Source organism: Hylobates moloch, unplaced genomic scaffold (assembly GCF_009828535.3).
Source record: "Hylobates moloch isolate HMO894 unplaced genomic scaffold, HMol_V3 SCAFFOLD_1, whole genome shotgun sequence".
Taxonomy (NCBI): domain Eukaryota; kingdom Metazoa; phylum Chordata; class Mammalia; order Primates; family Hylobatidae; genus Hylobates; species Hylobates moloch.
In genome coordinates this window covers 231115146-231185454 of record NW_026652276.1, presented here as the reverse complement: position 1 = coordinate 231185454, position 70309 = coordinate 231115146, and the positions used below count along the sequence as shown (strand labels likewise).

The window sequence follows — 70309 nt, the reverse complement described above, 5'->3', positions numbered from 1 at the left end:
TAGCTCACAGATGTCGTGTGGCTAAATCTTGATATTTTGCTTTCAGAAAGTCACAACCTGTCAGAGCTAATTTGAGAGGATCTAGAGAGTGGGATTGTTTCCACGAAACCACAGAGAAGAAACAGAGCCACCCGCGCCTGCACCAGGACCTACTGGGGGTGCACCAGGGAAGCTCACTCGGTTAGATCTTTATGTGAATGAAGCCAACGTCATAGCTTTTGTCCCTGATTAGGGAAGGTGGGTTTGCAAAAAAGAAAATTCTACCATTTTCCGAGGCAGGGCCATTGGTCACAAGGGGCCCTGGTGAGGTCCTGATGGCTTGGGCAACCCCACCCAGATAGGGGAGAACGTTCATCTCCAAGTGCTAGCCCTGCTTCTGCCACTGGCTGGTGGGCTTACACTTGGCAGTCCTTAATTCATTCAACAAATGTTTATGGAGCACTCATTCTGCACCAGGGAGACACAGCAACGAACAAACAACACCAAAGCCTCTATGGAGCTCACATTTCAGTGAGGAGAGTATCCAACAGCGAAGCTTGTGAGCTGTCATAGCAGACCTCCTCACTGGGACAGCCGATGACAGGGGCTGGCCCTGGGCTGGCATCTGGGAACTTAACTTTTGGGATCCTGCCCGCTCTGCCGGCCTGCTGACTGTTTTTACAGACAATGTGATTTGTGAACACCTGCTTTCCTATTGGGAGTCTGGAATCTTGTTAGTTGTGGTGGGCAGAGAGTGTGCCTATGTGACCAGCTCCAACCTCTGCCCCAGCTCTGAGCTTCTACTTCCCTGGGAGATGCAGGGCGAAGGGTATGCTCTGTGCAGCCTTCACGGGAGGGAGAGCTCAGCGAGTATGTGCCCTGACCCCTCCGGACCCCGCTGTGTCCTTGCTGTGTCTTGGCTGTGGGTGTAACTGTCTGCTTAGTCTGGTGAGTCCTAGTGAAGCTCTGACAGCAGAGGTGCCATGAGGTGTCACGGGTGTTCACAGAGGTGTCCTGCAGGCGTTGGCAGCAAGTGGTGACACAGTGTGTTCCAGTGGGGCACATGCTCAGGGGAAAACAGAGCAGGGGCATGTGGTGGGGGCAGGGCCTGACCTTTCAGAAAGGGGGCTCCTCTTCTCCTCAATGTGGTGAAGGAGTGGGCCACAAGGATGCCTGGTGGTGGGGGCATTTCAGGCTGAAGGAGCAAGGAGTGCCAAGTCCCTGATGCAGAGTGAGGGGACTGCTGTCGCCAGGGGCAAGTGGTAGGAGATGGGTTCAGAGAGTGACCAAACGCCCTCGCCTCCAAGGCTGTCACTGGGATTTTACTCTGAGCCACTTGGGAAGCCTCTGTCAGGTTTGTGCAGAGGCCAGAACTGACCTGCCTCTAGCAAGTGCTATCTGGAGGTGCTGGGGGAGACAGAATGCAAAAGAGTGAAGGCTGCAATGATGGCAGGAGCAGGGAGCAGGCCAGGAGGTGGTTGCAATAATCTTGGTGGGCAAGGCTGGTTGCCAGGTCAGGGTTGCAGGGGTAGAAGTGATGAGAAGTGGCCACATTCTGGATATAGCTGGAAGGGAGGCTGGGGGAGATTTGCCGAGGGCTGGGATATGAGACTCGAGAGAGAGGAGTCAGGTGACCCCAAGTTCGGGCAGAGGTTCTGCTCTGCTGGGGCAGCCAGGAGCTGAGTCAGGATGCTTCAGTGTGTGAGCATGGCTGGCTGCTGGCTGAGCCCACTTCTGGACTTTGATGCTGGATCCCAAGGCACATGAGGGGCAAGGGTAGAGGGAGCCCCAAGGAGACCTTTGTGAGGAGTCAGAGACCAGGGCTGGGTCCTCCAGGCGCTCTTTGTATCTTCAGTGACCATGCCTGGCAGTGCTGGCCAGCTGACAGCTTCCTCGTCAAATCCCACATTCCTCCCTCCCTGCAGCTGTGTCCGGCAGCTGGGGCTGGGCAGTAGACACAGTAGAATTCTTCCTTCCCCCTGGCTCTGTTTAGTAGCTACCTCATGAAATGTGCATTGGATTCTTAAAGAAGAAAAAAATCAAGAGGCCAGAAAATCAGGAAGCAGAAGTTAAAATATGTTGCTGATCTTTGAAATAAAGAATTTGTGTTGGTAGACATGTGACCTTGTGTGGTGCAGGGATGTGTTTGTGTTAAACCCTTGTGGTAACTATGACATTCCAGGTGCATATTGGAGGTAGCATGTAGGATTTCAGAAATCCCCAGAACAGTCATTGCCTCTGTGCAGCCCTTTGCTGAGCACAATTTTGGAAGGAAATATAGCAGCATGGTTTCTGGCACGGGATATGGAGCCAGAAGACCTGGGTTTGAATCCAGGTTCTACTTCTTTTAGTTGGATGTTATGTGGGAAAAGCAGTTAACTTTTCCTTTTAGAGAAGGTGATTTTCTCTGGTGGTATGATTTGATTTCTTGCTTTTTAATTTTTGTGGATCTGTTGTATGTTTTTTGATTTGAGATTACCACAGGACTTGCAAATACTCTTAAAATCTATTATTTTAAGTTGATAACAACTTAATACTACTCGCATAAACAAACAAACTAAAAAGCAAAAAGAAAACTAATAAAGACTTACTCTTTATCTTTGTTCCCCTACTTTTTTTTTTTTTTTTTTTTTTTGAGAGACAGCATCTCACTCTGTATCTAGGCTGAAGTGAGCTGCATGGCGTGATCTCAGCTCACTGCCACCTCCGCCTCTGGGGCTCAAGCGATCCTCCCACTTCAGCCCCCAAAGTAGCCGGGACCAGAGACGTGAGCCACCATGCCAGTTAATTTTTGTATATTTTGTAGAGACAGGGTTTCACTATGTCATGCAGGCTGGTCTTGAATTCCTGAGCTCAAGCAATCTCTCCACCTCTGGCCTCCCAAAGTGCTTGGATTACAGGGGCGCCCTATGGGATTACAGGCATGAGCCATGATGTGAGGCTGTCCCCCACTTTTTAACTCTTGATGTTTCCATTTATATCTTACTGTACTGTCAACGTTTTGAAAAGTTGTTATTATTTTTGATTGGTTCATATTTTGGTTTTTCTACTTAAAAGTAGTTTACACACCACAGTTACAGTGTTATATTCTGTGTTTTTCTGTGTACTTACTAATACCCGTGAGTTTTGTATCTTTAGATAATTTCTTATTGCTCGTTAACATCCGTTTCTTTCTGATTGAAGTACTCCCTTTAGCATTTTTTTGTAGGACAGGTCCGGTGTTGATGAAATTCCTCAGCTTTTGTTTGTCTAGGAAAGTATTTCTCCTTCATGTTTGAAGGATATTTTCACCAGATATATGATTCTAGAGTAAAAGTTTTTTCCTTCAGCACCTTAAATATGTCATGCCACTATCTCCTGGCCTGTAAGATTTCCACTAAAAAGTCTGCTGCCAAATGTATTAGAGATCCATTGTATGTTACTTCTTTTTTTTTTTTTTCTCTTTCTGCTTTTAGGATAATTTTTTAAAATCCTTGACCTTTGGAAGTGTGATTATTAAATCCCTTGAGGTGGTCTTCTTTGGGTTCAATCTGCTTGGTGTTCTATAACTTTCTTGTACTCAGATCTTGATATTTTTCTCTAGTTTTGGGAAGTTCTCTGTTACTATCCCTTTGAATAAACTGTCTACCCCATCTCTTTCTCAACCTCCTCTTTAAGGCCAACAACTCTTAGATCTGCCCTTTTGAGGCTATTTTCTAGCTCTTGTAGGTGTGCTTCATTTAAAAAAATTTTTTTTTGTCTCTTCTGGCAATGTAATTTCAAATAGCCTGTCTATTCTCACTAATTATTTCTTCTGCTTGAGCAGTTCTGCTATTAAGAGACTCTGACGCATTCTTCAGTATGTCAATCGAAATTTTCAACTCCAGAATTTGTTTGACTCTTTTCAATTATTTCGATCTCTGTTAAATTTATCTGACAGGATTCTGAATTCCTTCTCTGTGTTATCTTGAATTTCTTTGAGTATCTTCAAAACAGCTATTTTGAATTCTCTGTCTGAAAGGTCACATATCTCTGTTTCTCCAGGTTGGTCCCTGGTGCCTTAGTTAGTTCATTTGATGAGGTCTTGTTTTCCTGGATGGTTTTGATGCTTGTGGATGTTCGTCAGTGTTCGAGCATTAAAAAGTTAGGTATTTATTGTCGTGTTTGCAGTCTAGGTTTGTTTGTGCCTGTCCTCCTTGGGAACAGTTTCCAGGTATTCAAAAGGACTTGGGTGCTATCATCTAAGCTGTATCTGCTTTAGTGGGCACCCCTAGCCCAGTAACACTGTGGTTCTTGCACACTTGTAGAGGTACCACGTTGGTGGTCTTTGATAAGGTCCAGAAGAATTCTCTGGATTACCAAGCAGAGACTCTTTTTTTCTTCTCTTACTTTCTCCCAAACAAATGGAGTCTCTCTCTCTGTGTTGAGCTGTCTGGAGCCAGGGGTAGAGTAACACAAGCACCCCTGTGGCCACCACCACTGGGACTACGCTGGGTCAGATATGGAGTATCAGCACAACACTGGGTCTTGCCCAAGGCCTGCTGTAACCACTACCTGGCTACTGCCTATTTGCTCAAGGCCCTAGGGCTCTACAATCAGCAAAGGTGGTGACACCAGCCAGGCTTACATCTTTCCCTTCAGGTTGGTGAGGTCCCCTAGGTCCTGAGTTGGTCCAGAGATGCTATCTGGAGCCATGGATGGGAGTCTAAAATCCTAGAAATCTACCTGTTGTTCTATTCTACTGCAGCTGAGCTGGAACTCGAACCACGGGATGCAGTCCTTCTCATTCTTACATCCCATTCTCGCAGGCAGAGGAGCCTCACCAGGCCCATGGGGAGTACTGCCAGGCTACCACTGATGCTCAGTTAAGGACCAAAGGAACTTCAGTCAGCTCGTGGTGAATGTTGCCAGGCATAGGAACTCATCCTTAAAGACAGTGGGCTCCCTTGGCCCATAGTGTGTCCAGAAATGTTGTCTGGGAGCTAGGGCCTGGAATGGGGGCCTCACAGCCTTTATCAGTGTCCTAACATACTGTGGCTGAGCTGGTATCCAAAATGCGAGACAAAGTCCTCTTTACTCTTCCCTCTCCTCAAGCAGAAGGAAGGGGTCTCTTTTGGAGCTGTGTGCTGTGCTGCCTGGGGTTGGGGAAGGAGTGGCGCAAGCACTTTCTTAGATACCACAGTTGGTGTCTCATGTGCCCCACCAGTTCACTAACTCCAAGCCCAGCTCAGCACTAGGTCTTGCCTAGGAATTGCAGTCCTTGTTGGGTAGACTGCTCCTCAAGTTCACTTAGGGTCCCAAAGCATTCCAGCCAGTGGGGGCAAGGCTTGCTGGAACTCATGCTCTGACTGCTGGACTGGGTGAGTACCCTCTGGCCAGGGCTGGTCCACATGTTCCCTCTGTGGTGTCAGCTGAGTACAGCTCACTTTTGCTTTCCGCTGTGACATAGCAGCACTGAGTTCAATGCAAAGCCTCACAGTCATGGCATTCTCTGTCTCTCAAGTATACATACAGATTCTCTGTGCCATGTAGCCACTGCCAGGGGATGGGGGAAGGGTGGCATCAGCAACTCAAGACTGTCCTTCTCACCCTCCTCAGTGCCTCTCTCAGGAATTTGAAGTCAAAACCCGGCACTGTGAGTGCTCACCTGATTTTTGGTTCCTATGAAAGTGCTCCTTTTGAGTAGATAGTTGTCAAACTTGGTGTTCTTGAGTAGGGGTGGGGATATTTGGTGGAGTCCTTTATTCTGCCATCTTGCCCTGCCCCTAAGGTAAAGAAGTTAATTTTTTGGCCAGGTGCCGTGGCTCATGCCTGTAATCCCAGCACTTTGGGAGGCCGAGGCAGGCAGATCACGAGTGCATGAGATTGAGACCATCCTGGCTAACACGGTGAAACCCCGTCTCTACTAAAAATACACACAAAAAAAATTAGCCGGGTGTGGTGGTGGGCGCCTGTAGTCCTACCTACTTGGGAGGCTGAGGCAGGAGAATGGCATGAACCCAGGAGGCAGAGCTTGCAGTGAGCAGAGATCGTGCCACTGCACTCCAGCCTGGGTGACAGAGTGAGACTCTGTCTTAAAAAAAAAAAAAAAAAAAAAAAAAGAAGTTAATTTTTTAAACCTCAGTTTTCTCATTTGTGAAATAGGCACAATAACAGATATGAAGGTGTGACAAAATTGTTGGCATCAGATGAGGTAAAAGGTATGTAAAGCACCTAACTAATGCTTTTGACACATAGAAATCACTCAATAAATGTTAGCTATGACGATGATGATGATGGTTAGCTATGATGATGATGATGGTTACAGTTGGGGAGGTATGAATGTGGGTAATACAGAGGACTCCAGGGGCCCTGAGATGTGGTGAGTGTGTGTGAGGGCTCCTTGACTTTTCTCCTTCCCCTGCTCCAGAAGATCAGAGAGTTGATTTAGTTCATGTCTATCTTGTTTAGTTCACGTCTGTCTTGTTTAGTTCACGTCTGTCTTGTTTAGTTCACATCTGTCTTGTTTAGTTCACATCTGTCTTAGTAACAAGCCAGTTTCCCTAAAGGCTTTTCATTCACCCCCCTCTCTTTTCAAAACTCTTATTTTTCTTTCTAAGTGTTCTTTTCCCTCTGCGTGTGAGTGTTGTTGGCCATCTCAGGAATGAAAACTTCCAGAACCAGCTGGCTTTGTAGCCAGCCCGGGGCTTGGACCTGCTCACTCACCAAGGTAGTACCTTCCAGCCACCTTTACTGATGAGGTGGCCCTGTCAATCTGTAATTTATCACAGATACCACTGGTAAGAAATTAACCCAAAAGCATAATGAACCTAGGAAGTCGAAGCCGAAGTGAGCTGTGATTGCGCCACTGCACTCCAGCCTGGGCAACAGAGCGAGACCCTGTCTCAAAACAACCACCACCACCACCACCTCCACAACAACAAACAAAGACTGCACAATCTCCTTCAAGATATAGCAATTGGCTCCTTGTCAGTATCTAACTGGCTTTGAAGTTCTTCCTGTTCTAATTCCTAAATCGCTCTGGATTTCTCTCCAGCCTCACAGTCTTTACTATCATTGTCTACATCAAGGATTTTCAACCTTGGCACCATTGATAGTTTTAGCCTGATCATGATTACGGGCCTGTCCTGTGTGTAGTAGGATGTCTAGCAGCATCTCTGGCCTCAACCCACTAGAGGCCAAAGGCAGCCACCGCCCTATCAGGACAACCAAAAATATCTTCAGACATTACCAGTCATTTCCTGAGAGGCAAAACTGCTGCCCTGCTGAGAACTTCTGGTCTACATTTAAGCCCTTGTGATCTGGCCTGAAAACTGCAATTGCCTCCAGACGCCCTGACTCTCCTCCTGAACACCTCCAATCTGCCCTTCGTGCTTTTGCTGGGAGATAGATCTGACCATGTCCCCTTCCTCCCTCTGGTGGGTTCTAGTCGCCTATTGGATAAAATATAAACGATTTAATTTGGCATTAAAAACCTTTTACAGATAGTTGTAGCTATGCGGCATCATTTCTGAGGGCTCTGTTCTGTTCCATTGATCTATGTCTCTGTTGTGGTACCAGTACCATGCTGTTTTGGATACTGTAGCCTTGTAGTATAGTTTAAAGTCAGGTAGCGTGATGCCTCCAGCTTTGTTCTTTTGGCTTAGGATTGACTTGGCGATGCGGGCTCTTTTTTGGTTCCATATGAACTTTAAAGTAGTTTTTTCCAATTCTGTGAAGAAAGTCATTGGTAGCTTGATGGGGATGGCATTGAATCTATAAATGACCTTGGGCAGTATGGCCATTTTCACGATATTGATTCTTCCAACCCATGAGCATGGAATGTTCTTCCATTTGTTTGTATCCTCTTTTATTTCATTGAGCAGTGGTTTGTAGTTCTCCTTGAAGAGGTCCTTCACATCCCTTGTAAGTTGGATTCCTAGGTATTTTATTCTCTTTGAAGCAATTGTGAATGGGAGTTCACTCATGATTTGGCTCTCTGTTTGTCTGTTATTGGTGTACAAGAATGCTTGTGATTTTTGTACATTAATTTTGTATCCTGAGACTTTGCTGAAGTTGCTAATCAGCTTAAGGAGATTTTGGGCTGAGACAATGGGGTTTTCTAGATATACAATCATGTCATCTGCAAACAGGGACAATTTGACTTCCTCTTTTCCTAATTGAATACCCTTTATTTCCTTCTCCTGCCTGATTGCTCTGGCCAGAACTTCCAGCACTATGTTGAAAAGGAGCGGTGAGAGAGGGCATCCCTGTCTTGTGCCAGTTTTCAGAGGGAATGCTTCCAGTTTTTGCCCATTCAGTATGATATTGGCTGTGGGTTTGTCATAGATAGCTCTTGATCTTTGACAAACCTGACAAAAACAAGAAATGGGGAAAGGATTCCCTATTTAATAAATGGTGCTGGGAAAACTGGCTAGCCATATGTAGAAAGCTGAAACTGGATCCCTTCCTTACACCTTATACAAAAATTAATTCAAGATGGATTAAAGACTTATATGTTAGACCTAAAACCATTAAAATCCTACAAGAAAACCTAGGCAATACCATTCAGGACATAGGCGTGGGCAAGGACTTCATGTCTAAAACACCAAAAGCAATGGCAACAAAAGCCAAAATCGACAAATGGGATCTCATTAAACTAAAGAGCTTCTGCACAGCAAAAGAAACTATCATCAGAGTGAACAGGCAACCTACAGAATGGGAGAAAATTTTTGCAACCTACTCATCTGACAAAGGGCTAATATCCAGAATCTACAATGAACTCAAACAAATTTACAAGAAAAAAACAAACAACCCCATCAAAAAGTGGGCAGAGGACATGAACAGACACTTCTCAAAAGAAGACATTTATGCAGCCGAAAAACACATGAAGAAATGCTCATCATCACTGGCCATCAGAGAAATGCAAATCAAAACCACAGTGAGATACCATCTCACACCAGTTAGAATGGCCATCATTAAAAAATCAGGAAACAACAGGTGCTGGAGAGGATGTGGAGAAATAGGAACACTTTTACACTGTTGGTGGGACTGTAAACTAGTTCAACCATTGTGGAAGTCAGTGTGGCGATTCCTCAGGGATCTAGAACTAGAAATACCATTTGACCCAGCCATCCCATTACTGGGTATATACCCAAAGGACTATAAATCATGCTGCTATAAAGACACATGCACACGTATGTTTATTGCGGCACTATTCACAATAGCAAAGAGTTGGAACCAACCCAAATGTCCAACAACGATAGACTGGATTAAGAAAATGTGGCACATATACACCATGGAATACTATGCAGCCATAAAAAATGATGAGTTCGTGTCCTTTGTAGGGACATGGATGAAACTGGAAACCATCATTCTCAGTAAACTATCGCAAGGACAAAAAACCAAACACCGCATGTTCTCACTCATAGGTGGGAATTGAACAATGAGAACTCATGGACACAGGAAGGGGAACATCACACTCCGGGGACTGTTGTGGGGTGGGGGAAGGGGGGAGGGACAGCATTAGGAGATACACCTAATGCTAAAGGACGAGTTAATGGGTGCAGGAAATCAACATGGCACATGGATACATATGTAACAAACCTGCACATTGTCACATTGTGCACATGTACCCTAAAACCCTAAAGTATAATAAAAAAGAAAAAAAAAAAAAACAACAAAAAAAAACCTTTTACAGCCTAGCCCCAATCTTCCTTTTGTTCTTGGTACACTAACGCTGCCTCACCTGAGGCAATCTCATGAAGGGCATTGCTTCCCTGTGGTAGGTAGTGTTAAGACCTACAAGGGGCATTTCTTTCAAACATGAGCTATTTCAAATCATGCCAGGTTCACTGGGGCCACCTGGCTTTGCCGGCTTTGTTCCCTTTCCGCAAGCCTTTCTGTCTTCTTATTTTGGGAGCAAGCTCTCGCTTCAAGGCTCAGCACCAACTACCCCCTACCCCTGCTGTCCCCACCCTCTTTACATCTTCCACATAGCTGCCTTGTCCTCTCTGGTTCCAGGGCACTTGCTCGTCTCCCTTATTGCATGTGTCATATGGCTTTGTAACTATTTGTTCACAAGTCTGTCTCTTACACAACTTCCTTGAGGTCAGGGATTCTATCTTAATTTATTCAGAACCACAGAGACCAACACAGCGCATGGGATACAGTGGGTGCTCATTTTTGGGTTTTGGAGTGAATTAATAAACAGATGACATGGACAAGGAAGATGGAAGAGGTGTTAGGTACCTAGACGTCAGAAAAGTTTTAATTTCCCTGTGGCATTTTAAGAAAAAAACATGCTAGGTAACCTGGTTTCAAAGGATGCTATTAACTCTCAACTCAAGGGAAGAGTCTTTATACAACATCGCAGGCTCCTTAGGCCGAGGCCAAGGACAACGGGGAGTGCTCTGAGTCAGCACCAGCTCCTGGCCATGCGGCTGTGCAGTCTCCCAGGGTCTCACACTCAGAAGGGCTCTCTACTTGGCTTAACGCTCCGCTGCTGTCTTTAGATTCTTAACTTTTGAACAAGGGACCCCACATTTTCACTTTATGCTGGGCTTTGCAATTTATGTAGCTGGTATTGGCTTGGGTTGAGAAGGTTGGGGAGGGAGGACAGGGCAGCGGGCAGTGAACTAGCCCTCGAAGGGAATGAAGTTAGATGAATAGGTTGATAGGATGAGAGCTGCCAGGCCAGGTATCATCAGGCATCAGGAAGAGAGGCCCCAGGCAGACTGGTGGCAGCAGCAAAAATGTAACAGGTAACTGAGGCCAAAGTCTTGGATGCCTGGTTCTGAGCTTAACCCTTGCTGGCTCCAATGCCTTCCTGTTACGATTTTCTCTTTTAGTCCCCTTCCTCTTCTATAACTCCCCATTGGCAGAAGGAAGGAGTGCTAGACAGGGGGTAATTTCTTTAAAACCAAATGCCCCTTTGCAGTGACACCGCACCTGGGTCTGGAGGGAGGTTGAGGACTGAAGAAACAAAATTGAAGGGGCTGGTTGACATTTGTACCTATGTAAGCACCAGAGGAAGCCTTCAGGCTATTTGAAAATGCACCTCCAGGCTGCAACCAGTACCATGAAAAATCAGGAGAGCCTGGCAGCTTCTTACCACTGGAATTGTACCCCAGGGGCTCTTTTTCCAGCTTAGGGACTTATTTTTTCATTAAAGGTGGTAGGATTTTATAAATAGCAAGGAAAAAAACCCATGGTATTAGCATACATTATCTACCAGAGTAGAGGGATGGATGAAGCCCAGGCGAGTAGTTAGGCCGGTAGCCAGCCCCAGAATTGGGGTCTTAGGGCTGGGAGGGGCTGGGCTTGGAGAACATCATGAGATGAAGCTTTGAGAGCTGCAAGCCAGGTTCCAGTCTTGCTCTCCATTTGATTTGTGCCCCGCTAGGATTTGGTAAAGTTTGGCTTTACAAGTTTCAGTCTGTGTGAACTGTGCTGAGGAGAAATGAAGCTGTGTCCTGTGTCCATGTTAATGGAAGGCAGGCCTTGCAGGCAGGTGACACTCAGGGGGACACATGGAGGCCATGGTCAGTTATTCTCTGCAGTTAGGAGGGTCCTTTTCATATTAACTTGAGAAATTCTGGGTTTGGCTAAGGAATGAATAACAATGATCACGCCTGCCATCCACTGATGGCCCTGGCACTCCTGTGCTGGGGACTTGTTCAATCCTAGAGATGACTCTGCACAGTAGGCATCGTTCCTAGTACACTAAAGTTGCACAGCTAGTAAATGACACAGCCAGGATTTGAACTTGGGTTTTTCTGGCCCCCAAACCTGCAGCAATCTCACGAAGGGCACTGCTTCCCTACGGTAGGTAGTGTCAAGACCTACAAGGGCCATTTCTTTCAAACAGTTGTGGGGGCAAATGAGAACTTTTCTCTGCCAATGACTTATGTCCCGAGCCCTCAACTTTCTCTGCACCCTTCACTGCCATAGGCAGCCCTTCTAAATCTGCTCCTGGAAAAGGGCTTTTGTGTCTATGCTAGGATGTGTGTTTGAGAAAAAAGACTCACTGTGTCAGGGAGCATGCCATGCTTACGTGTGTTTTTGTGTAAATTTTTTTTTTTTTGAGATGGAGTCTGTTACCCAGGCTGGAGTACACTGGCACCATCTCAGCTCACTGCAACCTCTGCCTCCTGAGTTCAAACTATTCTCCTGCCTCAGCCTCCTGAGTAACTGGGATTACAGGCATGCGCCACCACACCCAGCTGATTTTTGTATTTTTAGTAGAGATGGGGTTTCACCATGTTGGCCAGGCTGGTCTCAAACTCCTGGCCTCAAGTGATCCTCTCACCTCAGCCTCCCAGAGTGTTGGGATTACAGGCGTGAGCCACCGCACCTGGCCCATGTAAATATTTTTACATAACTTTAAAAATCTTCAAACAACTATTAGACCCTGAGTATATCTTTTACCATCTCAATAGCATTATAACTTATTCTAGAAGGGAGGGCTCAAGTATGATAAATTAGCTTTTTGTGGGGCTTAAAACTGTTTTGCACCCCAATAGTTGTGCTATCTCTGATTTGGAGCTATTGGAACCTGTCGTGTATAAACCCCAATTCTATGCACTGGAAGTCTCTTCTTAAAGCTTAGACCCTACTTTCTACTCAGTGGCCCCAGCAGGTGGTGGGTTTGATGAGCCCTCAAGCCCTAGAGAAGTTTATCTGATGAAGGGGCACCCCAGGCCCACTCTGAGCAGGCTCAAAGCCACAGAGAGAGGAAAACTGAGATAGTGTCTCTGATTGTACTTATGGAGCGCATACGGAGGGGTGACTGTGACCACCATGCCAACGTAGACTGCACTGCTCATGATACAGACCCCGTTTTAAATGCTTTATGAGCGTTATCTCATTTCACCTTCCCAAGAAGCCTCTGAGAAAGGCATTTTTTAAACGAGAAACCCATCCCTGAAACATCCTGAACAATTACATCCCTGTAATTGTTCTTTGTCTGTACCAAGTCCTGGGCCAGCCGCACTCAGAGTCTCTAAAGAAGAACCCTGTTTTCTACAGCGTAGGTGTCTTGACTAAGCCCTTGCTCCAGCTCATTAGTAAATGATTTTCCAGCACCCTCAGAATACAAAGCCAATGAGGGTTCGAGCTACCTAAGAACCGTGAGCCTTATGCCCAATTTGAGAAGGAAGAGGTTTTATTCTCTCATGGGTAGGGTCCTGGGGTAGTGGAGCAGCTTGTGCTGTGTCTGATCCCCATTTTGGATGTGAGTCTCCAGGAGAGCTTCTCGCCCCTGGGGGTTTAATGGCGCACTGGAAGGAACCCCTGGTGGCTTTGGACACTGACGAGGTTCCTCACTCAAGCTGGTCTGCTGGACTTCCACCAGGTCACCTGAGGGACGGTGCTGACTGCACAGTGCCGGCAAAGAATGGACATTGCCCAGCATGAGCATCTAAGTGCCTTAGCAGGTTGTCATTGCTATGGATGTGATTCAAGGCTTCTCTCGAGCGATAGAAGGAGCTGATGAGCTGGTGTTGGCTTAGGAGATTTGTGAGCACTCAGGATAGAAAGGCCTCTGCCATGGGGCTCCAAAACTTTCCACAGAAGCAGGGTCTTGGCTAGGCCGTGCCTCTGGGTTATTAGGTTGGCTCATCCCATTTAGGTTCCTGTGCCACCAATGTCTCTCTGAGTTTCACTGATCCCTGGGCTTTTCTGTTGCTCTGGGAATGGGCCATGATGCTGCTTCTCCTGGTTTTTCCTGTCTGTGACTGATGTGGGCACGGGATGCCCAGAGGCACGAGCTCCACAACACTCCTGGGTCTCACAAGCATCCACGTGCCTGCTTTGTCCTGAGCCCTTCACTGTGTCCCTGTTCTATAAAGGTTTTGGTTTCTAACGGAGGCAGCCACAGCCTGGAAGCCCTTCTCCGGATTTCACTGCCTGGGAGATGCTGACTGAAGAGAGTCGTGCAGATCCTAAGGAACCTCAGTGGAGGCCCCATGGAGCCCCTGAAAAGCCCCCAAAGACCCATGCCCTGGACCAGAGCCATCGTGGGCTGTTCTCCCCGCTGGCTGCACGTTGGAATCACCCAGGCAGTGTTCCTAACTATTGGTGCCCCGGGGTCCCACCTCCACATTCTGATTTAGACAGGGGGACCTGGGTTTTTAGGGGGTGGGGTTAAAAGCTCCCCAGTTGGTTCCGAGGTGCAGGCAAGACTCAGAGCCATTCATGGAGCAGCTCCATTGATAAAAAAGAACTCAGTGCAGGCACTGATGGTGCTTAGAGAAATCTACTTTGCTTTTTTTTCTTCATCTTTTCTTTTTTTTTTTTTTTTTACTTGACATAACTTGTATGTTTTTGTTGTGTGAAACATGATGTTTTGATATACATTGTAGAATGGTTAAATTTAGCTAACTAACAAATGCATTACTTCATATGTTATCGCTCTTGTGGTAAGAGCACATAATGTCCATTTTCTACATTTTTCAAGAAGAGAATATATCGTCATTAACTATAATCACCTTGCTATACAACAGATCTCTTGAAATTTATTCCTCCTAACTAGCTGTAATTATGTATCCTTTGACCAACATCTGCCCATCTCCCCACTCCTTTCTAACCAGCCTAGCTTCTACTTCTTTGAGTTCAGGTTTTTTTAGATTCCACATGAATCTTGATGAGTGAGATCATGCGGTATTTATCTTTCTGTGCCTGGCTTATTTCACTTACAGAATGTCCTCCAAGTTCATCCTGTTACCACAAATGGCAGATTTCATTCTTTTTTATGGCTAAGTGGTATTCCATGTGTATATATACAACCCATTTTTTAAATCCATTTGTCCTTTAATGGACATTTAGGTTGATACCATATTTTTGTTATTGTGCATAGTGCTATAATAAACATGGGAGTGCAGATATCTCTTCAACATACTGATTTCAATTCCTTTGAATATATACCTAGTAGTGAGGTTGCTGGATCATATTGTAGTTCTATTTTTAATTTTTTGAGGAATCTCTATACTGCTTTCCATAATGGCTGTACTAATTTGCATTCCCAGCAACAATGTATGTGTTCCCTTTTCTCCACAGCTTTGATGGCAAGTGTTATCTTTTGTCTTTTCGATAATAGCCATAATAGTGAGGTGATATCTCCTTGTGGTTTTTTATTTGCATTTTCCTGATGATTAGTGATGTTGAGCTTTTCTTCATACACCTGTTGGCCATTTGTGTGTCTTCTTTTGCAAAATGTCTACTCAAGTCTTTTGCCAATTTTTCACTGGGTTATTATTATTATTATTATTATTATTATTTTGCTATTGAGTTGTTTGGGTTCCTTATATATTTTGGATATTAACTGCTTGTCAGATGTATAGTTTGCAAATATTTTCTCCCACTATTTAGGTTGTCTTTTTCGCTCTGTTGGTTGTTTCCTTTATTGTGCAGAAGCTTTTTAGTTTGATGTAATTTCATTTGGCTCTTTTTGCTTTTGTTATCCATGCTTTTAAGGTTTTTTAAAAAATTATTGCCCAGACCAACGTCGTGGAGTTTTCCCCCTATGTCTTCTTCTAGTAGTTTAATAGTTTTGGGTCTTGGATTTAAGTCTTTAATCTATTTTGAGTTGAATATGGTGAGATATAAGGGGGTAATTTCATTTTTCTGCTTGTGGATATCCAGTTTTTCTAACACCATTCTATTGAAGCAATTGTCCTTTTTCCATTGTGCTATCTTGGCACTGCTGTTGAAAATCAAGTGGCTATGAAGGTGCAGATTTATTTCTGGGCTCGCTATCCTGTTCCATTGGTTTATGTGTCTGTTTTTATGTCAGTACCACACTGTTTTAGTTACTATTGCTTTGTATTATACGTTGAGGTCAGGAAGTGTGATGCCTCTAGCTTTGTTCTTTTTTGCTTATTTCAGCTTTTTGGTTTTTTTTGTGTGTGTGTTTCCATACAAATTCCGGATTACTTTTGTTATTTCTGTGAAGAATGTCATTGGTGTTGTGATATGCCTTGCTTTTAAAAGTTAAACAGCAAATTCTCATTAAGTTCAATTTTTTTCATTTTAAAAATACTTGGTTCTAAGGAGCTGAAATTTCCACTTGTTACTCTTGTTGATGGAGCAGCCTGGTCAGGATCAAGTATCACCAGCACTAGTGAGGCACTGTCATGGGCTGAACTGTGTCCCTCAAAATTCATATGTTGAAGTTGTACCCCTAGTAACTCAGAATGTGACTATATTTGGAAATAGGGTCTATAAAGAAGTAATTAAGATGAGGTCATTAGGTGAGTCTTAATCCAATATGTCTGGTGTCTTTATGAGAAGAGGTAATTGGAACACAAACACACACAGAGGGATGACCATGTGATGAGGAGAATGCAGGGAGAACACAGACATCCGTGAGCCTAGGAGAGGTCTCAGAGGGAACCAACCTCGCAGATGCCTTGGGCTCAGGCTTCCAGCGTCCAGAACTGTGATAAATAAATGTGTGCGTTTCAGCCTCCCAGTTGTGGTACTTTGCTATGGCAGCTCTAGCAAACAAATATGGGCACCAACCAAACAACCAACTATCATAGTCACATGGAATCAAGGCTCAGATGAAAGGACCTGACAGGGGTCTAGGAGGAAGGGGAAGGGGGAGCAGGTAGGTCTTAACTTGAATCTCTGCACCTCCCTACCACATTGCCCAGTCCAATGCCTGGGCTTTGGGTTGTAATTCACCATCTCTGGAGTTATGTTTGCTGCCTTTGCTGCCTCTGAGAGTTGAGCTGAGCAAACACTTACCTAGGCAGGATGAGCAGGTGAAGGATGAGGGTCCACACGACCACCCAGTCTGGACTCTTGGGACATTCCCAGTTGGCAGGTTCGGGAGTTTTCTTCAATATAGCTTTTCCTTCGGTCCACCTTGGTCACTTTGAAGCCTGTAAAAAACTAGGCTTGTGGACGGGCGCGGTGGCTCATGCCTGTAATCCTAGCACTTTGGGAGACAGAGGCAGGCGGATCGTGAGGTCAGGAGTTCGAGACCAGACTGCCAACATGATGAAACCCTGCCTCTACTAAAAATACAAAAATTAGCCAGGCGTGGTGGCGTGTGCCTGTAATCCCAGCTACTCAGGAGGCTGAGGCAGGAGAATTACTTGAACCCGGGAGGAGGAGGTTGCAGTGAGCCAAGATTGAGCCACTGCACTCCGGCCTGGGTGACAGAGCGAGACTCCATTTCAAAAACAAAACAAAACAAACAAACAAACAAACAACTAGGCTTGTTGGACCAAAAAATCTAATTATTGGTGTTTTTCCACTTGTGGGAAAAATGTGCCTAATGCATTTGTATGTCAGTCTACTTATTTGTTTATCTGTCTATCACTAGTGAAAAGATCATACAAAAATATTAACAATGGTTATCTCTGGGGTGTGAAATTATGGGTAATTTTTGTCTTTTTGTTATACTTTTCCATTTTTCCCAGCTTTCTCCAATGGGCATGTATTTATTTTTATAATCATAAAAAGCAATAAAAAAGTCTATAACCAAAATACAGTGTTCGAGAAGCCCAAGTTCTTGATGAATAGGGTACTCTGAAAAAAGGCATATAACATATGGCAAAGACAGGGAGAAATTCCATCAAAATATTCTTCTTAGTTGTTGCTGGATTGTTAACCTCTTTAGGCTCTAGATTAGCTCAGAATGAGAACATTTAGCAATCTCAAGGCCTCTGTTGGAGCCAGTTTCACAGTGAAGCAAAACCCCCACCCCAGGGCACAGCAAAGTCTTTGTGCTGAGAGGGAAACAATGGCACATATGTCCCAGAGAAAGAGGCCGCTCATAATTCTTTTCCTTGGCAGCCTATTAAAGCTTCTCAGACATTGGACTAAATTCTGTCCTTCCTCCAAGAAGAAGTGGACTTCTGTGTCCTTGAACAAAACCCAAAATAAGTTATGGATATAAGCCAGCAGCTCTTCTCATGGATTGCAGAGCCAAGAGTCACTACTTGTCTGTCCTCCACACTCAGGTCAGTTTTCAGAAAAAGGAGATTTCTCATTCCAACGGGAATGCAAAGAAACCAAGGCTTTGCTGGCCAAGGGCCATTGTGTCATTATTTAACAAGTTCCTTCATCCATTTATGCCCCAACTGAATCAGATGCAGATTCTGTGCCTGGCACTGTGCTAAGTGCTTCGTGTGTATATTTTATTTTTTCCTCACAATGACCCTGTGAGGGTCATCAGATTACATATGAAGAAGTGAGAACCGGCTGGGTGCGGTGGCTCACGCCTGTAATCCCAGCACTTTGGGAGGCCGAGGCAGGCAGATCACGAGATCAGGAGATCCAGACCATCCTGGCTAATATGGTGAAACCCTGTCTCTACTAAAAATACAAAAAAATTAGCCGAGCGTGGTGGGGGGCACCTGTAGTCCCAGCTACTCGGGAGGCTGAGGCAGGAGAATGGTGTGAACCCCGGGGGTTGAGCCTACAGTGAGCCAAGATTGCGCCACTGCACTCCATCCTGGGCAACAGAGTGAGACTCCATCTCAAAAAGAAAAAAAAAAAAAAAAGAAATGAGAACCAAGATCTCAACCCACCCTGGCAGTTCTTTCAGAGCTGCACAGCCCTACCACACTATACTGCCCTTGCTGTGGAGACACAGATATGAAAAGCCCTGGCTGTGCCCTGGGGGGCATGAACTAGAGTGAGCAGAGTCAGATGTCCTCAGGTAAGGGTCAAGTAAACAAGTAAGGGTCATACAAAGGCCAGGTGCAGAGAGCGAGGTATGTACAGGGCATGGAGGAGGGAGTGGTCCAGTCACCCAGAGTGGGGCAGTGGTTTGGGAAACGTTTCCCAGAGCAGGTGGCCTTTGTACTGGGTCTAATGAGGCTGACAAGGGTGACTATTCTGTGTGAGGGGAACAGATGCTAGTAGTGAGGTTATTACAGGCCAAAGGAGCAACGTCAGCAGCAGTTCGGAAGCACAAAGATTGACCCCCACTCTCAGCATTGGACATATATCATCTAGGCAGAAAGTCAACAAAGAGACATTAGATTTAAACTGCACTATAGACAAAGGGACCTAACAATTTGCAGAACATTCTAACAAAACTGCAGAATATATATTCTTCTCATCAGCACATGGAACATTCTCCAGGATAGACCATATGTTAGGCTTCAAAATAAGCCTCAACAAATTTCCCAAAATCATATCAATTATCTTCCTAGAGTACAATGGAATGAAATTAGAAATCAATACAAAGAGGGAACATTGGAAACTATACAAATACATGGAAATTAGACAACACGTTCCTGAACGACCATTGGGTCAATAAGAAATTAAGATGGAAATAAAAACAATTCCGTGAAAGAAATGATAATGGAAACACAAAATACCAAAACCTGTGAGAAAAGTAAAAGCAGTGCTAAGAGGGAAACTTATAGCAATAAATGGTTCCATCAAAAAGTAGAAACATTAAAATTAACAATCTAACAATGCAAGGTGAAGGGGCAAGTGAGCAAGAAGTGAGATAAGAAGTAGAGGTTGGGCAGCCAAAACAAAAGTGAGATTAGCTGGGCGTGGTGGCGGGTGCCTGTAATCCCAGCTACTCTGGAGGCTGAGGCAGGGGAATTGCTTGAACCAGGGTGGTGGAAGTTGCAGTGAGCCAAGATCATGCCACTGTACTCCAGCCTGGGTGACAGAGCAAGACTCTGTCTCAAAAAAAAAAAAAAAAGAAAAAAGAAAAAAAAGGATAATACACCATGATCAAGTGAGATTTATGCCAGGGATGGAAAGATGGTTCAACATATACAAATCAATAAATGTGATACATCACATCAACAGAATGAAGGACAAAACCATATGATCATCTCAATAAATGCAGAAACAGTATTTGATAAAATTTCTGATAAAAATTTTTGATAAAAATTGATAGAATTTATATAAAAACTCCCAACAAACTAGGTATAAAAGGAACATACTTAAAATAACACAGACCATATATGACGAGCCTATATGAATGAAACGTCATTTGCAGCAACATGGATGGAACTGGAGGCCATTATCTTAAGTGAAATAAGTCAGGCACAAAAAGACAAACATCACACGTTCTCACTTATATGTGGGAGTCAAAAAATTTGATCATATGGAGGTAGAGAGTGGAAAGATAAAGAACAGAGACTGGGAAGTGTGAGTCTGGGGAAAGGGGGAAGATGAAGATGAGGCAGGATAGGTAGTCAAGGAAGTTACTATGTCCTTGGGATTTGGCAACCTTGGTGACCTCACAGTCACCACAATAAGCCCCAGCATTCGCACTGCAGTCAAGCTCATTCAAGCAAAGCTGTCTCCAGTAGGGAATTTCCCCTGTAGAGAGCATGCACATTTTGATTTTACCTGTCCTCAGACTGACCCTTTGCTCATTATAATAATAAAAAACACCCCTGGTTGGAGATTTATGGTGCCAATGAGACATGCAATGTATGAACAAGCATGCACAGGTACTGCACATGTGCACCCAGAAGACCACCCAGAACATGCTTCCTAGCAACACAGTTTCCCACCCCCTCATGAATAATCAAGTAAGCCTTCGATAAAGGAAGTCTCCCTCAAGTGGGTCTTTGCTATCTCATCCTCATGGGCAGCCCACCCTGAATCCCTCTTGGGGCATCCTGTCTATTCTGCACCTAACTTTCAGGGTATTCTTCCTTCTTTGCAATAAATTGCTCTATGCTGCATCTCCTTTGCTGTGTGTCTCCTGTTTAAATTCCTTTAAACTAGGAAGACAAGAACTGAGGTTTCACAGCAGCCATCAACAAAGAGAAGTGGGTTAAAGCATATAAATATACAGTTAGAAGGAATAAATTCAATGTTTGATAGCAGAGGAGGGTGACCATACTTAACAAAATGTATTGTACTTGGGTGATGGACACCTGGAATACCCTGGCTTGATCACTATACATTATACATAAGTAACAAGTTTTCTCATGTACCCCATAGATTTGTACAAAAACAAAAGAGCACAAAAACTGGAAGCAGTCTGGAGTCTGTCAACAGGAGAATGGATGAATAAGGGAACTATCTGATTGTGGCCTATTTGATGGAATATTACTCTGCATTAAAAAGGAACAGACTGAGACTGACACATGCAGCATGGATGAGTCTTCATGACATTGTGTCAAGTAAGAGAAGTCAGATTCAAAAGATGAAGTCCTTTCCTGAGCACTTACTACATGCCAGACACTATACCAGGTATTTGCAAGATAACGCCATCTATAGGAAGTTCTGAAGAGGCAAAAAGAACAGTGGCTGGCTCTAGGGGGTGAGGGTGAGAGTGGGACAGACTGGGAAGGGGCATGAGAATGTTCTGGGGGTGATAGTAATGCTATCTTGCTGGGAGTTTGGGTCACACAAATGTATGCATTTGTAAAAACTCATTAGATGTGCATGTGGTAGGCTGAATAATGGCTCTCCAAGAGGGTCACATCCTGATTCCTGGAAGCTGTGAATATGTTGTTTCACATGGCAAAAAGGACTCTGCAGATGCGATTAAACTAAGAATCTTGAGATGGAAGATTATCCTGCATTATCCATGTGGAACTGATGTAATCACAGTCTTTATAAGAAGAAGGCAGGGGATCAGAGTGGGTAGGGGAGGTAACTATGAAAGCAAGAGGTCAGTGATGTGAGGGAGGGGTCATGAGCCAAGGAATGCTTTAGAAGGTGAAAAAGGCAAGGAAACAGATTGTCCTTCAGAGATACCAGACAAAGCCAGCCCTGAGTACACCTTGACTTTGGCCCAGCCAGACTGATTTGGAACTTCCAAGAGAATAAATGTATGTCATTTAAAGACACTAAGTATGTGGTGATTTGTTACCATAGCAAGAATACTAATACACTGCCTCTAATATTTGTGCATTTCATTGTATGTTAATTTTACATACAATGGGAAAAAATTTCATTGTATGTTAATTTTACACACAAAAGAAAAAAAGAACTGGAAACAAATTTGGAACTCTAGTTAATAATATGCATGCTGAAGCATTTAGGGGTAAGTAGGCAGATATCTACTACTTACTTTGAAATGCATAAAAATGGGATGGCTAAATGAAATGATACATGATAAAGCAAATACAGGAAAATATTAATTTTAGTGTCTAGATAGAGAGGTATTCACTTGTAAATTTTTAAAATTTTATTTTTGAAAATTTTCATAGTAAAATGTTGAAGGGAAAAAGGCAGAGGCTTGATCCTCGATGGTTTTTAGGAATTGTGAGTAGTTCTGCACAGTTAGGTTGTCTGTACTTGGGTAAGAGTAGTTGGCTCAGCCAGTCAGAATGCTGGAGGAGTAGGGAAGGAGATGTGGAGGGAATTTAGACTTTATCCTGAAGGCGACGAGGAGCCAGTGAAATGCTTTAAACAGGGAGGCACAGAAAAGGATTTGCGTTTTCAACTGTCACTGCACAAGTCATACCCCCGACTGGATTCTTTGAACAGCTGCTTACTTGACTTGAATGCGGGTCATTCGAAGAGAAGTTAGGGCTTCAGTCCTTTCGAATTCAGCTTTAGTCAAAGGGGTTCCTCCCTCTGTGTTTGCCTCATCATCGGTAGTGGGGGACAAACCTGGAGGTTCTCTCATCAACAGGTACAGATTTGAAAGCTCAGAGTTGGTAGGAAAAGGGCAGTTAATTCTAGTCTCATCTTTAAGGCTTACCTGTTCTTGGGGGTAAACTACATGAAGGACAAAAATATAAAATCTTTTTATAGAACAAGTAACTGAGGTGAACCAGGAGTCAGAAAGTCTGGATTCAAATCTCAGTTATGACATTTTCTAGCTGTGTGGCCTTGGACAAATTCTGAACTTCTCTGAGCCTTAGTTTCCCAGTTCAAAAATGGGGAAAACACTAGTCAGGGCCTCATAGGGTTGCTGTGAGGATTCTAATAAATGAGGTCAAAGTATCCACCATGAAGTATCTGGTATATTGCCTGCCATGTAGTCAGTACTCAAGAAATGTTCAGCATTTTCATTATTGTTCACTGACCTACTTCTCAACAGAAAGCACGGAAGCAGAAGCTTAGCGTACTCCTCGCTTATACCATTCCTCCCCTATCATGAAAATGATGATCAACTGCATGCCTTTAGTCTAGACAATTCTGAGCTTCGGGCCCATGTCCCCATTTTCCTCATGGGCATTTTTCTTTGCCTAGCCCACAGGTACCTCAAACTCAACAAATTCCAGGCAGAACATATTGCCCCTCCCTTATCATGGGGATGTCACCATAAACCCCCAAATGCTCCAGCCAGGCATCTGAGAGTCCTGCCAGACTCATATTTCTTCCCCTCCCAGTCACACCCAATGCCCCAGCAAGTTCTATTTCCTGAGAATTCCTTCACCTATCTCCTGCATTCCATTTCCTCCCGTATTGTTTTGGATTGTGCTTTTGCTATGTTTTACCTAAATTCCTGCAGTAGACTCCTACTGGCTTTCCTGCTCCCAAACTTGTCTCCTCCAAATATAGCCTGTCTGCCTCTGCTAGAATGACCTTTCCACAGTGGGAATCTGGCCATTTGCTACCCTGCCCAAGTCCTCCAGAGGCTGCCTACTGGGATATGTTGGCTTCTGTGTACCTCTAGGGTCTGACCTCTCATCAGTCTCAGCAATGCCAGCCTACCTAGGCTCCTATCTCGGCACACACCCCTTGCCTGGAACACTCTGCCCCTTCTGACCTTTGCCTGGCTGCTGCCGACTCTCTGATGCCTCCCTTGATCATCTTCCTCTCTCCGCCGTGCCCCCACCTGGAGCTGACCTCCATCATAGCCCTGGCCTCACAAGATATCCACAGACCGTAACCTTTGCCTTTTATCTCTGCATGGCCAGTGCTTAGCACGGTGGCTGGCAGTTGTAGGTACTCTATTGTGAATGCAGTTGATTCCAGGATCAAAGGAGAGTAAAGTTGAAGAAAAAGAAAAGTCACAAAAGTCAGTTAGGGTTCTGCTAGGAAACGGCATTCTCAGAAGGAGGAATATCGAGTTTAAAGAAGGGACTATTTACAAAGATGAGGCAGGGGCAAGGACATCACCGGGGAGGTGAAGCACCTTGGGGCTAAGTGCAGTTGGAAGCCATTTTCACCCCTAGGTAGGTGAGAAGAGGCAAGGAGAGGGCGTGGCTGATAGATCGGGGGAGACTTGCAGGACACAGTCACCCGACCAAATCGGTGGCTTTTGGCAGAATAGTGCCAAGCCAGGCTGTGATCTGGCACAGAGGAAGCCAGGGGAACAGATACTTTGATCTCATTCCTTTCTTTTGTTTTTGTCTTCAGGGCTGGCCACATACTCTGTTGGGAAGAAGGCTCAAAAATGAATCCTTTCAAGCAGACCTGCTTTGGTTTCCACCCCTCTATTCTGAGAACCCAAGCTCAACCCATGTGTTCTGCCTTCAGGCAGAAAATGTCAGAATCACAGGGAAGACTAAGCTGAAAAAAGAATTTGGAGTTCCAAAGGAATTCTGTGCCACCTGCCGTCTGGCAATTCCCTTTGCCAGGTAATGGCATGACAGTAAAGACGCACTCTGTTCTGAATAGGCAGAGAACTGGCTTGGCCCAGGACTTAGGTTAGGGTGGGTAATGTTCGAAAAGACCCATTTGCTAGGGCATCTCAGGGAAGGCACAGAAGCCTTTGCAGGCGAGGCTGCAGGGAGAAGAAAACGCACGGGAGACAGTCCTGATTCTAAGGGGTTACAATTGGTTGGGGAGGCAAGGCAGACACAAGGAAAGCACAGCATGTTCGGGCCAGGTGGGTGCCTCCTTAGGACAGCACTGCCTATTTGGGAAACAGTTGTAGAAACAGATGGGACAATCCTTGTCCATCGAGATGGGGTCAGAGTGACTGCACAAAAATATGGCTACCCCGAGTTACCACGGTTGCCAACACTTGCCCTCCTTCCATGCTCACCAGGCAGGGTGGAGGAGCTTGTTCTTTCTGCAGCCTGACCCAGGAGAGGAGGTGAAGCAGAGGGCTCCCAGAGGCTGCCCTTGTAGGTCCTAGCGCAGCAGGGTGACGCTGGGCCAGGAGGGCCCCGGGAGTGGGGTGGGGGAGGGCCACCGGCTGGAGGCGCCGGCTCCAGTTCCACTTCAGCTCCTGACCCTCAATTCCCGACTGCGGCCCGGCGACCTCGGCCTTCTCCCCAGCCACCTTGCTGGCTGGCCCTGTCTTCCCAAGGTCAAGTTAAAGAACCAAGGTGTGTAAGGTCATGTCTTCCCAGTCAGGGAGCTGCCATATTTTGGTATCCAATGGACAACCTGCCTGCTGCTCACTCTCTAACAGCCAATGATGAGGGAGCTATGTACTAAGCCCCGCCTCCCCACCCCATGAATGTGCACAGCGCCACCTTGTGTCCCAGTAGCGCAGCTTTGGGGAGTTTGGAAACACTCCTGGTTTGGGATTCTCTCAGCAAATATTTAATTGTGTGTGCTGTGGCCAGGTAAAATGCCAGGTACTATCTTCCTCTACATGGCAGGGACAGACATGTGTTCCTCAAACTCACTGGGGATAGCACCACCTTTCTAAAGTTCCTCTCATCTGTTGCCCGGCCTCCAAACCCGGTGGTCCTTTATTAATTCAGCTGTGGCATGGGAGTTCATACTCTCAGCTTCCTTTACTGCGTTTCCTGCTCTTTCTGGCTTCAAGTTGTTGAAGTCAAAATAAAAACGTAGAGACTGAGCTCTAAATTTAACAGTTTATTTGGGAAGAAAGGATTGCCACTTGGGACACACATGCACACCGTAAGAACAAAGAGAAGGCTGGAGGTTTTACCGAATGTTACCCATTGCTCTTTGAGAAAGTTCATTGGCACTAATAAGGTTCTGGGGAGCTGGCAAGTTCCAACTGGTGGGCAATGACATTGGGCAAAATTAGTCCTAGAGTTGCAGCAAGTTATCTCAGCAGGGTCGATAAAACTGGTCTCAGGTTACAACAGTTGGTTTCAGCAGTTAGACATGCGGAGAATTACATTCTTGGAGCAATGCTGTCTTTCCTGAGCGCTTTTCCCCCTGGCTTTCTGACTTTGTTTTAGTTGGGTGTGACAAAAATGACCCAATTCATTTGATCAACTTTCACAAACATTTCTGGAACTAGCGGCATCCCTGATGTTGGTTTTATTTTGTTCTTGAAAGTGTTACCAGATGGTGCTGTGCAGCTCCAGGCTCTTGGTGTCCTGAACAAAGAATTGGACGAGATACACACAGATAGCAAAGCAGCAAAAGTGTATGATGCATAGTATTACACTCTCGGAAAGGGGAGAGTGGACTGACCTCTGCAAAATGAGATCAACGTCAATTTGGTGTACTTTGAGTTCTTTTATATATTTTTTCTCTTCTGTGGCCAAGACTGCCTGATCTCTAGCCAGTGTCTGCCTTTTGATGGACAGGTGGCCTGCTTAGTTATTTAATACTTTGGCCCGTGTGCGCTTGTGACATTTTGCTAGTCACCTCCATCCCATAATTTTAAGTACATGCATAATATGCAGTCCATATGCATGAACCTTAAGTAGCTAATTACCAAATGGGAACATTTTAAGGATACGTTTTCTGTCTAACGTGTATGCTCATCTCTGAGGAGCCGCCCCTGACAGGTTTGGTCCGGATCTAGCCGGCCATGTGGGCTCCTTACTCACTTTTTTAAAATCTCACTTTTGTTTTGGCTGCTCAGCCTCTGCTTCTTATCTCACTTCTCGCTCACTCACCCCTTCACCTTGCTTCTGCTCTCATGCTCTCACTCATTCTTCCTGTATCCAGTCTCCGGTTCCCTCTCTACCATCTCCTGCCTCAAAAGTGCTGCTCAGCATATAATTTCTCTTCATAAGTTGTGGTTCTTGATTTTGGGAAATGAGTTTCCATCTTGCTGAACTTCTTAACTAGAGAATACTGTTGGGATGTGTCTACATCTATGTGACACTACTGGGACCCCTTGAATCCTATTTAGAGTCTAAAAGAGAGACATTGTTACTTAAAGGCGGTGGCCACTTAGCTGTCCCTCTTAGATTTGGTTCATATAATTTCTGATTTTCATGTCAGATTATAATCTGTAAACTTCTACTCAGGTCACCGCACCACTTTGATGGAATTTCCATTCCCTTTGTCCTCAAGATTTGTCTAAAGATATTTGACTTTGACAGAATTTTGGGTTCTTCAGTTTTCTTTTTAATTATAAAATATACATGCAAATGAACATTAAGCATATATAGTTGTGTAAATAATTATAAAACAAACTTAATGTATCACCAAATCAAGGAATAGCTCATTGCCCCAGAAACACCCGCAACCCCCTAATAACAACCCCTCCCTTTCTCCCTCTCTCCAGAAACGAGCCATATAATAACTCTTGTACAAATTACTTTTTTGCTTTTCTCTAGATTTTTTTCCTTTTTTGTAGGCATTCCTGAAGGATATAAGTTGGTTTTGTCTGTTTTGAACTTTCTATAAACAGAGTCTTACTGAAGATAATTTTTTGTCTTATATATTTTTCTCAATTTTATGTAGTTGTAGGTTGTTCATCAGTGTGTAATTTTCTACTCTGGGAATTTGCAACAATGGGTGTATCCATTCAAATGATGATGGATATTAGTCTTGTTTCTAGTTTGGGGATATTATGAACAATGTATTTATAATCATTTCTGCACACATGACCTTGGTAATTTGTGTATCTGGGTGTATACCTTGAAATGCAATGGTGGAGTCATAAGTCATATATTTCAACTTTGCTAGTTCATGCCTGTTTTTCAAAGTGGTTGTACCAGTTTACATTTCTGCCAGCAGCGTACAAGAGTTCCCATTGCTCCACATCCTAACCAACACTTGGTATTGCCAGACTTTAATTTTTGTGGAATATTGTGGATTTAGTTCATGTTATCTTATTGAGGTTTTAATTTGACTACCTGGTTTATTGATGAGGTTGAACACATTTCCATTATTTATTGGCCATTTGGGCTTCCTCTTATGTACAGTGTCAGATCTTTGGCAATTTTTTCTATTGGGTTGTCTGCCTTAATGATTTTTAACAATTCTTCATGTGAAATTGCTGGCATTTGACCATTTTTGACTTACAAAAAATGGCAGTTTCATGTGATTCAATTTAACACCTTCTAGATATTGGTCCTTTGTTAATTATGTGTTGACTAATATTTTATCAGATTATGTGGCTTATCTTTTCATTTCCTTCCTTCATTTTTTGAGAATCAAAGTTTTAACATGAGTGGATTTGGACTTATCAGTCATTTTCTTTATGGCTGGTGCTTTTTATGTCTTGTTTGAGAAATCCTTGTCTTTGGGGCTAAAGGTGACCAGATTGTGCTGGGGGACTGGGGCTGCATTCTCAGGGCATTCTACTTTGGGCCCTGGGTCACATTGCCTCTGCTGGGGAGGAGGCAGATTTCTCTGTGCCCCTAGCCTTGACTGGGTGGGGGAGGGAGGAGAGGCCACTCCCGGGCTCTTTGTAGGGTAGCACTCATGTTTCCAAGAAGATCCTCTCCTGTAGATTGTTTCCACACCGTTCTTTCAAGTGCAGAGGGTCTTCCTAATGAATCGGCAGCCCTGCATCTCACTGGGCCAGGGTTGCGGCAGGAGTAGGCCAGCATCACGGTGGATGCTCAGCTAGGGTGGGCTGTGACAGGGGTTGGCTCCAGCTCAGAACTGGAAAACCTGTTTTCTGACTTGTGTGTCCTAGAGCCGATGAGGTGGGACAAGGAGAAACTGGCTGAAGACAGTGAAACAGTAGGAAAAACCCTGCCTGCCCTGTAACTCTGGGGCCTGGGGGATGTAATGGTGTGATTCTGACCAGTTGGCTGGAGCAGAGCAGGTAGCCTGGGGCACGCCAGAGGGAAGACTGGAAAATGTCATGGCTTTCTGGCCCCCACTCCTCAACGTCACTGTGGGTTGGGGGAGGCAGGGGTCTGTCCAACCTGTTCACAGTTCCCTTTCCAGTGCTGACAGTGCCTGCCACATGAGAGGTATTAATACACATTTGTTCAATCAATGAATTAATATTTTTCAAAGAATTGCATGAAAGAGTTAATGTTTTCTTTTCTATTTTTTTCCCTGGGGAAAACTTTTTGTAGCCCATAGGTGGCAGAGTTAATCACATCTAGCTGGCTTGTAAGAGACAGTTCAGATAGGGAACCAGGCTTTTGCATTTAAAATTAATCTTGTTCTAATTCTGTTTTTGAACTTGTTAATCATTAAGGTCCTAAGAAACACTGGCAGAGTAAAACCGAAATAAAGACCTGGTAAACTACTTTCTCAGGCTAAAGATGGTATGAATTTTTCTTCTAAGTGCTTCTAAATCAGTCCTTTAATGGTTAGGTTGGATGTAAATTCTTACCATTCTTCACTCAGATAAATGAATGTCAACCCAGTTTTTCCTTCTGCTGGAAAATGGTCTTTTACTCTCAGAATCTGGCAACCTCCTTTGTGTCTCGTGTCTGGAGGATCAGAGTCCGGGAAAGCAGCTCCCCTCCACCCCACTTCTCAGGCCTTCTCCCAGCTTCCCTGTTTCTCTCTCTGCAGCCACCGGGCTTCTCTCCCTGCAGCCACCCTGCCCCCTCCCAAACTGCCTTGGAAAGTCCTGTGTCTCCGGTTTTCTCTTCTGTAGGAAATCAGATGTGCCACTGCAACCTTTCATTCAAAAGAAAAATTCAAAAGCAATTTGTGTATTTGAAAACACATGCAAAGCCACAGGCTTGAAGTTCCTGTTTTGATGGGGAAAATGAATATTCGCATCTGGAGATAACTTTGGGATGTTGAGATAGAGACAGGCAAATTCATCTCAAACTCATTATTATTTTAGATTCTTATCAATTATCATTATAGCAAAACTGATCATTTTTTCTGTGTACAATTTGTGAATTTTAACATATGTACAGATTCATGTAACCAACACCATGATCAGGATAAAGAACAGTATCGTCACCCCGCAAATCTTCCTTGGGCGGTCCCTTGTTCAGTCACATGCTCTTCCCAGCCCTAACCATGGGGAACCATTGAGTTGTTTTCCATCACTATAATTTTTCCGTTTTGAGAATATCATATCAGTGGAATCATGCATTACGTAACCTTTGGGGACTGGCATCTTTACCTCAGCATAATGATGTTAAGGTTCATTCATGTGATTCTGTGTATCAGTAGTTTATTCCTTTTATTGCTAGTAGTATTCCAGTGTATGGATATTCCTACAGTTTATCCATTCACCCATGCAAGGACATGTGTGTTGCTTCCAGTTGTTTGGTAATTATAAATGGAGCTCCTATAAACATTCACATACAGATTTTTGTGTAAACATGAGCTTTAATTTTTTAGGGTAAATATCATGGAGTGTGATCACCGAGTCATCTGATGTAGGGTTAAATTTGGAAGAAGCTGCCAAAGCATTTTCTAGAGTGACTGTACCATTTTGCATTCTGGCCAACATCTGGTATTGTCTGTTTTCTATTTGACCTGCTCTAATTTGTGTGTAGTGGCATTTGATCATGATTTTAATTTGTATTTACTTAATGCCTAGTGGTGTTGATCATTTTTTCATGTAGTTATTTGTCATCCGTGTATCTTCTTCGGTGAAGTGTCTAAGTCTTGCTCATTTCTAAAACTTGGGTTGCTTGCTTTCTGTTGAGTTTTGAGAGTGCTTTATGTATTCTGGTTAAGTTCTTAACCAGGTATATGGTTTGCAAATATTTTTCTCCTTGCATATAGTTTATCTTTTAATGAAGTATTTTGTAGACCAACAGTTATTAATTTTGATGAAGTCAAATTTATCACTTTTTTAATTTTGTGAACTGTATTTTAGTGTCATGTCTGAGAAATTTTTGCCTAACCTCAGGTCAGGAAGATATTTTTCCTGTGTTTTCTTCTACAAGTTTTATGGATTCATGTTCTACATTTAGGTCTATTATGCCTTCTATGTTAATTTTTCTGTAAGCTGTGAGATTGTGACATCATGTCATGTGACATCATGTCATGTGACATCATGTCAAGGTTAATTTTTTGCATATAGATGTCCAGTTGTTCCAATACCATTAGTGTTGTTGTCTTTCCTTATCAACTCCAGGACACACAATTTGGGAAACAGGTTTTCCAGCTCTGAGCTGGAGTCAAACCCTGTTCACATTAGTTGAAAAGACTATCCTTTCTCCATTGAATTGCTTTGGTACCTTTATCAAAAATCACTTGGCCACGTTTGTGCGACTATTTCAAGACTTTCTTTCTATCCTGTTCTACTGATGGATGTGTGTCTCTCTCCACCAGTACCACAATGTGTTGATTGCTGTAGCTTTATAGCAACTCCTAAAACATCCAATTTTATTCTTTGTCTTCAAAATTGTTTCAGCTGTTGTGGTTTATTTGCTTTTTCATATTCATTTCAAAATCAGCTCCCCTCTCTCTTTCTTATTTTTTTATTTTTTTATTTTTTTTGCACACAAAACAATAAACATTTTCTAAAAGTACATACCAACAAAAAGATGCATATCAAACATATTAGGAAGGTTGCACATGGGAAGACGGGGAATAGAAATGGGGGGTGGGAATTAAAGAAAATAAATGAGAGAGGGACTTTGTATGGATCAATGATAATAATCCTCTATTTGACAAAGAAGAAGGAGAAGGAAGAGGAAGAAAAAGAAAGTGGGATAAAGGATCAGAAAGGGAGGAAAATAGAAAAAATTAGAGTATGACTCCAGGGTAGACCTGTTTTGTTGTCGCTTGGTTCATTGGTTGGTTTGACAGTTGTATTTTTCATATGTTTCGCCATGTTGGCCAGGCTGGTCTCGAGCTCCTAGCCTCAAGTGATCGACCTGCCTCAGCCTCCCAGAGTACTGGGACTACAGGCATGAGCCACCACATCCAGCCCCCACATTGCTTCTGGCCTCTGTGGTAGAGTGGCGGCCGGGCAGAGGCGCTCCCCACATCCCAGACGGGGCGGCCGGGCAGAGGTGCTCCTCACTTCCCAGACAGGTTGGCCGGGCAGAGACGCTCCTCACTTCCTAGATGGGGTGGCGTCCGGGCAGAGGGGCTCCTCACTTCCCGGACGGGCGGCTGGGCAGAGGCGCTCCTCACATCCCAGAGGATGGGTGGCCGGCCAGAGGTGCTCCTCACTTCCCAGACGGGGCAGCCGGGCAGAGGCACTCCTCACTTCCCAGATGGGGCGGCCGGGCAGAGGCGCCCCTCACTTCCCAGAAGGGGCGGCCGGGCAGAGGCGCTCCTCACTTCCCAGATGGGGCGGCATTATATGTATATTTATATATACATAAAATTTCTGCTGGGATTTTGGCTTGAATTGTGCTAAATTTATAGAAAACTTTGGGGAGAATTGACATCTTTACTATGCTTAGTCTCCCAACCCATGAACGCAGTATGTATCTCATTTAGTAAGGTCTTATTTGATACTTTCCTTAACATTTTGTCGTTTTCATCATACAGATCCTGTAATATTTTGTTAGACTTACATCTAAGTATTTAATTTTTTGGAGCTGAGGTAAATATATTTTAATGTTGCTTACCAATTGTACATTGTGAATATATTCAAGTACAGTTGTTTTTTGTGTATTGACTTGTATCCTGTGACCTTGATAAAGTCACTTATTAGCCGTAGGGCTTTGCGTGTGTGTGTGTGTGTGTGTGTGGGTGTGTGGGTGTGTGTGTGCAAATTCCTTGGGATTTTTTGTATAGGCAATTATTGTCACCTAAAATAGGGACAGTTTTTCTTTTTCCTGTTTAATCTGTATGCCTTTTTCATTTCTTGCCTTACTGTACTGGCTAGGACTTCCAGTATGATACTGATTGGAAGTGGTGGGAGGACTCATTTTTTTCTTTTTCTCTGTCTTAGGGACAAAGCATTCTGTTTTTCACCATTAAGTATAATGTCGACTGCAGGGTTTTGGTAGATGCTGTTTATCAACTTGAGGAAGATTCTCTCTATGTCTAGTTTACTGAGACTTTTTTAAAAAAATCATATTTTGATGTAGAATTTTGTCAAATGATTTTTCTGCATCAATTGATATGATCATGTGGTCTTCTTTATACTTCTCATGGGGGATGGTCTGTAGTTTTCCTTATTTTTACTGTCTGATTTTGGTCTCAGGGTGATGTTGAGCCCATAAAATAGGTTTGGAAGTTTTCCTCTTCTATTTTCTGGAAGGGATTATGTAGAATTAGTGTTATTTCTTCTTTAACTATTTGGTAGAATTATCCAGTAAAACCATCCAGGCCAGGAGATTTCTTTTTCAGAAGATTTTTTGCTGTAAATTCAATTTCTTTAATAGATGTAGCACCATTCATGTCAGCTAATTCATACTGGATAAGTTGATATTTCATGGGTTTTGAGGAATGAGTTTATTTCATCTAAGTGGTTGACTTTCCATGTATAGAGTTGTTCATAATATTCCCTTATTATCCTTTTAGTGTATGTGGGGCTTGTAGTGATATCCCCCCATTTCATTCTGGATATTGGTAATTTGTGTAGTTTTTCTTATTTTCTTTTTCTTTTTTTTCTCTTTTTGGACAGAGTCTCACTCTGTTGCCCAGGCTGGAGTGCAGTGGTGAGATTGTGGGACTCACTGCAGCCTCAACCTCCTGGGCTCAGGTGATCCTACCACCTCAGCCTCCAGAGTAATTGGGACTATAGGTGTGCACCACCATGCCTGGCTAATTTTTGTATTTTTTTGTAGAGGTGGGGTTTTGCCATGTTACCCAGGCTGGTCTCAAACTCCTGGGCTCAAGTGATCCACCCACCTTGGCCTCCCAAAGTCCTCAGATTACAGGCATGAGCCACTATGCCTGGCCAGTTTCTCTTATTATTATAATTTTTTGACACTCTTATTAGAGGTGTATCAATCTTTTCAACAAACCTGCATTTAGTTTCATTGATTTCCATAATTTTTCTGTTTAATCAATTTATCTTCTTTATAATTTTCCTTCTTCTATTTTGCTTTGAGTCAATTTTGAGTTTATTTTGCTCTTTTTTTAGTTTCTTAAGATAAAATTTTAGATTATTGAGCTAAGAACTTTCTTATTCTTTCCTCATACAAATACTTAATGCTATGAATTTGCCTCTAAGCACTTCTTTAGCTATATTCTACAAATTTTGTTAGGAAAAATTTTCATTTTTGTTCTGTTCAACATATTTTCTAATTCCCTTGAGACTTCTTTTATCCATGAGTGATTTAGAAATATGTTGTTTAATTTTCAAGTGTTTGGGGATTTTCCCATTACTTTTCATTTGTTGATTTATAGTACATTATGGTTAAGGGAATATACCCTGGGTGATTTTAATTCTTTTAAATTTGTTGAGGTTTGTTTTATGACCGAAGATATGGTCTATCTTTGTGAATGTTCCATGAGCACTTGAAAAGAATGTGTAGTCTGATATTGTTGTGGATTGTATTATAAATGTAATGAGATCCAGTTGTTGATGGTGTGGTTCAGCTCTTCTATATCCTTGCTAATTTCTGTCCACTCATTCTATCTGTTACTGAGTGAGGAATGTTGTGTCTCCAGCTATAATTGTGGATTTGACAACTTCTGCTTTCAGTTCTATCCACAGTTGTTCATGTACTTGGAAGCTCTGTTGCTAAGTGCATGAACATTTAGGATGATTATTTTTCAGGTGAAAATTTATTAATTAGAGTTATGTCTGGCAGTGAGTGCCAGAATATGTCAACGAACCTAAGCTTTTTTCACACATCGACATCCAGGCAGGCAGCTCAGGATTAGTATGTTGTGCATAGGTCACACTCTGTCCTGTTGCTCTTCGGTGAATGGATACTATTCCTAAATCATGTCGTGGCCCAAGATAGCTTGCTCTAGATCCAGTTGTGCTCTTGTTGCCTAGGCTGGAGTGCAATGGTGTGATCTCAGTTCACTGCAACCTCCGCCTCCCGGGTTCAAGCCATTCTCCTGCCTCAGCCTCCCGAGTAACTGGGATTACAGGCATGAGCCACCATGCCTGGCTAATTTTGTATGGTTTTTTTTTCTTTTTTTTTTTTTTTGAGATGGAGTCTCGCTCTGTCACCCAGGCGGGAGAGCAATGGCGTGATCTTGGCTCACTGCAAGCTCCGCCTCCCAGGTTCACGCCATTCTCTTGCCTCAGCCTCTGGAGTAGCTGGGACTACAGGCGCCCGCCACCACGCCCAGCTAATTTTTTTGTAATTTTTAGTAGAGACGGGGTTTCACCATGTTAGCCAGGATGGTCTCGATCTCCTGACCTTGTGATCCACCTTCCTCGGCCTCCCAAAGTGCTGTGATTACAGGTGTGAGCCACCATGCTGGTCCGGTCCGTGTTTTAAGTGAAACTCTTCATTCAAAACAGTTTTTTTCCATCGGCTTGGCTGGTAGCTACTGTCCACAGCAGCTAACAGAGGTCTGGACAAAAGAGCAGCAGAACATCCACCTGCATAGGTCCCTTTGGGGGAAGCCTTGCCATAGGAGTCAGATTTCAGGCATGGCTTCAATGACACAACCACAATGTGAAAATTTAAGAGATTTTAGTACTTGCAGACCCTGGGGGCTACACAGCATGCCCGGAGGTCAGGCAGCACAGGCAGAGACAGAGAGAAAAGGATTCCTTTATTGGGTCCAGGGCATTATTTAAATAGGTTTCCCACAGGGAGTTTTAGTTGGTGGATTTAGAGCAAGCAGGCCTGAGTTCCAGGAGCATGCAGAGGTGCTCACTGCAGCATGTCTGCACAGTCGATACAGGGTGTGGGAGTCAGCAGGGCCAGTGGAACAGGGTGTATCCAGTTGACCTATAGTGAGCTGGTCACCAGGAGGCAGTTGTATAAGGCAGCTATCTGGATTGGCCACACAGGAGAGCTGGGATGAAGTATAGAACTGGAAACTGTATCGAGGGTAACTGAGCCCTGCACCTGGTATGGGAAAGTCCAGTTAATATTCAAAATTAATGCTGAGACAAGTAAAATTATAAGCATTCATTATACTGCTGCTATCACACCTACACTCCAAGCATCAAAAGAGATCATGGGGGCAAAGGGCATCTCTCTCTTAAAGGATGTTCCCAGGACACACATGCACTATTTCCTTTTAAATCTTACTGCTTAGAATTAAGTCACCAAAGGAGGCTGAGAAATCTAGTCTCCATTCCGAGAAGCTACATGCCCAGTTTTTTTCCGAGGGACCTATTACAAAAAAATAAAGGAAGAAAGAATGAAAACTGGGGAGCAACACCAGTCTCTGCCAAAGGCCACTTCATAAGCACCTTCTGTGGTGTCTGCGTAGTCAGTCCCACTGATGATGTATATAGCTCTGGTTTTTCTTATACCCATTCTAGAAGTTTGACCAAAGGAGATTATATTCCCATTTGGGGACTCTGTTATACTTCCTTTGAAGTAGGGAGGAGAGAGGATTTGGGGATTGGTGAGTACTTTCTGTTCTCCCCAATTTTTTTTGTTAGCAATCCACATTTATTTGAGTAATTCATACTGTCGGGTGTCCAGTTTTTAGACACTTCTATATTTATATGTAACATTTGATCCTCACATTAGCCTTGGGTTTTAGATATAATTATCCACATTTTACAAATACAAAGACTGTTGCTCAGGAGGTTTTGTAGGTAGGTCAAGGAGCTAGGAAGTGGCAGTGCTGAGATTTGTGCTCATGTCTCTGACTGCAAGCTCAGAGCTCTTACAGAGCACCATGCCAGCTTTATTCCCCCTGTTGTCCTTGGGACAGCTTTGCCAACTGGGGCCATAGTCTGGTTTGATTCCCTGCTTTGTCTAACTATTTATTTGGATTTCGGGGGACATGGAAATTTTCTTCGACATTCTTGATTTTTTTTGTCGTGTTTGGTGAATTTTTTTTATTACTATACTTTAAGTTCTAGGGTACATGTGCACAACTTGCAGGTTTGTTGCATAGGTATACATGTGCCATGTTGGTTTGCTGCGCCCATTAACTCATCATTTACATTAGGTATTTCTCCTAATGCTATCCCTCCCCCAGCCCCCCACCTCATGACAGGCCCTGGTGTGTGATGTTCCCTGCCCTGTGTCCAAATGTTCTCATTGTTAAATTCCCACCTATGAGTGAGAACTTGCAGTGTTTGGTTTTCTGTCCTTGTGATAGTTTTCTCAGAATGATGGTTTCCAGCTTCATCCATGTCTCTGCAAAGGATATGAACTCATCCTTTTTTATGGCTGCATAGTATTCCATGGTGTATATGTGCCACATTTTCTTAATCCAGTCTATCATTGATGGACATTTGGGTTGGTTCCAAGTGTTTGCTATTGTGAATAGTGCTGCAATAAACATACGTGTGCATATGTCTTTATAGTAGCATGATTTATAATCCTTTGGGTATATACTCAGTAATGGGATCGCTGGGTCAAATGGTATTTCTAGTTCCAGATCCTAGAGGAATCGCCACACTGTCTTCCACAATGGTTGAACTAGTTTACACTCCCACCAACAGTGTAAAAGCGTTCCTATTTCGCCACACCCTCTCCAGCATCTGTTGTTTCCTGACTTTTTAATGATGACCATTCTATCTGGTGTGAGATGGTATCTCACTGTGGTTTTGATTTGCATTTCTCTGATGACCAGTGATGATGAGCATTTTTTCATGTGTCTGTTGGCTGCATAAATGTCTTCTTTTGAGAAGGGTCTGTTCATATCCTTTGCCCACTTTTTGATGGGGTTGTTTGTTTTTTTTTCATGTAAATTTGTTTAAGTTCTTTAAAGATTCTGGATATTAGCCCTTTGTCAGATGGGTAGATTGCAAAATTTTTCTCGCATTCTGTAGGTTGCCTGTTCACTCTGATGGTAGTTTCTTTTGCTGTGCAGAAGCTCTTTAGTTTAATTAGATCCCATTTGTCAATTTTGGCTTTTGTTGCCATTGCTTTTGGTGTTTTAGTCATGAAGTCCTTGCCCATGCCTATGTCCTGAATGGTATTGCCTAGGTTTTCTTCTAGGGTTTTCATGGTTTTAGGTCTATCATTTAAGTCTTTAATCCATCTTGAATTAATTTTTGTATAAGGTGTAAGGAAGGGATCCAGTTTCAGCTTTCTGCATATGACTAGCCAGTTTTCCCAGCACCATTTATTAAATAGGGAATCCTTTCCCCATTTCTTGTTTTTGTCAGGTTTGTCAAGGATCAGATGGTTGTAGATGTGTGGTGTTATTTCTGAGGCCTCTGTTCTGTTCCATTGCTCTATATCTCTGTTTTGGTACCAGTACTATGCTGTTTTGGTTGCTGTAGCCTTGTAGTATAGTTTGAAGTGAGGTAGCGTGATGCCTCCAGCTTTGTTCTTTTTGCTTAGGATTGTCTTGGTTATGTGGGCTCTTTTTTGGTTCCATATGAACTTTAAAGTAGTTTTTTCCAATTCTGTGAAGAAAGTCATTGGTAGCTTGATGGGAACGGCATTGAATCTGTAAATTACCTTGGGCAGTATGGCCATTTTCACGATATTGATTCTTCATATCCATGAGCATGGAATGTTCTTCCATTTGTTTGTGACCTCCTTTATTTCGTTGAGCAGTGGTTTGTAGTTCTCCTTGAAGAGGTCCTTCACATCCCTTGTAAGTTGCATTCCTAGGTATTTTTTTCCCTTTGTAGCAATTGTGAATGGGAGTTCACTCATGATTTGGCTCTCTGTTTTTCTGTTATTTGTGTATAGGAATGCTTGTGATTTTTGCACATTGATTTTGTATCCTGAGACTTTGCTGAAGTTGCTTATCAGCTTAAGGAGATTTTGGGCTCAGACGATGGGGTTTTCTAAATATACAATCATGTCATCTGCAAACAGGGATAATTTGACTTCCTCTTTTCCTAATTGAATACCCTTTATTTCTTTCTTTTGCCTGATTGCCCTGGCCAGAATTTCCAACACTATGTTGAATAGGAGTGGCGAGAGAGGGCATCCCTATCTTGTGCTGGTTTTCAAAGGGAATGCTTCCAGTTTTTGCCTATTCAGTATGATATTGGCAGTGGGTTTTTCATAAATAGCTCTTATTATTTTGAGATACGTTCCATCAATACCTAGTTTATTGAGAGTCTTTAGCATGAAGGGCTGTTGAATTTTGTTGAAGGCCTTTTCTGCATCTGTTGAGATAATCATGTGGTTTTTGTCATTGGTTCTGTTTATGTGATGGATTATGTTTATTGATTTTCATATGTTGAACCAGCCTTGCATCCCAGGGATGAAGTCGACTTGATTGTGGTGGATAAGCTTTGTGATGTGCTGCTGGATTCAGTTTGCCAGTATTTTATTGAGGATTTTTGCATCAATGTTTATCAGGGATATTGGTCTCAAATTCTCTTTTTTTGTTGTGTCTCTGTCAGGCTTTGGTATCAGGATGATGCTGGCCTCATAAAATGAGTTAGGGAGGATTCCCTCTTTTTCTATTGATTGGAATAGTTTCAGAAGAAATGGTGCCAGCTCCTCTTTGTACCTCTGGTAGAATTCGGCTGTGAATCCATCTGGTTGTGGACTTTTTTTGGTTGGTAGGCTATTGATTATTGCCTCAATTTCAGAGCCTGTTATTGGTCTATTCAGAGATTCAACTTCTTCCTGGTTTAATCTTGGGAGAGTGTATGTGTCCAGTAATTTATCCATTTCTTCTAGATTTTCCAGTTTATTTGCATAGAGGTATTTATAGTATTCTCTGATGGTAGTTTGTATTTCTGTGGGATCAGTGGTGATATCCTGTTTATAATTTTTTATTGCATCTATTTGATTCTTCTCTCTTTTCTTCTTTGTTAATCTTACTAGCAGTCTATCAATTTTGTTGATCTTTTCAAAAAAACAGGTCCTGGGTTCATTGATTTTTTGAAGGGTTTTTTCATGTCTGTATCTCCTTCAGTTCTGCTCTGATCTTAGTTATTTCTTGCCTTCTGCTAGCTTTTGAATTCGTTTGCTCTTGCTTCTCTAGTTCTTTTAATTGTGATGTTAGGGTGTCAATTTTAGATCTTTCTTCCTTTCTCTTGTGGGCATTTAGTGCTATAAATTTCCCTCTACACACTGCTTTAAATGTGTCCCAGAGATTCTGGTACATTGTGTCTTTTTTCTCATTGGTTTCAAAGAACATCTTTATTTCTGCCTTCGTTTTATTATTTACCCAGTAGTTTCAGGAGCAGGTTGTTCAGTTTCCATGTAGTTGTGTGGTTTTGAGTGAGTTTCTTAATCCTGAGGTCTAATTTGATTGCACTGTGGTCTGAGAGACAGTTTGTTGTGATTTCTGTTCTTTTACATTTGGTGAGGAGAGCTTTACTTCCAACTATGTGGTCAATTTCGGAATAAGTGCGATGTGCTGAGAAGAATGTATATTCTGTTGATTTGGGGTGGAGGGTTCTGTAGATGTCTATTAGGTCTGCTTGGTGCAGAGCTGAGTTCAAGTCCTGGATATCCTTGTTAACCTTTTGTCTTGTTGATCTGTCTAATATTGACAGTAGGGTGTTAAAGTCTCCCATTATTATTGTGTAGGAGTCTAAGTCTCTTTGTAGGTCTCTAAGGACTTGCTTTATGAATCTGGGTGCTCCTGTATTGGGTGCATATATATTTAGGATAGTTAGCTCTTCTTGTTGAGTTGATCCCTTTACCATTATGTAATGGCCTTCTTTGTCTCTTTTGATCTTTGTTGGTTTAAAGTCTGTTTTATCAGAGACTAGGATTGCAACCTCTGCTTTTTTTTTTGCTTTCCCTTTGCTTGGTAGATCTTCCTCCATCTCTTTATTTTGAACTATGTGTGCCTCTGCATGTGAGCTGGGTCTCCTGAATATAGCACACTGATGGGTCTTGATTCTTTATCCAATTTGCCAGTCTGTGTCTTTTAATTGGGGCATCAAGCTCATTTACATTTTAGGTTAATATTGTTATGTATGAATTTGATCCTGACATTATGATGTTATGTGGTTATTTTGCCAGTTAGTTGATGCAGTTTCTTCGTAGCATCGATGGTCTTTACAATTTGGCATGTTTTTGCAGTGGCTGGTACTGGTTGTTCCTTTCCATGTTTCGTGCTTCCTTCAGGAGCTCTTGTAAGGCAGGCCTGGTGGTGACAAAATCTCTCAGCATTTGCTTGTCTGTAAAGGATTTTATTTCTCCTTGACTGATAAGGCTTAGTTTGGCAAGATATGAAATTCTGGGTTGAAAATTCTTTTCTTTAAGAATGTTGAATATTGGCCCCCACTCTCTTCTGGCCTGTAGAGTTTCTGCCGAGAGATCCACTGTTAGTCTGATGGGCTTCCCTTTGTGGGTAACCTGACCTTTCTCTTTGGCTGCCCTCAACAATCTGAGAATTATGTGTCTTGGGGTTGCTCTTCCCAAGGAGTATCTTTGTGGTGTTCTCTGTATTTCCTGAATTTGAAAGTTGGCCTGCTTTGCTAGGTTGGGGAAGTTCTCCTGGATAATACCCTGAAGAGTGTTTTCCAATGTGGTTCCATTCTCCCTGTCACTTTCAGGTATGCCAATCAAATGTAGATTTGGTCTTTTCACATAGTCCCATATTTCTTGGGGGCTTTGTTTCTTTTTACTCTTTTTCCCTCTAAAGTTCTCTTCTCGCTTTATTTCATTAATTTGATCTTCAATCACTGATACCCTTTCTTCCACTTGATCAAATCGGCTATTGAATCTTGTGCATGCTTCATGTAGTTCTCGTGCCATGGTTTTCAGCTCCGTTATGCCATTTAAGGTCTTCTCTACACTGTTTATTCTAGTTAGCCATTTGTCTAATCTTTTTTCAAGGTTTTTAGCTTCCTTGCGATGGGTTCGAACATCCTCCTTTAGCTCAGAGAAGTTTGTTATTACTGACCTTCCGAAGCCTATCTGTCATCTCGTCAAAGTCATTCTCCATCCAGCTTTGTTCCGTTGCTGGCGAGGAGCTGCGATCCTTTGGAGGAGAAAAGGCACTCTGGTATTTAGAATTTTCAGCTTTTCTGCTCTGGTTTCTCTCCATTTTTGTGGTTTTATCTATCTTTGGTCTTTGATGTTGGTGACCTACAGATGGGGTTCTGGTGTGGATGTCCTTTTTGTTGATGTTGATGCTATTCCTTTCTGTTTGTTAGTTTTCCTTCTAACAGTCAGGTCCCTCAGCTGCAGGTCTGTTGGAGTTTGCTGGACGTCCACTCCAGATGCTGTTTGCCTGGGTATCATCAGCGGAGGCTGCAGAACAGGAAATATTGCAGAACAGCAAATATTGCTGCCTGATCCTTCCTCCAGTAGCTTTGTCCCAGAGGGGCACCTGCCTGTACGAGGTGTCAGTCGGCCCCTACTGGGAGGTGTCTCCCAGTTAGGCCACACAGGGGTCAGGGACCCACTTGAAGAAGCAGTTTGTCAGTTCTCAGAGCTCAAACGCTGTGCTGGGAGAACCACTGTTTTCTTCACAGCTGTCAGACAGGGAGGTTTAAGTCTGCAGAAGTTTCTGTTGCCTTTTGTTCGGCTATGCCCTGCCCCCAGAGGTGGAGTCAACAGAGAAAGCAGGCCTTGCTGAGCTGCGGTGGACTCTGCCCAGTTCAAGCTTCCCCAGGTGCTTTGTTTACCTAGTCAAGCCTCAGCAATGGCAAACGTCCCTCCCCCTGCCAGACTGCTGCCTCGTAGGTTGAACTCAGACTGCTGTGCTAGCAGTGAGCAAGGCTCTGTGGGTGTGGGACCCTCCAAGCCAGGCATGGGATATAATCTGCTGTGCCATTTGCTAAGACTGTTGGAAAAGCACAGTATTTAGGCGGGAATGTCCCGTTTTTCCAGGCATAGTCTGTCATGGCTTCCCTTGGCTAGGAAAGGAAAATCCCCTGACCCCTTGTGCTTCCCTGGTGAGGCAATGCCCTGCCCTGCTTCAGCTCACCCTCTGTGGGCTGCACCCACTGTCCAACCAGTCCCAATGAGATGAGGCAGGTACCTCAGTTGGAAATGCAGAAATCACCTGTTTTCTGCGATGATCATGCTGGGAACTGCAGACCGGAGCTGTTCCTATTTGGCTATCTTGGAACACACCAACATTCTTGATTTTCTTATCTTCTGTATCAAGTTGAGAATTGGCCAATCACATACTAAGAAAACTCTGGTGAGATTTTGATTTGGATTGCACTGAATTTATGCATCAATTTGGAGGGAGACGCCATCTTTACAAAATGGAGTCCTCTCATCTATGAACATAGTATATGTCTTTTTTATTTAATTTAGGTATTCATTAATGTTTTTCAATAAAGTTTTATGATTTTCTTTACCAGTCTTGAGTATCTAGATTTATTTCTAAGTATCTTATAGTTTTGTTGCTACTGTAAATTAAAAAATTTCCTTAAAAAAAACCAGCAAGGCATTTATTTTTTTGTCATCTAGAGCTGTTCAAAGGTAAGTATACAGGATTGGTTGGGCATATTCAGTTAATGTTGTTGAGGGTCCAGCCTCCTTAGTCTTTTGTATCATTTCCAACCTGTGACTATTACCCACTTAGCCACAAGATGGCTCCTCCAGTGCCAGGTATGGGGTCCTGATTCCTGGGAAAAGGGGAGGAAGCAGGGAGCAGAAAGTAGGGAAACCAACCAATTCTTTCTGTTCCCAGTGAATTATCTCGACTTCTCATTGGCCGAGAGTGTGGGTCATTGCAATCCTCAGTTGCAAGGAAGGCTGGTAGTAGTGACTTAAAAACAAAACAAAACTGGATTTCTGTTAGTAAGGAAGGGAGAATGACGATTGGATTGACCGTGAGTGGCCTCTTTGTCTCTGGCAATGCTCTTGAATACAGCCATACTAATTTGGTTATTATATCTTTTTCCCCCATCCTTTTACTATCTTTCTGTATCTTTGCTTTAGTTGTGTTTTGTGTAACTAGCATATGGATGAGTTTTATAAAAATATAGTCTATCTTTCTGGTTCAAATGGACTATTTTATCCATTTATATTTATTGCAGTTACTTGTAAACTTAATTTATAATCATCATCTTTTTTTTGCTTTCTATTTATTTGTCTCACTTTAAAAAAATACAGTCATGCAGATCATTTAAGGGCTTAGTTGAAGGTAAATTTCTCCAGCAGAATTTGCATTTGTTTCTGACAGGTGTCAGGGGTCACTACCATCTTGAGAACCTTTAAATTATTTTCTCAGGGTTTGGGGGTTTATCCAAAGAGTGGGAATTCCATCCATAAGTCCATGTTAGGGCCGGCTTGTATTCATGAATCTTCATCTGACTCCTTTCACCAAGAGTTTACTTGTCATCTCCCTCGATGGAGTGGATTTTTTCCCAATTGTTCTCTGAAAGTGAAGATTTATACTGGGTCCTTCACTGTAACTCTCCAGCTTAAGTGGCTCTAGGCTTCATTTACTATCTTTCACATAGTTATTAAGTGCAGTTTTGGGTTGCAAGAGGTTGGCAGATGCCCTTAGGGCAGTGCCGCAAGAAAGAGTTAACACAGGGTTGCCCTTTACAAGGTTTTGCTACCCTTGGCTGTCTTCTAGGAATTGGGCTTCTGGAATGTTCCTTGGCTGATAAGGTGTTTTTGTGTGCCTGCATACTAAATTCCAGTCTATCAGCTTGCCTAGACTGTATAATGTGATTTCAGGTGGACACCTGCTTTTCCTCTGGGAGTCTGGAATTGCAGGAGCTGTGCAGGTGGAGGGAGTGCCTATGTGGCCAGCTCTTAATAAAAACCCTGGTCTTTGAGTCTTAGGTGGGTTTCTCTGGGCAGAAACACTGCTGTGTTACTGTGTGGCCTCTCACTGTGGGAAGATATAGGAAGCCTGTGCCGGATTCTTCCAGAGTCCACCTAATGTGTTCTTTCCCCACCTTGTGTATCCTTTTACTATAATATAACTTAGGCATGAACACAACTACATGCTGAGCCCTGTGGGTCCTTCAAGTGGAACACTGAGTATGTGGGTGGTTGTGGGACTGACACAGGCAGATACTGGCTTCACTCTCTGAATTCTTGCCCCTACTTCTACTATAGGCTTTGAAGGCCTCCATCTTTTTCTTGGTTCATAGTCATGAATTTAAAAATACATGATTCATGTTTTATCAAGCAGTGGGACAATTTGTAAGGGTTTCTATTTTGCCATATTGTTGGATGTCCTTTCTATATTGTTGGATGTCCTATCAGTGTTATGTTGTCTACTTAATTTTTTCAAACAGTCACAATAAAAAAAAATCTAATTCTTAAATTGCCAAGCATTCACCTTCTTAAATGTTAGTGGTAGGGAGTGGGCTCAGAGTTTCAGCCTCGTTCATCCTTTATTCCTAGGCCTTTGAACCTACAGCCACAGGATCAGCCTCAAAGAGGTTCTAGCTCCAGGACCAGCAACTCTAGCCTGAGGCAGGAGGTTGGGGAGCTGTGGGAGGTTTGCCATTGGCTCCTTCTCCACTTCCTCCTCCAGCCAAGAGAGATTCCCTGGAATAACTAAGCGAGAACCTGGGAACAATAACATGAGAGTTTATTATCACATGACTACTCAGGAGGGGACATGAAGCGGAGCAGGATGGGGAAGGGTTGTAAGGAATGGGCAAGTGCTGCTGGATCAGGGCTGTGGCCATGGTCATGGGGGCAGGAAAACTGGGGCTGTTGAAGAGTCTCTTTTCCTCAGTCTGGGTTTTCTTCCAGCAGTCAGATGCAGGGACGCCTGGTGCAGAAGCACCAGGCACTAATAATCAGGAGAGGCATGGCTAGATTCCACTCACTTCCAACATCTCCTTCTGGTCTCTTTTCTAAGGGAAGAGGAAAGGCAAGACAATCGTGAGTGGGAGAGAAAGGGCGGAATCTCTCCTCCAGGGCAGCTTAGCTCTGGAGCTACCAGAATCAGCAGCATGGTACCTGATGCAAAGGCATAGCATGGATATGGACTTCCCTGGATTCCTGGGCTCTTTGACTTGGGGGCCACTTGGTTGGGGATAGGGGCTTTCTGGGCTGGGCCACCACTGGGTAGAAAGACAGGCATGATAATAGGTGGGACTTGGGTCATGGGCCCCTTTCTCCTCCCCAAACTGTACACTGTCCATTCCTGTCTCCTTTGAGCAGTTCCACTGCCCCAAACACACAGGCACACACTTTAGGGACTCACCCCTTTGGTTGGGAACATTCTCCAGCAGTACAGCCACAGAGGGGCCAGAGATGCCAGAAGCAGCAGAATCCAGACACCCAAGAGCATGGCCTGAAGGGTCCTGAACAAGGCCTGGGGACAGAGGGCCAAGGCCATAAGCACCAGGATGACAGCTGCCTTCCTGCTCTGTCCCCATGCTCCTTATTGACCTGGGAAAATCTCTACCCCTTTATCTCCAAGTTCGTGGCTTCTGGAGGGGAAGTCAATGCATTCAGTGTGCAGAATGCAGCTGGAAACTCCTCACATTGGGCCTGTGTCCTCATTTGTACAGTGACAGGTTTGGGCTATGATTTGATTCCCTGATAACCTCCAAGACTTCAGAGTATCAAGGGAAAACATGCATTTAACACCTTTGCAGTACTCTGCACACTTGCTATATTGGTTCATTTCTTATTATTTTAATGCTTGTATTTCCCACTAGTCTTAACACCCTACAGGAGCCATTTCTATTTTGTCTGATGCTTTGTCTTTGGTGACAATACTCAAGCTTGGTGCAGAATAGGTAACACCTATTTCTGGTGGAGAACCTGACTCTTGCCCCCGGCCTGGCCTGGCCATCCCTGCCTCACCTGCTGCTGCCCCTTCCCCTTGGCCACCTACCTTCAGCATGTCCATGAAGGAGGTACACAGGTGTAGCCTTCTGACTTCTTCTGGACTATGAGTGGGGGCGGGGGTGTACCAGTCACTTGAGCTGGAGACACGGCAGGCACTGTTGTAATAATAGTAGCCGTGTTGGAAATCTTCATTCCAAAGTTTGAGGGCAGCGATGGCTGTGGAGAAAGCTGCCAGCGCCAGCAGAGTCCTCAGCAGGGCCTGGGGAGGGAGGAGGCAGAGAGAAATCTTCGTGTTTCAGTCTCTCTCAGAGTCCAGTCGGGGGAAAAAATGGGCAAGGCCCAGAGAAGCCTGCAACAGGGCAGGAGATTGGGGTCACCTCCAGCCTGAACCTGGTCCCCTCCCATGCCCTTCCCTGAACTTACCCAGTATGTACCACCCCGTTTCTCGTAAATGAAGGCAGCAGCTCCAGCCAGCACAGCCTGGGGAGACATTGAGCCAGAAGCAGGCTTAGCACAGGAAATGCAAGTCCTCTCCCACGAGAGAGCCTCCATGCAGGCCCTTCCCCAGCACACAGCTTGGGCCGGAGGTTTCATGCTAAGCTTTATTATCCATGGTAAGATAAGTGCTGAGAGGGTGGAGCCTGGATCCAACTCCTGAGGCTGCAAAAGGCCCTGCTTTAGTGACACCTAAGAGCTTGTGGTCAAGCCAGGTGTGAGCCCCTCTTCCCTTCTAAACCTTCCTTTTTAAACAACACCAAGTGCTTTATGAAAATTCCAGGGATGGTGGGATCTTGTGGATAAAAGTCATGGGGTGCTGGAGAAGATCTCGACGAAGGGTGAGTCTATACAGAGTGGGCACTGTTAGGTCTAGAAGCCTGTCCTAACAGTGTCCAGTAATCCACTCAGCTGGGCTTGAAGAACAGGAAATCTAGTATATCCCAGTGGACAGGTGGACCTGAATCCTGTTTGGCTAATTCTGTAACTAAGCTGGGTATTTTGCCACAGGCTGGCTGAAGGTAATTACTCTCGGCTTCTGTCAGTAAACATGAGTGTTTTAGTGTTATTCTGAGGGTGTAGGTACCATGACCAGCCTACCCAGCTCCTGTGCAAACTGCACACACCCATCTACTGACAACAATTCCTGGGTTCCCATTGTGTGCAGGGCCTGTGGAGGACAATGGGAATAACCAGGGGGAGATGCTTCCTGGGGGATCACATACTATCTGGAACGCTCTGCCTCCCCCATCTCAGTGCAAGTATCTGGAGATGAGCAGGTCCTTAGATCCTTAGTTGACGTTAACTGTTGAAGGTGGGGAGAGGCGGCCAGCCTGGTGGGAGCAGCACTGGGCAGGGTATGGGAGAGCAGATAGTGTGACTAGGACATGCCACCACTGCCCTCAGCTGTTTGCTCATCTGAACAGGCAGGGAATGGGCCTAGATAATCAGATCTCTCCGACTGCCAGCATTCTGTGGCGCCATGTTGAAGGATGGCAATCAGGAGAGCAATGCCCCACCCCTCTCACAGGCAGTCAAGCACTGTCCTGCTCTACTCACCACGGCCCCTGTCCAGATGGCAGCTCCTGAGGTGACCAGGAGGGTGTAGTTGGGGATGTAGAAAAATCCTCCCAGGACTGCACTCAAGATCCCCAGCACGATCTGCATCACCTGAAAGACAAAGGACCCAAGATCCCGGCTCCTAGGTGGATCTGCCACTGCAGGGATTAACCGCTAAAACCCCAAAAAGAGAGGGAGAGGTAGAGAGAGAAAAAGAAAAGAAGAGAAGAGGAGAAGAGAAGAGAGAAGAGAAAGGAGAAGGAAGAGGAGGAGGAGAAGAAAGAAGAAGAGGGAGGAGGAGGAGAAAAGAGAAGGTAAAGGAAGGAGAGGAGAACCGGCCCATCCTGAGTTTGGCCCAGAGGAAAGGATGGACTCAGGGCTCCACTGACTGGGACTCTGCGTGGTCAGTGGCTCCGCCACATCCCTTCAGCCCAGAGCCTCCCCTCCCCAGGCTCTTACTGAGAAGGCCAGAGAATCACATCTCTAAGAAGACATAACTGGCTCGGTGTCCTGTTCAGAGGGAGGCTGGCAGAGAGTGCTGCTGCGGCCAGAGGTGGGGAGTCCCTCCCGCTGCCCCACGAGGCAGGCCGTCACACTCACCCACGAGGCCACCAGCAGCCGGCTGCTGCCCCTGGCCTGGGTGGCGGGGGGCCGCAGCGCAGAGCAGCAGGTCAGCAGGAGCTTGGCCAGGGCAGACTCCTGGTGGATGTGCACATCGATGTGGGTGGACTGTGGGGCCTCCGGGGCCATCTCATCACTGTCGGCTGTTCCCATTGTCAGGGACACAGTCTATGAGGAAGGGAGCACCAGAAAGGAGGGGCTGTCAGAAGATTTTCGCAGATTTCATTGGAGTTGGGGAGGTCAGGGGCCAGTGGTGGCTCAAAGTCACCCAATGAATGGCTGTCCTGGTCACAGGGCCGCACCCCTGGCCCCCTCACGAGGGGAATGTGTGTAGCAGAGGGGGCTGCTGACCATGCTGGAGTTGCGGCGACTACTGAGCCTGCGGGAACCTCCCTTTTCGCCCAAGATCTGCTCTGTCCCCCTCATCCTCCTCTCAGGGCCCTGGCGTCTGGGTCAAGCAGCGCCCCACACCCCGACCCCTCACCCCCTCCACCCGGGCTCTTCCTGCGGCCTCCCCTCCACAGTCAGCAGGCTCTGGAACAGGACCGAGTCCTTGGCTGCCTGTGGAGCTCCTGTGGCAGCAGCTGCGCCCCGGCTGGGCTCCGGATACCCACCGCCGACCTCCCGCTCCACCGACTGCTGCTCACGCCCAACGGGTTCACGCCGCCCCTGCCCCGTGAAGGACCGCGCTGCGGTGCGGAGGGAGGTCAAAAGCCGGGGCCGCACCTGGCTTCCTCCGCAGTCCCCTTCCTGCAGTCTCATCCCTGGGTGGGGGTCCCTCCTACGCTGCTCCAACTGTGCGGAGGCAGCTCGGGGTGCGTGCGGAAGGAGGCCCGGGGACCGCCGGGAGCGGGGCGCCGCCTCACCTGCGCTCCTCGGGACCTGCGAGCGGGCGGCGGGAGGGCTGGGGCGCCGGCTGGAGAAGTGGGTTGAGAGCTGGAGGCGGAGGCGGGGAGGGGAGGCGGGGAGGGGAGGCAGGGGTGGGGCTGAAGTTCAGCCCCTCGGGTTCACGGCAGGCTGCAGGGCCTGGGGTCCGTCTGGGGTTCTCCCGCTGCGCGAGGGTCACTGGCTCTGGGGAGCTTGGAGGGTGCGCGGGCGGACGGCCCTGGGAAAGCCCGTGGGGTCGTTCTCGCCCTCAGTCCCGCCCGGCCAGGGCCGGCGTGCAAGTCTGCGCGAGTGGGAGCGCAGGGGGGCGCGCGGGGCCTCGGCCTTCTCCCGCCTGGTCCCCTCCTCCGGGCGGAATCCCCTGCCGGGCCCCCGGGCCGCAGCTGGTTTCGGGAAACCGCGCGGCCTGGGCGGGGCCGCAGTCCCCACCGGTGCATCTGCCGTCTCCGCCCTCCCGTCGCTCCCCTGCTCGGGGTCAGCTCCTGTCCGCTGTGCTCGGCTGCCGGCTCCCGGAGGACGGCAGGTGAGGCAGGGCCTCCGCGGCCCGGGAGACCCTCTTGCCGCAGGACCCTCTGTCATGAGGAGTCCCCAGGGCCATGCCCCCGTCCCCCCCCCCCCGCCCCCCCCGTCCTGTCCACAGGACGTCTTTCTTCCTCCATCCTGGTTTCCAGGAGGACTCGCGTAGGAGGGAAGGACAGCTAGGTGCAGGTGTTTCTCCCCAGAAAAACGGCTGGAGAGCGGGAAGAGAGGCCTGGGCCTGGCGCGTCCCGTCCACCTTCCGCCGCCTGCACGCCTGGACCCTGGCTGGAGCCCTATGGTGGGGTGGCTCCTGGGACGCGGCCAGGGCGCGGCGGGGCTGCCTGACGCTTTCCCCAGCCCCGGGGCACGGGAGGAGCTGGACAGAGGAAAGTGTTCGGGGCAGCCGGGAAGAGCCCACCACCTACCAGGTGTCGGGCGGCCCGCAGGGGAATCTCCGTGGTGCCGGCCTGGTTCAGATCCGACTCTTCAGGCGGGGGCGAGGCAGATCTAGGGGTTGGCGTGGGGCGGGGGAAGCGGTGGTCCTGGGGGCTCGGAGGTAGCTGGAACCTGAGGTGCCTTCAGGGCGAGGCCTGGGCCCTCAAGTGAAGGTCTGGCTGGAATCTGGGGCTGGGCTTCCTTTTGTGGGAAGCAGTCTGAAGCTCTTTTGTGCACGTGCGGAATTGTCTAACTCTTGTCCTTTCTAACCCCAAGGAGGCCAGGTGGGTGAAAGAGTGAAACTGCTTTGAAAAGTAGGTAGCGTACGAATGGGAGGTCTTATTAGAATTGTTAATAATGTTTGATTTAAACTGTGATACTTAGCCAGGATGTCCATTAGAATTGCCTATGCAGGATTTATTTTAGAGCCAGGCAAGCTGATTCTAAAGTGCACGTGAAGAAGTAATCTAGCAAAAATGGCCATGACAATTCTGAAAGAAAAACCACACGAGGGGATCATGAAGCAGCCCGATTAGCATCAAGCTCCATGTTAAAATTGTGGTAATGAAGCCTAGCCCATGAGACATGCCAATGGGCAGAATATAAGGACTGGAATAGGCCTACATTGTAGGGGAACTTCATTTCTGCTCAGGAGAGAATTTTAAATCACTGGGAAAAAGAGGATGTATTTTCCACTAATGGAACGTATCTTTCAGAAGTTAAACATCTGAATGACAGTAACAGAACTCGGATCCATGTCTCCCAACGGCCAAGGTTGGTCACCCAGCTCCCAAATTCCAGATGGTCAACATTTAAAAGTGAAAACTGAAAGCATAAAGGCACTTAGAAGAAAATATGGAAGATTATTTTATAATCTTATAATCTTGAAACGGGGAAGTCCTTTAAAAGTATAAGAGCTAGACACCATAAATAGAATGAAATAGAATATGCATTGTATGAAAATACAAGCAAGGTCAAAAAATAAACTACAAATTGTAGAGAAACATTTGAAACGCATATCACAAATGGTAATTTTGTGAATAGATAAAGAACTTCCATAGAAAAAAGCAAAACAAAACAAAACGAAACAAGGATATGGGATGTGAACGGAGAGCTCACAAAAGAAGAAATAAAAATGGCCCTTAACATATGAAAAGACAACCAACCTCACTCATAATAAGAGAACTATGGGCCAGGCGTGGTGGCTCATACCTGTAATTGCAGCACTTTGGGAGGCTGAGGTGGGAGGGTTGCTTGAGTCCGGGAGTTTGAGACCACCCTGGGCGACAAAGCAACACTCCATCTCTCTCTCTAAAAAAAGAGAACCTGCCGGGCGCGGTGGCTCACGCCTGTGATCCCAGCACTTTGGGAGGCTGAGGCGGGAGGATCATGAGGTCAGGAGATCGAGACCATCCTGGCTAACACGGTGAAACCCCATCTCTACTAAAAATACAAAAAATTAGCTGGGCTTGATGGCGGGCGCCTGTAAGTCCCAGTTACTCGGGAGGTTGAGGCAGGAGAATGGCGTGAACCTGGGTGGAGCTGGCAGTGAGCCGAGATCACGCCACTGCACTCTAGCCTGGGCGACAGAGCGAGACTCTGTCTCAATAAATAAATAAATAAATAGATAAATAAAATAAAAGAGAACCATGGATTAAAAGTATATGGAAATCATTACAGAAAGCAGGTCAGTGGTTGCTCATGGCCAGTGGTTGGGGGTATTTCCTGGGGAGGGGCTTTAGGGAATGTATTGCTGTGTAGGAATGTCCTATATCTTGATTGTAGCTGTAATCGCACAAATGTATAAATTTGTCAAAACTCGTTGAGATATACATTTAAAATGGGACATTTTATTACGGAAAATTGATTAAAATCAATGCATTTTTCCCCATATAAAAGGAAAAAGATAAAAGAGTTTGCCTCCTGCATGTGAATTGCTACCATCTCCATGGAGGATAACTGACAATATCTACTAAAATTGCAAATGCACATTCCTGTTGCCCTGCCAATTCCACATTGTCTGTAATGGAAAAGGATTGGAAATAACCTAAGTGTCTGCCAACAGGGAACCACTTAAATAAATTATGAGGAATTCATACTCTCAAAATATATGCAGTTACACAAATGAGTGAAGAAGCTTTTGTGAAAGTTGTCAGAATCGTAATTGAGTCACTTGAGTTAAAAAAAAAATCTGAAAATGGAAAGGCCACAAGGCAGGATTCTCATGCGTAAATAACCTGGTAACAAAAACCATCACAAAGGACTCTGTAAAATGACAACCTTACGCAAACAATACTTCCATGAGGACATCCACCAGCAACTGCCTGTCTAATCCTGGACTGGTGTCACCCTTGTTATTGATCCTTGTAGCCAAGGATGATCATCTCAAAGAGATTATGTAAGTCTCCTCATTTTTTCCTTTAAAAACTTTTGTCTTCCTTTACCTCCCTGAATGTGCACATGATTTACTATGGTAAGCATATTCTCATTGCAATGCCCTATTCCAGAATAAATCTCATTTTCTTTTGGAGAGCCTCTCTCTGTTATTTAGGTTGACACTTTTTATGGACTCATGTAGGATTATTCTAAAAACATATGATCATGTGATCACAGCATCATGCAAATCAGTGTGTATAGTATGCTGCTATTTGTGGGAAAAGGGGGGAGAAATACTTTTTCACACTTTTGTATGCAAAAATGTCATGGTAGGTTTTATAAGAAACTAATAATATTACTTTCCATCTGCAAGGCAAATAGGTGGTTGAGGGAAAAAGATGAGAGATAAGGTTTTAAAGGTATATAAACCCTTTTGTAGCTCTTAACTTTTTTATGTGTAAAATCACTAAGGTCACAGTGACATTGATCTCTGCACTGGGAAGACCCTTTGGATCTTGACAAAGACACTGTTTGTTTGTTTGTTTGTTTTTGTTTTTTTTTGAGATGGAGTCTCACTCTGTCGCCCAGGCTGGAGTGCAGTGGCAAGATCTCAGCTCACTGCAACCTCAGCCTCCCGGGTTGAAGTGATTCTCCTGCCTCAGCCTCCTGAGTAGCTGGGACTACAGGTGCGCACCACCGTGCAAATTTTTATATTTTTAGTAGAGAAGGGGTTTTGCCACATTGGCCAGGCTGGTCTTGAACTCCTGACCTCAGGTAATCCACCCGCCTCAGCCTCCCAAAGCGCTGGGATTACAGGCGTGAGCCATTGTGCCCAACTGGGATCTTGACAAAGACACTATTTCTCTCCTTTCACCTGTGCTGTGTATTTTTCCCTCACCTAGTTCCCAGATCTCACTTCTATATGTCTTCTCCCTGGCAGGCAGGATGACCCAAAACACGGTGATTGTGAATGAAGTTGCTATGGCCTCTAGGTCATCCCAGCCCACCCACATCAACGTCCACATCCACCAGGAGTCAGCTTTGACACAACTGCTGAAAGCTGGAGGTTCTCTGAAGAAGTTTCTTTTTCACCCTGGGGACACTGTGCCTTCCACAGCCAGGATTGGTTATGAGCAGCTGGCTCTAGGGGTAAGACTGGGCTGGTGCAGGGTTGGGGGGCACATTAACGAGGTGATGAGGTCAATTAAAATATAGAGCCAAATCTTCAAAATTAAAACGTTTTATTTGGGAGGAGAGAATTGCATTTTGGGGCATACACACAGACCAGGTGGTCTCCAGTATACATCTTTAGAACAAAGAGAAGGTTAGAGGCTTATAAAAAGGAGAAATGTTACATATTGCCCTTCATGAAAGATCACAGGTTTTGGGGAGCTGGCGAGCTCTGATGGGTGAGCGACGGTGTGGGTAAAACTAATCCTAGAGTTGTAGCAAGGTCAGAAGCTGTAGATAAAGCTGGTTTCAGGTTGCAGCAGGCAGCTTCAGCAGCCTGATTTGTAGAGAATTACATTTTGGGAGCAACATTTTGTGCCCCGAGTGCTTTTTGCCCCTGGCCTCTCGACTCTGTTTTAGTTGAGTGTGACAAGAATGACCCCATTTGTAGGCTCAGCTTTCACAATGGGAACTCTCCTTCTTCAATAGGATGCAAAAGAGGAAAATGGGTTGAATTCCCATGAGAGGGACATGAGAAATCACTATTTATATCTCATCCTGTGTAGGAAAAAGTTGTAAGTATCCCCACAGAAATTTGGATGAAAAGGAAGAATCAACCTCCTCTTTGGTGCAGAGGAGTCAGTCCCAGCCAGAGGTAGGGCAACAGGAAGAAGAGTCTAGAGGCTGTTAATTCAGTTTCATTGATCCCACATGGACTGAAAGCCTACAGGTGCAAGGCAATGTGTTCGGCACTGCAGGCCAAGCTACAGAGAGAATCCCTGGGCTATATCTAAAAGTACTCAGTGACCATCAGAAGGAACAGCAGCTACACTAATGACTGGAACTAAAGGTAGATCAGGCGAGGGAGAAGCACATCTGACATCCTTGAGGGCAGGAGAATCCTGAATGGAGAAGGAATAGGTATAGACAGAGGTGGAAGATTGACAAAAAAGAATTCCAGGTTAAAGAATGGCAGGAGCAAAGGCAAAGAGGCCAGAAGGCGTAGGGCAAGTTCTATAATGGTTAAGAGTAAAGGGAATGGGCTTCGTGAATGGGTGATTTGGGGCCATATTGCTGAGAACCTTGAAAGACCAGGTGAGGAGTCTGTCCTGAATCAGCTTTGACAGTGAGAAGGCTGTCGATGGATTCTGAGCAGGAACCTGCCTCAGAGTCAGGAGGCATCCAGGTGAGAAGGATCGAGGGTCTGCACTTGCATAATCATAGCAGGAATGGTGAGGAGACAAAGGAGTCCCTGTCCTTCGCAGACCTCCATGGCATGGGAGTGAAGGGGTTTGGGGCATAAGGAAAGAGAGGTATCCACAGCATGCAGAGGGTTGAAGTGTGGGTGACCAGGAGATCAGAGTCCTGAAAGTCAGGAGGAGCAGACATTTGGGAGGTGTGTGTGTGTGTGCAATGTGTGTGCAATGCAGACTCTGCCAGGCTAGTGGGGAGCTCCCAGGCAAAGGTTGCCCACTGCAGGAGTTCCACACTGGGTAAAGATGGCCCTTGAGCCACTGTCTTGCTTAATCATTGGCTGGGGGGCCCTCCTCAGTGTGTGTCTTCAGCTTGAAAAATTAGGGTGACCCAGAAGGAGCTGACAACTGCAGGCTGTCAGCAATCAAACAAGCCCTTTCTTGAAGGGGGTCTTAGAGGCACATCATTGTGTCTGCCACAGAGCCCTCAAGAGTGTGTGTTTGGATCTGAAGAGAAAGGATAGGCCAGAAGCTCAGGTTCAGGCTGGGGGTTTGGATGGGACAATGGGACCTCTGAAGGAGAATCGGGGGGAAAAAGTGGGAATCTTCAGGTGGGATGAGAAAGTGTTGAAGTTGGGAAAAATTGATGAAGGATAAATAGCCAAGCCTATGAGAAAGGTGAGGGGAGACCCAGGCCAGTGCTGCTCCATGGATTTTAAGGGGACAGAACCTTCCAGAATCAGAGCTGCAGAGAGGTCAAGGCAGAGGAAAAGGAGAGGACAGCCACCTAGGTAGGAGCCAGGCAGCTGCTCCCGGGGCAGCCGGGGCACGTGGGCTCACGGGAAGGCGTCTGGTTTCTCATCCTGTCTTGCAGGTGACTCAGATATTGCTGGGGGTTGTGAGTTGTGCTCTTGGAGTGTGTCTCAGCTTGGGGCCCTGGACTGTGCTTCGTGCCTCAGGCTGTGCCTTCTGGGCGGGGTCTGTGGTGAGTAAGGAACAGGCTGTGAGCCTGGAGGGAGGCAAGTGGTGATGGGCAAGAAGGCGCTTATGGATCTTGGTTGGGGCTTTAGGGAAGCGACCAAAGTCTCTGAGGCCAAATAGCCTTTGGCCATGAGGAAGCTGCTCTGGGGTGTAGCTAAAACCCTGTCACTTCCATTTTTCTCTTGAAGACAGATGGGAGGGACGGCGCAGGTATAGGTGGAATCCTATCTGTGTGTCAAAGTTCTTTGTCTGTCCCTGGGATCCTGCTTCACATTGGCTGTTCTGGGAACTGCTGGTGGGAGGGTGATGATAGACCAATTCAGAAGAGTAAACTGGAGGCCTTTTTCTGGTGTCTCTTTTCAGGTGATCACAGCAGGAGCTGGGGCCATTGTCCATGAGAAGTACCCGGGCAAACTTGCTGTGAGTCTTGGACACCCTCTCTCCACCTTGTTCACTGACCCCCTCCTGAGTTCTGCTCCATTATCTGTCTTCTGCCCTTTGGTTGTCAATATCTTGGGGTCTTTCTTGGAGGGGAGGAGAGAGTTTCCTGGACAGGGGCTGGGGAAGAGGAGATGGGTTTGAGGTGGGGACCTCATGACTCTTCCACCAATTGAAGGAGCCTGTGTCTTGACCCTCTTTCTCTTCCAGGGCTATGTATCCAGCCTGCTCACCCTGGCAGGCTTTGCTACAGCTATGGCTGCTGTTATCCTCTGCGTGAATAGCTTCATCTGGCAAACTGAACCCTTTTTATACATCGACACTGTGTGTGATCCCTCAGACTCTGTCATCCCTACCACCGGGTACAGATGGATGCAGCAACGTCAAGAGATCCAATGGCAGAAGGAGGAGTGTAGAGCTTACATGCAGATGCTGAGGGTGGGCAGGAAGAGTCCAGTCTTTGGGGACCCATCACAGTTCTTTGTTCCTAGGGAGCTGGGGGCCCTGGAGGACAGAGATGTAGGCTCTTTGACCTTGGACCTCATGCTGGGTCTTTCATTCAGGAGGTTTTAATGTAAGCTACAGACATTTCTCAGACCTCATGACACGAAGATTCTCTGAGTCAAGGAGGATGAGGAACAAAGAGGAGACATTTGAGAGGGGAGATAGCGGGCCACCCTTCTGGCTTTTCTGGCGTGTTGGTATCCCAGTTTTCCATTACTGAATTAAAAACCACACCAAAATGTAATGGCTTAAAATTACAACTTATTATTTCTCACGGTGCTGTGAGTTGGCTGGATTCAGATGAGCCATCCTCACTCACGGGTTTTCTCATGCAGTTACAGTCAGATGGGGGTGAAGTTATCCAAGTGCTCACCGAGGCTGGAGGTCTGAGATGATGCAGTTGCATGGTCCGGAGCTCAGCGGGGGCTGTCAGCAAGAGCCGGCGATGGCTTCTCCACTTGGCTTGGGCTTCTCATAGCACAGAAACTGGATTCCAATGGGGAGTACCCTAGTTGCAAGCATTTCAGGAGACAGAAAGCAGAAGCTGCCAGACCAGCTAAGGGCTTCCCTGTCACTGTATAGTGTCACTTTCACTGTGGCCAAAGCAGTCCTAGGCCCTTCCAGATTCTACGGGTTGAAGGAATAGTCTCCATTTCTTGACAGGGAGTGATAAGTTCACTCTGCAGACAAACCAGTGGGTTGGAAGCTATGGCTGGAAACACAGTCAGCTGTGGTGGGAGCTGCAAGCTGGATAGAGTCAGTGCCTGGGTGGGTGGAGAGGGTGGTGATGTGGGCAGCATTGGAGTAGCTGACACCTGACTGTCTTTGTTCTTCCCTTATCTCCAGAAGTTGTTCACAGCAGTCCGTGCCCTGTTCCTGGCTGTCTGTGTCTTGAAGGTCATTGTGTCCTTGGCTTCCTTGGGAGTAGGTCTTCGAAACTTGTGTGGCCAGAGCTCCCAGCCCCTGGTGAGTTGTTGGGGAGGGGCCGCTGGGCAGTGTGAGTCTGGGTGGTGAGTGTGTGGGACAGGTAGGAGTGCGGGGCCAGGGGCACCCGAACCTGAGGCTGGGCCTGGTGCCCCTCAGCTTCTTTCCATATGCAGCTCTCCCCTTTGCTGTCTGGGGAATGTGGCCATCACCACGGTCCTGGGCCAGCTCTCGCTGCCCTGTGCCTCTCTGCGCCCTCCCCTGCTCTGATCTCCCCACTCTCCCCTCTGCCCTGTCCCAGGTGTTCGTCTGACTCCGCTTCCTCTGCCACCTTGTTTTCTTTTGCCTGATCTGCATTTCCTGTCACCTTTTCTTTTCCCTCCTCCTTTCCTCTTTCTGCTGAGTTCTATGATGTTAACTCTGCCTGCATCCTTTTCCCCTAAGGATTTCTTTTTTCTTTTTTTTCCAGAATGAGGAAGGATCAGAGAAGAGCCTACTGGGGGAGAATTCAGTGCCCCCTTCGCCCTCTAAGGAGCAGACCTCCACTGCCATTGTCCTGTGAGCCGCCAAAGACCCCATGGGGTACCCACATGTCCCTGTCTAGGGCAGCCCAGGGCCCCCACTCCTGGCTCCTCACACTTGCCTCCCCTATGGCCGCTGTCCAGACCCTCCTCCTTTCTTCTCCCCACATTGGCACCTGCTGTTCCCACTCCGGGGTTCTCAAGTCCGTGAACAGATATTGTTGCATTTTCCACAATGCTGATTAAACATAATAAACAATCCAGAAAAGCAATTTTGCCCAGAAAGATATGGTTTCCTTTTGTTTATACACCTCATGCGCTGTGAAAGGCCTTTCTTTGTGTCGCTATGTATGAGGTTAAATGGGAGCTGATTTATCCCATTGAAACACTGTCCCAAGAAGATTAAATTTAATTATGTTCCGCTCTACATCCAGGTGGCAAAACCCCTTTTTATGATTTTCTTCAATTCAGTGTCAAGTGTAAATCTAGTGGGCCTAGAATCTTCTTAACCTGCTGAGATTGTCTAGGCTCCTACAGCCTCGGCCTGTAGACTTAAGAGAACTGTGTGGAGCATGGAACGAGATTTTTGCCCCCTCCCTCCCTATCTCCTTCCTTTCTCTTTTTTCGTTTTGCAGTAATTAGTGTTGGTTCTGTCTCTTTTCCTCTCTCCACACACACATAAACACATCCTTAATCTTCTTTCCTTTCATTGTAAATGATAGCAAATTGATTTGGACTTTTTCCATTTTCTTTATATATGAAGATATAAATATATAGATGTAAGCATTTCTGAAGGGCAGGAAAGCTGGTAGGGGCTTTATGAAGTCTCCATGAGGTCAGTTTCATGACTTCGCAGCCCCACAGGGCTGGGCTTCAGGTCCAAGCCGATGGGCTGCAGGGCCTGCACCTTTCCTCTTGGCAGAGCGGCGCCACAGAGGTGCAGAGCTGCTGCGCTGGGCGAGACCTGCTCCCGCACAGGACTTGGAGTGGGGGCCTGTGCCGAGGGCGGTGCTGCTCTCCCTGGGGCCCTCACCAGCCTGTGCTTTACATAGAGGCTTGTAAAGAAGCCTGCGAGACAGGAGTGTGTTCAGAATATGGACAGGGTCAGCCGATTACAGCCTGAGGGGTAAATCCAAACTGCCATTGAATTTTGTAAATAAAAATTTATCTAAACACAAGCACCCCCATTTCTTTACACATTGTACCTGTTTTTGTGCTACAAGGGCAGAGTTGGAGAGTCTTAACAGAGACTGAATGGCCCACAAAGCATAAAATATTTACTATTAGGCTTTTTACACACAAAGCTTGCTGGCCCTGATGTAGGAGCTTGCAGTGTAGAATGTTACGTTCTGTTTCGCTGTTGAGGGGTGTGGAGTGCTCAAGAATCCCTTCCCAGGGGAGCCAGCCTTGGATGAGCAGCAGATGTGTAGCCAGCTGGTTTCCTCATTTCCCAGGGTCCAGAGCCCACAAATCATCAGGTGGAAAAACTTGGACTCAGAACCATTGCAGTCCCCATCCCTCCCTCAGTCCCCAATAAAGAAGACATTAGAATCTCAGAGGAATTTAGAATCTCCTGAACCTCAACGTTTATTTTACCCCCAGTGATGGAGTAATGGAAGCCCCCAATTCTTTGCTAAACAGGCAAATGTAAAGTAGCTGAGCCCAGAAGCCAAGCTGGGTTGAAGTGGATAATGTGGAAAGAGACCCATTAGCAGGGCAAGAACCTGTGGGGCCTCACTTAGCCAGGCTTCAGGGAATGCCTACCCCATCGAAAAGTGTGGATGGCTGCCTTTCCCCAGGTCTCATGTTTCCACACGTCTTGTGAGCAGTGGCACTGACTGCCTTTTCAAAGATGTTCTCACCTCCTAGTGGGCAGCCTTGGAAAAGAGTGTCTTCTTCTGGACCAAAGGACAGGCATGGTCACCTGCTATAAAAGAATCAGATTCCTTAAGCTCAGGGTTCCTTTTCTAGAACCCAGCCCCCTGGCTGTGCTGGTGTCACCTGCAATGCCTCTTTGCATTGTCTGTGGGAACTGGGGTCCTAGAACCCGTGCGAAAATGCTGCTACCGTGGCCACTGCTATTGCCTTGTGTAATAAATTGTTCTTTGTCACAACTTGGGGTTTTGTGGCTTCTATCAGCATCCATGAAACTGTGGCAGACTGACTTGTTGACCTGCATGTACAGTTAGATCTCAGACCCTTCACTGTTCCTGACTACCATGTCCTGCTGTGTGCAGGGTTATGATACACACAGACTTAAGACAGAGCTTCTGACACTAAGAAGTTTACAGTCTGCTTAAGAGGTGAGGCATAAACCCTTGACTACAAAGAATGAATGTTACTTGACTGCCAAGTTAGCGATGCATCAGGCAGGAAGGTGATGTGCTTGCTGAAGAACTGTAGGAAGACAAGGGACATGAGAAAGGAGAATGCAAAGTAGCAGACACTCAGGGGCAGAGCACCCTGAGCTTGCTGTTGCTCATGTCGTGAACAGCCATGAGAACGCAGAGTGGGCAGGGCTGCTCAGACCTCAGTGTCCATGGGCACATTTGATAGGACTGAGTTACTTGCCCACTCACCACCCTGACTGCAAGGAACTGTGGCCAAAGTTGGGCAGGGGGGGTTGTCTTTTAGTTGTCACAGATGTTGACATTCAGAACTCCATCTACAAAGATCTCAATCTATACTGCAGCATGGACAGAGGGCTGGTCCTCAAGCCTGGAGAGGACCAGAGTCCTTGAGGCAGGAAGGAAACCTTTTTTGCTTCTGGGGTAGGGTGGGAGGTGGTGAGCGTGAGAGGCTGAATTTTTGTCCCCTCCAAATTCCTATGTTGACGCCCTAACCCCTAGTAGCTCAGGATGTGACTGTATTTGGAGACAGTGTCTTGAAAGAGGTAATTAAGTTAAAATGAGGTCATTGTGGTGGGCCCTCATCCAATATGTCTCAGGTCATATCAGAGGCAATTAGAAGGCCGACAGGCCCAGAGGGAAGGCCACATGAGGACACAGGGAGAAGACGGCATCTACCAGCCAAGGAGAGCCTCAGAGGAACTCCGCTGGTGCCAAATCTTGGACTTTGGCCTTCCAGAACTGAGAGAAAAGAAATTTCTCCTGTTTAAGCCCCTCAGTCGGTGTTTTGTTATGGCAGCCCTAGCAAACTGAGACACTGGGAGACGGGAGACAGCTTGAGACAGCCTGGGAGGGGGATCAGGTGTGCCCCAGCACTGCGTTTTCAAAATCCCTTCCTTGTTTAATGTTAAGGAGCCCTTTGTGCAGCCCCCCGGGTTCCCCATAAAGGGGTGCCTCTCATGGTGTGGGACCACACCTGCCTTTGCCACAGCTGAAAGCTGCAGTTCCCAGGAGCTGCTGTTCCTGGCACATCACCCTGAGGTCTCATCACATCCTCAGGCCACCGTCGCCCTGTGTTGCCTGGTCCCACCAGCCTCTCCTCTCCCTCCACATCTGACTCCTCAGGGTCTCCAGGACACCTCCCCACTCCCTAAGTGCTGCCTGAGGGGCACCCCACCCCCTTTGTCTTCACAACATCTCTTCTAGCATAATCTCTATAATCACAGGCATTTCTAGCACAGTCTCCTCTAGTGTAATTTCCAGTAAATCTCCCAGGCTTTTCTGGTATAATCTCTTCCGGGAGCTCAGATGTTAACAAGCCAGAAAGAGCAGCTTCTGCTTCCTGCTTTGGATGTCAGCCAAAACTGTCTGAGGCCGAGAGAGGCTTCTGAAATGCCTTTCTCTCAAGGGCCCAGCTATATGGTCAAAAAGAGGAAGGAGAAATACTTGGAAATTCGGGGCCACTGAAGCCTGTTCGTTATCTTGCCCTGATGACCTTGGGGTGCTGACATTCGCAGCTCCTGCTGAATGTCCTCTCTGTCTTGAAGCAAGGCCCTGCCACTCTGTTCTGGGACCTTTTCTTTCTGTTTCCACGTAGGGCAGATGACTCTACTACCCCAGAGTGGGGCTTTGCAGGAGCTGCCCTGTCTCAAACCGGGCACGTCTGTTCCTTGGGATGTGTCACTGGAGCAGATGAGGTGAAGGAGGGAGAGCCTGGCCAGGGATAATGAAGGAGCAGTAGAAACTCTACTCTGTTCTCTGTAATCATGAGGGCTTTGGGGGCAGAGCACGGGATTCTCCATGCAGGTCACACTCCCCATGGGATGGCACAGTGCTGACCTGTTGGCACTAGCAGAGCAGGTGGCATGCGGACACACCTGGTCCAGACTGGAGGGGAGGGAAGATGTCACAGTTTCTGGGCTCATAATCCTGAGCTTCTCCATGGGCTGGAGGAAGGTGGGAGCTACGCTTTTCTTGTATTCAGCCTTATAGGGGTTATTAATAAATATTCAGTCAATAAGCAACAAAAATTTTTTTTTTTTTTTAGAGACTAGGGGGTAAAGGTTGTTTTTTTTCACTTCTATATTCTGTAAAAGAAAAAGTTTGGCAGCCAGTGGGTGGTCTCAATTCTTGCTGCTCAAGGTGTGACCCACTGGCCTGCGTGGGCAACCCTGGGAACCGGCTAGAGATGCAAAATCTCCTCCACCCCAGACCAGCCAAGTCAGAACCTGCATTTTCACAAGGTCCCAGGCACTATATGTGCTTCGTACATTTCGAGGGGCACGGGTATGAATATTACATTTAGGTGGTTTGCAGGAAAGAATTCAGATACAGAACAGGGCTCTTTGAATTTAACCTCTTTGTTTTCATTCTTTTCACGAACTTGTTAACCTTGGAGTTTTACAAAATAATTCTAGTGGTGGCCAGACGCGGTGGCTCACACCTGTAATCCTAGCACTTTGGGAGGCCAAGGTGAGCGGATCATGAGGTCAAGATATAGAGACCATCCTGGCTAACATGGTGAAACCCTGTCTCTACTAAAAATACAAAAATTAGCTGGGCATGGTGGCGCTCACCTGTAGTACCAGCTACTTGGGAGGCTGAGACAGGAGAATTGCTTGAACCTGGGAGGCAGAGGTTGCAGTGAGCTGAGATCATGCCATCGCACTCCAGCCTGGGCGACAGAGTGAGACTCCGTCCCCTACACCCCCTGCCAAAAAAAAAAAAACTCTAGTGGTTTTGAAATACTGAAATTAAAAGTAAAAAGTGGCCTCTTTCCTTACTTTCCTTAGCTGAAGATAGTATTAATTCCTGTACTTCAGTGTCTCTAAGTTAGTCCTTTTATGGCTAGATCCAGCAGCAATTCTTTTCCTTTTTTTATTCTGGTAGACAAAAGTCAACTTGGTGGTTTTCTTTTTTCTTTTTCTTTGTTCCCCCTGGGTTGTTGTTGCACAAAATGGCCCCTTTCTGCCTGGCAACTTCTGTATTTTTCCCCTGGAGTTTCCAAGCCTCTGAGTGAAGATGGTTTCCCCTCTATCTGATCCCTCTCCTGGCCCCACTTCCTCTATTCCTGTCTCCCCTTCCCATCCTTTCCCCTCTCCCCTCCAGTGAATAGCCTTAGAAGTCTGAATCTTTGTGCTTTGTAGAAAGTCAGATGTGACACTCTTCCTTTCTGCTTCTGTTTACTTGGAAAAGCTGACAGCTGTTTGTCTCTTTGCACAGCTCAGTCTTGGTGGTAAAACTGCACAGACACAGATGGGCATGACTTCATGGCCCTGGCACGAGGGCATGCAGATAATCTCAAGCCTATTTGTGTGCAACGTATTTATTGAAGGATTTAAAACCATTCAGAGTATAAACAGGAAATGATTCTTCTTCTTTTTTTTTTATTTTCTAGTCACTTCTTTTAACTGTATTTTGTCAACTCACTCATTCGCCATCGGATCTTGGGTTCTTTAACATCTGGCCAGATTCTAGATTTCACAACTCCGTCATTACAATGGTCTCACATTCAGTGTTCTAGGCCCAATCCTTTTCGTGTTAAAAACTGCAGCTATAGGCTGGGTGCAGTGGCTCAAGCCTGTAATCCCAGCACTTTGGGAGGCCGAGGCAGACGGATCACGAGGTCAGGAGATCGAGACCATCCTGGCTAACACAGTGAAACCCTGTCTCTACTAAAAATACAAAAAAATTAGCCGGGCGTGGCGGCATATGCCTGTAGTCCCAGATGCTTGGGAGGCTGAGGCAGGAGAATGGTTTGAACCCGGGAGGTGGAAGTTGCAGTGAGCTGAGATCGAGCCACTGCACTCCAGCCTGGGCGACAGAGCGAGACTCCCTCTCAAACCAAACCAAACCAGACCAGACCAGACCAGACCAGACCAGACCAGACCAGACCAAACCAAACCAAACCAAACCAAAACAACTGCAGTTATTTGATCCTGGTTTGCCTCTCTCCCAGAGGAGGCTCAGATTGCATGGACGGGGAGGAGCTGGGGTCAGGGCTGACTCCTCTTCCCTGCTGCTTTCCCACTGGTCTTCTCGCACCCCTCCAGCTGAGACAAGGAAGAGGGATGCAAGGCAAGGTTTCCAGAAGTGACTGGCCGCAGGAAAGCTGCAGAGGGAGTGGTGTCTGGGCTTCGCGTTCATAGCCTTCGCTCATGTGATGTGGGTGATGGGTGGTGTCTAATTTTGTTGCTCAGTGTGGGAGGCACTTGGGAATTGCCCTGCCCTCTGCTACCTTAGCTGCCTGGGTCAACCAGGAAAACCTCCTGGAAAAGTGTTTCTAAAGGAGGGGAATATGAAATGGCAGAAAGGAGAGGACTTTCTTGTAGTGGGAAAATTCTTTGGACCGTCTCTTGCCTCTGCAAAAACCCAGAGTCTGCTTTTACAGATATTTCTAGCGGATGGCATAAGGCCCTGTGGTCTCAGACTCCACAGAGAAAGCCTGGAGCCTCAGATCCAAAGAAGCACTCACACAAAAAATTGCAACAAAGTATTAGGAAAACTGCCAACTGTACAAAAAAATCCCCTCCTGAAGTAGGAATTCACTTTCACTAGGTGCTGCTATGAACTTCAGGATTTATCTCATTTACCTCCCTCCCTTGACTCCTCGCTTTCTTACGGGTTTAATCTATTCCTCCCGTTTTACCCCTAAAAACGAGGTTTGTTCACTTGCCAAGTAACAAAGGACTTTTAGCGGGAACTCAGGTTTTGATTAATGGGAGGCCTTGTACTTCGTACAAGTGAGGAGAGCACTGAGGGTATTCTCCAAAGCCATGCCTCCCCGACGGAAAGTGACAGGAGGGCTTATGGGGCGGTGGAGAGGGTGCGTCATCGTCATCACATGCAGAGGATTCTCAGCTGCACGCAGCGAGTCCTCATGCCAGCATATAGGTCGCGTACAATGAACAGGGAACTGTAACTTCCCTGGGTGGAGGTTTTAGCATGGTCATGAGAAAAGTCCACTCAGGTTCATCTATTTTTTTTTTTTTTTTTTTAAGAGACAGAGTCTCACTCTGTTGCCTAGGCTGGAGTGCAGTGGTGTAATCATAGCTCACCACAGCCTTGAATTCCTAGACTGAAGTGGTCCTTCCACCTTAACCTCCCAAAGTGCTGGGATTATAGGCATAAGCCATCATAGCTGGCCCTGCAACTGATTTTTGAATGTTGATTTTGTATCCTGCAACTTTGCTGAATTTACTTATTAGTTCAAACAGATTTTTTTTGTGTGTGTGTCTGAGTTTGAAATCTTTAGGGTTTTCTACATATTAAATCATGTTGTCTGAGAACAGAGATACTTCTGCTTCTTCCTTTCTAGCTTGGATGCCTTTTATTTATTTTTCTTGCCTACTTGCTCTGGCTAGAACTTCCAGTACTATATGGAATAGAAATGGTAAGAATAAACCTCCTCATCTCATTTCAGATATGAGCAAAAAGGCTTTCAGTCTTTCACCATTGATGTTAGCTGTGGGATTTTTATATAAAAATATTTAATTATATGTTTTGTGATTTTTAAAAAAATTTTGACCTCATGTTTGTTGGAACTTTATCTGTGGGATATATTTGGAACCTAGGTTGATGAATGTACTTTTTTCAGAGAAGATTTTAGTTTGTTTCTGCCAGAAACCTGGGATCACTATAAGTTTAGGATTTAAAAAATTCCCAGATTGAGATTTTTTGGTATCATACGTTTCAGCTATAAATTCTACATATTTTTCAAAAGATTTCTAGTGGATTAAGCCCATAGTGCACGTGCTCTTTTTTCCTCCTTTTCTTTCTCACTCTCCTAACTCCCTCACTTGTGATCTCCAGGATCACCTCCAAAATAAATTACGTGTATCCACATCCTTGCCATGGTCTGCTTCGGGGAAATCTAAACTAAGGCGGGCCCCAAATCTACATGTGAGCTATAATGCCCACAGTTTCTCAGGAGAGTCTTTCCTTTCTATCCAGAACCATGGTAGTGTCCTTGCCACAGTTTGTTATGGGCAAAAATCTTTTCGGGTTTATTTTTCCCTTGAAAATATAATTTTTTTTTTTTTTGAGACAGAGTCTCACTCTGTCACCCAGGCTGGAGTATGGCCCACTGCAATCTCACCTCCCAGGTTCAAGTGATTCTCCTGCCTCAGCCTCCTGAGTAGCTGGGATTACAGGTGCCCACTACCACACCTGGCTAATTTTTGTATTTTTAGTAGAGATGGGATTTCACCATGTTGGCCAGGCTGATCTCGAACTCCTGACCTCAAGTGATCCACCCGCCTCAGCCTCCCAAAGTGCTGGGATTACAGGCTGGAGCCACCGTGCCCGGCCAGAAAATAGAATAATTTGAATATCCCGGTTTCATATAAGCACCTAAATCTGTTTTCCACCTGTGTTGGCACTCAGTTTTTCTTCTGTCCTCTATGTAGCCATGAAAACTCAAGTTTTTAACAAATTAACAGAAATTGACAGTTGCTCTTAATGAATTTACAAAAATTTAAAATAACTATTTGTGTCCAGAATTTTCTGCTTTTTTGTAGTGAGTATTTTTTAAGGCTTTTGGGCTACTGCAGTGCTAAAAAATGAATACTCGAGTTACATTAGATCTTATTGATTTCTAATTTAATGACATTATTATGTTTAGATGATTTAGGCCTCCAGACCTCCATATTTTTAGATATGAAAGCCCAAGTCTGTCTTGAAAGTAACAGCTCTGGTGGCTGGCTGTTTTCTTCTTCACCAAACGTCTTCTTGGTCAGGACAGATAACTGCCAAGCCTGGCGCTTCTGGAACCTTTTCCTACTGTCTAGTCTTTTGTGCCCTCATCACATGCCTGTTCCTGAAGCCAGCCCGGGAACAGAGAGAAGCTACTCTGGATCAGGTTTGTGAGCCTGGGGAGCAGCAGCTTATGATTTTGTTTCACTCATTTGGTGATCTCTTCCGCAGCCCAGAAGATTTCCTTGTGAAGTTAACAAAATCTGGGAGGCTGCGTTCAGAAAAGGTGACATGCACACTGGCTGGTGGTTGTGGAGATGAGGATGGGAGGGTGCATGAGTGGCTTCAGTGGGTTAGTGAGTCAGAGAAGGGTCTGTATGGTCACTGACGTGCGGCTACTTGAGATGTCCAGGGGACCCCCCACATCCTAACCCTGCACCAGTTGTATGTCAGTGTTTGTGGTCCTAGGAGTCAGATGCAGGGACATGTGGCCATGCTGAGGCTGCAGGAGCCAGAAACCCCAGGAGATGGGCCTTGCCCTTCTTCAGCAAAGGTAGGGCTAGATGCCTCTTGTTACAGTTCCTTCTAGAGCCTTTTGTAACTGGGAATGTGTGGAATTGGGGGTGGGTGGGTGGGTGAGAAGGATGAATCCTGAATACTGAGCTAGGGATAAAGGGCAAAGGACACCGAGCAGGCTCTTGTGATAATCCAGGCAAGCACTGATGTGCTTTGCACCGTGGTGGTGGCAGTGGAAGCAGCAAGAAGTGATTGGATTCTCAATATATTTGGGCAGCAGAACTTACAGGATTCCCAAACAGGATGAATGTGGGTTGTAAGAAAAGAAGGGGAGTAAAGGACAGCTTCCAAATTTTGGGCTCAAAGTATTGTTAATTACCAAGACATGGGAGACTATGGAGGGAACATTTTTAAATGACAGAAAACAGGAGTTCAATCTGGGGCATGTTAAATATGAGAGGATTTTGAGAGATCAGGCTGAGATGTTGAGAAGGCATTTGGACATGTTAGCCTGGAGTTTAGGAGCATTTGGTATATATAAACTTGGAAGTCAGTAATAAATTGTAATGGCAAACAAATCCTCCTGCCTTGTATATACAAAAGAGATATTAGAGGGAATTGGGAGGACAGCTTCTAAATATTTGTTGGATGAATCAATAAATGGAATGAATTATTTTTTCCAGCTGTACGTGGAGTTTGTTTAAGCCATTTGTATTGAACAGTTTGCAATGTGATCAACAGGACATATTTGGGGAATAATCGAGTAGGTCAGTGGTTCTTGGTGTGAGCTGGGAGAACTTTTGCACCCGGAGATATTGTGAAATCATCTAGGGACTTTCTTAAGTTACATCACCATTCTTGGTTGAAATTTTTGTGGTGGGGAAATTTTTTTTGAGAACCATCGAGTTAGTGCTAGCATAGAATCTAACAAGAAACGGCCCTGCATCCGTTCTCTTTTCTAATAACAGCCCCAGATTTCCATTTTTGGATCTACCTTTTCCTTTTTATCAGGCTAAGTGTTCATGGTGGGGCTCTGTCCTTAGTTCCAGGGATAAAGCCTGTGACCCAAACTTAAATCAAACTGCAGATCATTTTCCCCGGGCCGTGGAGATTGTTTCAAATGTGGGCACATGGCCTGAATGGGTCATATCAGAGTAAATCTTTGGGCTTCTGGGTTATGCCACCAGCACTGGCTCTTGCTTTTCTCACTGAAATTGAACCTAGATGGATGTAAGCTGGAGCTGTGGCAGCCATCATTGCCCCATGAAAAGTCCACTTGGAGCTGCCAAAGACCACCCCAGGAGCTTCAGAATGAAGACAACCTGAAGTCAGAGCTGACAGGTGAAAAACAAAAAACCACTCACACCTGATTGTATTGCTTGAATTCTGAATTCAGCAGTGCTTGAAGCCAGATTGAGTCTTGACCATTTTAGTATATGATCATTAAGCAATCTTTTGCTTATGACACATGCAGTTGAAAGAGTCCCAATTTATAATAGGCTGAGAGACTAGGTATAGTAACTAGCACTTAAGTGGGTTGTCTAGGCTCTAGGCCCCAGATATTTAGGAGCTGCACTCAGAGGCTCCTGAGCAAGGTATGTGTCTGGGGTGACCCCGAGTGCACTTGCCAATCTGAACTATGAGGAATACCATGTAATGGGGGAGAGGTGAGTGTGGCAGGCATTCCGATACTTTGGGGAAACTCACTTCAAGCAAGTGTTCTGTTCCTTAAAAAGCTGCATATAAACTCAAGTTTTGCAAATGTATATATACATATACATAAAATGTATAGTTTATTTGTCTAGATAATTCACTCTGCAGACAAAATCCAGGTGGAGTAACTTAGTGCCTGTGAACGCTGAATCCCCAAGAGTCTATCTTAATGTCTGTGCTAGAGAAACGGAATCCAATCAGAATGCTAGATCCCATTTACCTCTTAATACCTGCACTCTGCAGCTGAAAAAAGCATGAAGAGGCTATTTATGTACTCATCTCATTAAAAAAATAAAAGCAAGGCTGGGCGCAGTGGCTCACACCTGTAATCCCAGCACTTTGGGAGGCTGAGATGGGTGGATCACGAGGTCAGGAGTTTGAGACCAGCCTGACTAACACGGTGAAAC

At 45.5% G+C, this 70309-nt stretch overlaps 2 protein-coding genes across 7 annotated transcripts; one reads left to right on the top strand and one right to left on the bottom strand.

Moving 5' to 3' along the window:
- Positions 1–45273: 45273 nt before the first annotated feature.
- TMEM176A (transmembrane protein 176A) lies at positions 45274–49639 on the bottom strand. 3 transcript variants are annotated; one of them, XM_032762173.2, is made up of 7 exons: positions 49553–49639; positions 48666–48854; positions 48066–48176; positions 46935–46991; positions 46558–46770; positions 45919–46029; positions 45274–45565 (listed from the first exon to the last, which is right to left on the bottom strand). In XM_032762173.2, exons 2-7 carry the CDS (start codon positions 48837–48839, stop codon positions 45524–45526), a joined length of 708 nt encoding a protein of 235 aa, XP_032618064.1. In that variant the 5' UTR covers positions 48840–48854; positions 49553–49639; the 3' UTR covers positions 45274–45523. The 3 variants fall into 3 exon arrangements, with proteins under 3 accessions (XP_032618064.1, XP_032618063.1, XP_032618066.1); XM_032762172.2 differs by having other exon boundaries at positions 45279–45565; positions 49413–49630; XM_032762175.2 differs by lacking the exon at positions 49553–49639 and adding an exon at positions 49301–49402 and having other exon boundaries at positions 45279–45565.
- A 1-nt stretch (position 49640) lies between these two features.
- TMEM176B (transmembrane protein 176B) lies at positions 49641–58918 on the top strand. 4 transcript variants are annotated; one of them, XM_032762165.2, is made up of 7 exons: positions 49641–50094; positions 53842–54050; positions 56139–56249; positions 56609–56665; positions 56894–57121; positions 58034–58153; positions 58581–58918. In XM_032762165.2, exons 2-7 carry the CDS (start codon positions 53847–53849, stop codon positions 58671–58673), a joined length of 813 nt encoding a protein of 270 aa, XP_032618056.1. In that variant the 5' UTR covers positions 49641–50094; positions 53842–53846; the 3' UTR covers positions 58674–58918. The 4 variants fall into 4 exon arrangements, with proteins under 4 accessions (XP_032618056.1, XP_032618060.1, XP_058284028.1 ...); XM_058428041.1 differs by lacking the exon at positions 49641–50094 and adding an exon at positions 52393–52923; XM_032762169.2 differs by lacking the exon at positions 56139–56249.
- The last annotated feature ends 11391 nt before the right edge of the window (positions 58919–70309 follow it).

Coding starts and splice junctions, on each gene's coding strand:
- TMEM176A (XM_032762172.2), bottom strand. CDS start 49,448: ATGAGACTGCAGGAAGGGGACTGCGGAGGAAGCCAG. Junction 46,992..48,065: donor CCATCTGGACAGGGGCCGTG/GTGAGTAGAGCA, acceptor ATGTCTCCCCAG/GCTGTGCTGGCTGGAGCTGC. Junction 45,566..45,918: donor GAATGTTCCCAACCAAAGGG/GTGAGTCCCTAA, acceptor CTCTTCCCTTAG/AAAAGAGACCAGAAGGAGAT.
- TMEM176B (XM_058428041.1), top strand. CDS start 52,902: ATGATCATCTCAAAGAGATTAT. Junction 52,924..53,841: donor GATCATCTCAAAGAGATTAT/GTAAGTCTCCTC, acceptor TCTCCCTGGCAG/GCAGGATGACCCAAAACACG. Junction 58,154..58,580: donor GCCAGAGCTCCCAGCCCCTG/GTGAGTTGTTGG, acceptor TTTTTTTTCCAG/AATGAGGAAGGATCAGAGAA.